The sequence below is a fragment of the Orbicella faveolata genome, unplaced genomic scaffold (assembly GCF_042242905.1).
Source record: "Orbicella faveolata isolate gen_17 unplaced genomic scaffold, um_ofav_v1 contig_1, whole genome shotgun sequence".
In the NCBI taxonomy this organism is placed as follows: domain Eukaryota; kingdom Metazoa; phylum Cnidaria; class Anthozoa; order Scleractinia; family Merulinidae; genus Orbicella; species Orbicella faveolata.
Genome location: NW_028301536.1, coordinates 34,926,699 through 34,987,646, shown reverse-complemented (window position 1 = coordinate 34,987,646; position 60,948 = coordinate 34,926,699). Strand labels below are relative to the sequence as shown.

Genomic DNA, 60,948 nt, shown 5'->3' with positions numbered 1-60,948 from the left:
ACGTCGATACCGAGATATCGATATCCTAACAAGTCTCTAAAGAAGATCTAAAGGTGACTTTCTTGTAGGAATTTTCTTGGCAGGATTGGTGCTATTGTGGTGCTCAGTCACAAACATGATAACCAGTGACACTTCTGAGCAAATTTGGCATTGGTTTCTAAATAATATATGCCACATATTGCGATTTCGAATCATTATTTTGAAATTGCGATAAATAGGTTATAGAAGAATTATAGTAACCTTCTGTCTAACCGAAAAGTTAGATACATTTGCCACAGGAGAACATTTCCTGCTTTTTTGTCTTATGGATAATTTGGTTTTTCACTGTCTATACGCACGGGATGCAACATTCGCAGCATGCTTGTTGTAGCACGAAAACACGTCGTACGATCATAATATATCTATATGAAAAACAGAAAACAAATAGAAACGGAGAGCAACGACGCGCGGTATAGATCAAGTTTCGCGACCTTTGAAATAAATAATGGGGTTTTAGATATGCAGTTGTTGGTCGTTGATCGACCATTGCCAAGACGATACGTAGGCAGTTGGGACACGTTTTGTGGCTGTTGCCTTTGTGGAGAGGTGGCCATTGTAAAGAGGCTAAAACAGGAGTGAATGTAAGGCCGTCCACCTAGACAGTATACAACAAGATGGCCGTAGTTTAAGTAGTCAAGCAAAGAAAAAGATTGATTTTAAACAGCAACGTAATGGAGCATGTAACGTGAGTTGCTTAAGTAGTGAATGACAGTGCGTAAAAGCACTCTTGCTATTCATATTTTATGCTAGGAGGGGGTTGGAATATCCTGGTTATGTTAAATGCATTGGTAAAGGGTTTATTCTCACTTTCTTTTCTTTTACTGATAAATATCTATCACAACCTAAAAATGAGGAGCTTGGTAAAAGAAACAGAGTGACATGATAGTTATTATGAGTGCAAAGAAAGCCATAAAGAATTTATCCAGTATGTGAGCAGCAGTTTTCCATTCATTTCTCTTTAAAATGTCGTCACTTGTTATCATTCGCCTTCTCTTTCCAGAATTTTTGTTTGATGATCCAAAAACTCTTCCGAGGCAATCTAGAATGATCAATCGAACCCACATCGGCATCTCACCATCACAATGGCGACCGTACGAGTAGTTTAGCACTACACAGGTCGCGGCTAGTGAAAGGGAAATCAGAAACATTGTGGCGATGTAGAACTTTCCTAAAAGGGGGGCACTGTTGGAGGTAGAAGGAAGGTTCTGGTAAACCAGCTGAAGAAACACAATCATGGCCAGCAGCACAGTGATGCCTAGCTGCATCCTCTCTCCCGACTCTGGCGGCAGGTAGAAGCCAACAAGGACCATGCCTGTTATTATTATGGCAGGGACAATCAGGTACAGAGTATAAAACAGCGGCTTCCGGCGGACATGAATAGTGTATGTTATGTCGACGTACGGTTTGGGGCAGCAGTCGTACAATTTTGATGTCCTAGAAAACGATAGATGCAGATAAATAACATTTTTGTTAAACCAAAATTTTCGAGGATCACTCAAAGAAAGCTAAAATCATCCTTTTGAGCATGTTATGACTTTGAACTGCTCAAAAAGAAATAACAAATTCACCTTTTCTGCTCCAGTCCCAGTAGCTGCCATTCGCCATGCTCTGTGTAAATATCATCGCTAGACGCATTGGTAAGAATGCGCATGTCTAAACGTGTTTCGTCATGAGTCCAGCTTCCAAACTTCATCGGGCATTTTTGATCGTCAAAAGGGAAAAATCTTGGATAGAAAACAAAAAAGTGAATTAACTATCAAGTGGAACAATTAGTGATTAAAACGAAATGAACGAAATGAGTAGGGACTCATATATCTAGATGGATCGATAGATGGGATGCTAGTCCTTCGCAGTGCTACCCCCAGCATTAAATTCGCGGGTACCCATTTGTCCATTTTCTGGGTGGAGAGAGGCACTGTGAGAGTTAAGTGTCTTGCCCAAGAACACAACACAATGTCCCCAGCCAGGGCTCGAACCCGGACCGCTCGATCGAGAGTCGAGCGCTATGACCATAAGGCCACCGCGCCCCCACTCCAAAAGAGACTTACGTATTAATACGAATTATGACAAATAGGACTGTAATTTTGAGTTGGTATTTACGGTCAAAAAAATTATTCTGTACGATTAAATGTTATACTGCTAGTTATGTAACGCGAAGACAACAACTTGTAACTTATCGCTTCTACGGCATTACGGATAATGCAAAACACTGGCAAGGTTTACCTGACATCTAAGTGACAGACTGTAATGAACATGGCAGGTGCAAGCCAAATTGAGCTTCCATTAGCAAAAATAATGACGTCTGTCTTGTACTTGTGAGTTCCCCCGGAGAAGGTAAACTCTGCGCTAAAATACAAGAAATAAAGAGAGACGTTCCATAATGTTAAACAACTCTTGTGAAGAACACAACCGTATTCAGCCCTAGCCCTAAGTTTTCTGGCTTCTCAACGACAGGGAAGGAATTTTGACCTTCCTCCGTAACTTTGGCAATTATAGAATCAAGGCAAGTGATGAAACTTAGAGAGCTCGAGTGCATATTAAGTTTGTCCAAAAAACGTTTTCGCTCAGGTCTGCGACATTTAACAAATTGACGTCAGTTTTCCATCCGTCTGTCCTGTTATTGACTATGAATTTCGTCATAACATTGTCAAAGCATCTCTGGATCACGAGGCGATAGCCGAGTGGATCCGCAGACTACTTTGACAATGTATGACGAAATTCATCATCAATAACAAGACAGACGCATGAAAAACTGACCTCAATTTGTTCTTTTACGATAACAGATTGTCAAATTGTCCGCTATCGCTCGTTGACGCATCGCATAAATTATAAATTCATGTGTCTGTCCGCATATTGACGATGAAAATTAGCCAATGGGTGCGCGAGACTATCTGCAGTTATCGTAAAAAAAATTATGATGTTAAATGCTGACTTACAAATAGTACAATCAAGGATCCCCGCAACAACAGAAACCCACAAAATCCAATTAAACCATGCCAAAATTAACTAATAACTCACAAGTCACATCAACAAAGCAAACAACATGGATAATTACACGAAATTCACGACTTCGGCTGTTTAATTCTTAAAAAATATGATTGCCATGGAAACATCAGGTCAGACTGTGAAGAATGGCGTGCACATTACAGATATAACAGCTACAAAGCTTATTGTCACTTGTTTTAATACTAAAAGAAGTTATTAAGTTTATATAAGTGATTCAGACGGTCATGAATACCAACTTCGTCCTCCTCCGGTCTAAACACAATTAAGCCTACAACAAGATTCATCTTTTCGAGATGTCTAAAATCTACACAGCGATATGGCAGGTAACGCCAAGTGGGACTCTGCGACCCTTTTTTACGTGCAAGCGTCAGCTATTTTCTTTGCTTCCTTAATTAACTGGCTTAGCTCAGGTAGCAAGCGTCAGCTACTTCCTTTCCCTTCCTCCACCCTTCTCCTTCGTTCAAGCGTCCATTGTGCTCTTTCCTTTCCAACGACTTTTCTCCTGACAGAAAGCGTTAGCCTGAAATGTCAGTTATCTCCCACCCTCAGTCTACTTCCTCGGGAGATAAACGCCAGCTGCAGGGGCCCGTTTCTCGACATTTCAGGCCCGAAAAGCCATTTTTAGTTAATCTGTTTCTACAAACAGAGAGCTGTATATGCCTGAAGCTTCTTGTATGAAGGGAACCCCTGTTAATATTAAGGATACCTGAATAAAACAGTTCTGTAGGCATAAGATTAAAGACTTTGTTCTCTCGTTTCCGAGTGTACTTTCGGGACCTTCGAGACACCGGCTCCTGCAGTCTGAGAGTTATGATTCCGTCCGGCGACGTCACTTACTGTTTCAAATATGTAAAGTATTTTCTGATTGGTTTTCAGTTCATGCAGGATAGATACAAGTTTCTTGCTGTTTAAAACGAGGTACAGGCTATAATAATAAGTATTTTTATTCTAGAATACCTGTTGTAGAGCACAATATCTGGAACCCAAACTTGGGAGGCATCTACGTTGATCTCGTCAATTCCACCGTATTGAGATTCATTCCATGTCAGTAATGGATTATTCCATTCCTGGAGAACATTTTATCCCGTCAAGGGTCAGCAACAACATGCAACATAAGCAATAATCTTGAAACTAGAATAGCTGTGTGGGTGGGGGGTATTGCACACAAACGTTTCCATGGTTTAAAATTTGTATTGCTGGATCGCTACAATTGTTCATTTTAACTCAGAGTGATAATAAATTAACACTGTTACACAGCAAATGTCTGTGCCAGGTGGGAATAATTGAATACCTCTGGAAGAAGTGCCGGTAATTCCCCCCTTGTCGGTGGATAGGATGCTCGCCACGGGGTCAGTTGTCCTCATCACTTTGTAAGGTTGACTCAATAAAACAACACGAGGACAATGGTCAAGGCTTGAAGCCATGAGTTCAATTAAGTTATCCTTACGTCAATGCAAAGATTTATCCAACTTGTATCTCATTTGCTAAAACCCATGAATCCCGCTAGGCCGGTTCAGTTCGAAAGAAGACAACTAAACATGTTTACAAGGATAAGTAAAAGTTTAACACTGTTTACCAACATTTAGTATGAGTGATAGTTCTGATATACTGACCTGATATGTATAAAGAATGACCTGGAGGAGTTGCTCGTTGTCCTTCTAGATTGCATGCATAAGAATGTACATGAAAAAATTGTTATGGATTAAGTCAGACCCTCCCTAAAAGCATCCCCATGTAAATGACATTATGTTTAAATATGTGTCCTCCTAACATTGTGTTGAATACTTCAGTCCAACAGAAAGCAAATTAAGGCCGACTAAGAAGCGTGTAAGCACGTGTGTAAGCGCAAGCGCAAGTATAACCTATAAGTCGGGCATGCGGACTAAACTTGGTCTATACACATGGCGCAACCATTCTGAAGCATTAGTGTAAGCATTAGTAAAAAATAATTATTTAATTTTAAGAACAAGAAAAAAAGTTCCTCCTTTGAATTTGGCTTGTTGCTTAGTTAATAAATCAATCAATCAATCAATCAATCAAACCTTAGGTGAAGAGGGTGATACTTCAAAGTATAGAACTAATGAACTTGTGGCCCTCTGAAAAATAGCTAAGTACAAACACATGTGATTGCAGCTATGCTTAGGCCGTCAACGTTGTATCTCCCAAGACGAGACATGCGCAAGTGGAAGTCGGCGACCCTCTCCAGTTAAAGATGGTTTTGATCAGACACGAACAACGTAATTGAGCGTAAGCATACGCGCAATGCTTATGAACATGTAAAGCACTAACTATGCATGTTTACGCCTTGTTTTTGCTCACATCACATGTGTCAAGAATACACTTGCACTTATGCCTGCTCTGATGCTTACATTAGGTCGTACGTGTTAAAGGAGCTAAGTCACGGTATGCACGTCTTCACAAGTTTAGCCTAAATTTTTCTAGTTTGTCATTTGTAATCCGTGTTAATCTTTTCCATCCTTTATGATTTAGTAATATCTCTTTGGTGTTTTCCTATCTTTTAAAAGAAACAATATTTGCAGGTTTCTTTCAATTTAAAGGTAATTTTGTTCGTGGCCAAAATAACTCAAAATGCCGTGACATAGCTCCTTTGAGGGGCTTGTGGCGTCCCAGTGTGTTTCTGTTCTGCCGGGTAAACAACTGTATCTTTCCCACCACTGTTTCTAGATTTGACTGTGCTGACTGACATACTCACCAAGTCAATTATTTGTTTGAGTTTTGCTCTGAATGTGACCACGACCTGGTCATTTCTCCTCATCACAGGGCGGGAATACTTGCTGTAGTTTTGAAAGAGGTCATGCAGCAGCCTCTGCTCTTCATTAGGTACTGCCGCTATTAAATGATTACATTTAACAAAAAAAAAGTAATTAAAATTAAATGAAATAAATAACTGTTCAAGTGTATTTAGCAGTGTTGGGTTAATTGGGGACATTGTAAATAATGAAACAAATATTGAAAATAGAATGTAAATTATTAAGAATCCCAACTGGTGTAAGGCTGACCAGTTGGCTATTTACACACCAGGCGTAGTCAATCAATAAAAATTGATATCGGAAATCAGTCGATTCAATCGATATCAATCGCCGATTGCTATCGATTGATATCAGCAATCGATAACAATCGAGCTCACAGAAAATTTCTTTATCGATTGCTATCGATTGGCAAAAATCGATAACGATTGATAATTACCGGATTTAAAAGTTTTCTCTGAGTTTTAATTCAGATTTCAGCATAAGTGTACTTCCGTCTTCAGGTAACTGAAAGTATTTCTCATTGATTTACGGTTGAGACGAAAAATACGAACCATTGATGTTCCAGAATTACTATTTTGAAAGCGGAGGATACTTACCGTCAGCTGTTATTAAGGAGTCCAACATTAACAAACATACAAGCCCGATGTACGATTCTTTCAACATCTTCTTCCTATGCAGAAAGGCATAACAGCTCATTCCAAGAATCTGGAAAATAAATGGAAGAAAGCACGTGTACCGTACTATAGTAAACCGTATCTAGGCCAGGTTAATTGCATAAAAGAAGTTATGTGCACTCCGTTATTTTGTTCCGGGACATCTTGCATGAATTTGAAGGAGGCAGCGTGGCCGAGTGGTTAGGGCGCCGGACTTGAAATCCGGAGGTTGCGGGTTCAAGTCCCGCTCTGACCACTAAGTTGGAGTTGTTTCGCGGTAGACCCTAGTTCAACTCCTCGGTTATGCTTGTAAATAGCCAACTAGTCTGCCTCCCGCCAGTTGGGATTTTTAAGCCTGTTATGTTTAGTTGATATATTTGTTTCTTTCAGTTAAGTGGCATGCCTGTGAAGTAGCTAGGTGTTGGTAAGCGCATTAACCACTATAAACAACAACAACAATTTGTAACTGAAAATGGTCAAGCGAGAGCTTCAACCCCTTACAAAGTTGCTTTCACTACACTAATAAAAGAGATGCAAGCAGGAAACACCAATACCGGCCTCAATCTTTTATTGCTCAGAAGCGTTCTTGTGGTAATAGTGAATAGAATACGTAGTTTTTAGAATGAGCATTCACAGTGGCTGTGTGCAAAGAGGGTCAATAACTGAAGTCGAACTCGTTAGAGTGGTTTTTAATTGATTGTTAATAAAACAAAGCCAAGGCATTCAAGATGGCCAACTACAACAAAAGTATACAAGACAATGAACTAATCCGTGAAGTCAGTAAGAGCTTGATGCCACTACTTTTAGCGGCGCTACCCGTGGAGAAAACTGAGTGACCAAGACACAAATAGCCTCTGTCTTTGTGGACCATAATGAGGTTTAGCAAAACAAAAGTAAAGCAATGTATTTGAAATTACTGTTTATAGAGTTGAAAACCGACCTATTCTGGACTAATGCGAATTAAGAATTTGGTTCCCGTGAATTGGTTACTCAGAGGTCGTCTTATTGCTTTCCCTGAAGTGGCTGAATTGTAAAGCAACTCCTCATCCACGTCAACCGAGTTTGTAGGATCGATGCAAGCATGGTTCAAGGTTAGGTCGGGATAGGTAATACCAAGGTAGATAAATTGAACTGTTTCCTCGGTCACCTCAGTACCTGTAAACACGACATAACTTGCGGTTCGGTGACTTTTGAACGTGGGCGATGTTCGCTGTATCAACATTATGCAGAACTTTGTAAACTTCATTGCAAAGCTCTACTATCTTAAATATTTCAATGCAATGACTGAACACGAACAAGAGAAAAACGATAGTTTTTTCTTACAATACATGCATTCTTCCACGGTTTACCCTGCAATTTTGGCTAAGGGGCTTGAAACGGTACATTTACTGTAAATGTTTGAGGTTCGGTGACAGATAAGTTGATCAAAATTTACGTTTAAAATTAAATAGAAGGCAGAGTTAATGAGCAAAAGATCTTTCCCATCGAATTAAAAGGATATAACTCTGGAATCCTATTTACAATTTTCAATATCTACGTAGAGAGAGGAATTTTTTTGCGCGGTTTCTTTTTAAGGTGAAAGAGAAAATGTGGTATATTCTTTGCTATGAATGTGTCGTGAGTTTGTGAAAAATGATGGGAAAATTAAATCTAATTAATGCATTTGAATTTGATTTTGTTTCAAAAAATTGTCCAGAAGAAATAACATCTTCGAAACCTTTAGACTAAATGTAATTCAAAACTTGACTTATGTCACTTATTGTTTTACCTCGTGATTAGAGCTAAAACCTTTACTTTTCATTAATTAGAACCCGCCTCTACTGGTTGAATAGGGGCGAAGGGACTTATTCGAAGCGACTTATTCGAAGCTTTTAAAAAATAGATCTGTTTTTTGCATATAGATTTCGAGACCGTTCGACGTAGGCATATGAACGGTTAAAAAAGAAAAAACAAAGAAAACTAGTGAGACAATCTCAGATAGTGCAGAGTGTAATGTATGGCTGTGACGCAGTACTCGTAACACAGTTCCTACACAACCCCTGGCGTTCACTCCTGGTTTGTATTGACCTTACTAGTCAGCTAGGGATTTTGATGAGACATAATCTTAGCAGTGTGTGTGTTTCATGTATGTATTTTTATTCACAGTCCAAGTATAACTAACAATTAATTACCCTTTGTCAAGACAGCTCTTGAATTTTACTGTGGTGTTTTACCCCGATTTTTGCGCATTTTAAGTAGCAAACGTGACAATGTTACTTTTTACGCCAACGTTTGTAGCTTGATACTTTTGTTTTCCTCGCAAAGTACTTTAACATGAAACTCTTGTTTTCTCGAAAACACTTGGAAGAAGTTCCCGTGTTTTTTTATTCACAGCTGGAGATAAATGGAAGAAAGTTGAGTGTCTGTTAGATGAAGAAATCGAAGAAGAAAGATTTGTTTTACTTATTTAACACGCAAATTTTCTTTTCACTGATAAACAAGAACTAATCTAATTATCAAACTGTCACGGCTCATCACGTTCTGTTGCCACCTTTCGCGATAACAATAAAATCACTAATAAATTTAATACACACTGATATCGATTAATACAACTGAGCAGCGATTCAACTCGAGAAGTAGCGCTACTTGACCGAGATTAAATCCTTCATTTTTGAACGAGTCCCCTCAAAGACTAATTAAATTAATTTACGCTTTCAGTGTAGGTACCACGAAGTCTGCAGCAATATTTGACCAGTTTCGGTTTTTTTTTGTACAATTTTTAATGCCATCGGGAAAGTTTCGGCTACGGTTATGAACTTTTTGGTCTCTTTGATAGAGACAGTTAAAGGATGAATTAAACGTACTAGCGTAGTTTGGAAACAACAGATGATATTTCTTGAACCAAGTTAGGCGTAATTCCAAAAGATATGCAGTCACAGTAGCTCTCTTGTATTATGCTAACGACGCTAGAACGCATGCGTATGACATGTTAGGGTTCTACCACAAGGTAAAGCACTCAGCGTTAGCGTGTGATCTTGTATGAATGTATCTTCCACCTAATATGTAGTTGACACCAACGCATATTAATCTGCACATGCGTTTAGACCGGACTAGAAGCTTCTTTCTCTAAAATTCCTAAGGTGCCACGTTATAGTAATCACGTTTTTCTAAGATCCTGATCATATAAGAATCCACTACAAACTGCTGACTCACACCTGAAAACCAAATGAATTGGGTAAGTAGTTGGAGATTTGTCCTACACCTTATTTCTTGTCAGTTGCTTTGTCTTAATGATTTAACACAAATCTTTTGATAGAGACCATCCAATGATATAACAATATAACCAGCTACCGATTAGTTCATGAGATTTGCCCATAATGGCCAAGTTTAACAAAAAAAGTCTGTACAATCTGTATAAAATCTTCGTTTTCTGCCAAATCCTTATCTACCGCCTTATTTTCTCCCGAGGAAAGGAGCCAATACTTACTTGATTTCTCTTCTAAAAGTCCATTATTTTTCCGAATTAGACTTTTCATAGAAAAGAAAAAAGCTTGACGTCGATACCGAGATATCGATATCCTAACAAGTCTCTAAAGAAGATCTAAAGGTGACTTTCTTGTAGGAATTTTCTTTGCAGGATTGGTGCTATTGTGGTGCTCAGTCACAAACATGAAAACCACTGACATTTCTGAGCAAATTTGGCATTGGTCTCTAAATAATATTTGCCACATATTGCGATTTCGAATCATTATTTTGAAATTGCGATAAATAGGTTATAGAAGAATTATAGTAACCTTCTGTCTAACCGAAAAGTTAGATACATTTGCCACAGGAGAACATTTCCTGCTTTTTTGTCCTATGGATAATTTGGTTTTTCACTGTCTATACGCACGGGATGCAACATTCGCAGCATGCTTGTTGTAGCACCAAAACACGTCGTACGATCATAATATATCTATATGAAAAACAGAAAACAAATAGAAACGGAGAGCAACGACGCGCGGTATAGATCAAGTTTCGTGACCTTTGCAATAAATAATGGGGTTTTAGATATGCAGTTGTCGGTCGTTGATCGACCATTGCCAAGACGATACGTAGGCAGTTGGGACACGTTTTGTGGCTGTTGCCTTTGTGGAGAGGTGGCCATTGTAAAGAGGCTAAAACAGGAGTGAATGTAAGGCCGTACACCTAGACAGTATATAACAAGATGGCCGTAGTTTAAGTAGTCAAGCAAAGAAAAAGATCGATTTTAAACAGTAACGTAATGGAGCATGTAAGGTGAGTTGCTTAAGTAGAGAATGACAGAGCGTAAAAACACTCTTGCTATTCATATTTTATGCTAGGAGGGGGTTGGAATATCCTGGTTATGTTAAATGCATTGGTAAAGGGTTTATTCTCACTTTCTTTTCTTTTACTGATAAATATCTATCACAACCTAAAAATGAGGAGCTTGGTAAAAGAAACAGAGTGACATGATAGTTATTATGAGTGCAAAGAAAGCCATAAAGAATTTATCCAGTATGTGAGCAGCAGTTTTCCATTCATTTCTCTTTAAAATGTCATCACTTGTTATCATTCGCCTTCTCTTTCCAGAGTTTTTGTTTGATGATCCAAAAACTCTTCCGAGGCAATCTAGAATGATCAATCGAACCCACATCGGCATCTCACCATCACAATGGCGACCGTACGAGTAGTTTAGCACTACACAGGTCGCGGCTAGTGAAAGGGAAATCAGAAACATTGTGGCGATGTAGAACTTTCCTAAAAGGGGGGCACTGTTGGAGGTGGAAGGAAGGTTCTGGTAAACCAGCTGAAGAAACACAATCATGGCCAGCAGTACAGTGATGCCTAGCTGCATCCTCTCTCCCGACTCTGGCGGCAGGTAGAAGCCAACAAGGACCATGGCTGTTATTATTATGGCAGGGACAATCAGGTACAGAGTATAAAACAGCGGCTTCCGGCGGACATGAATAGTGTATGTTATGTCGACGTACGGTTTGGGGCAGCAGTCGTACAATTTTGATGTCCTAGAAAACGATAGATGCAGATAAATAACATTTTTGTTAAACCAAAATTTTCGAGGATCACTCAAAGAAAGCGAAAATCATCCTTTTGAGCATGTTATGACTTTGAACTGCCTAAAAAGAAATAACAAATTCACCTTTTCTGCTCCAGTCCCAGTAGCTGCCATTCGCCATGCTCTGTGTAAATATCATCGCTAGACGCATTGGTAAGAATGCGCATGTCTAAACGTGTTTCGTCATGAGTCCAGCTTCCAAACTTCATCGGGCATTTTTGATCGTCAAAAGGGAAAAATCTCGGATAGAAAACAAAAAAGTGAATTAACTATCAAGTGGAACAATTAGTGATTAAAACGAAATGAACGAAATGAGTAGGGACTCATATATCTAGATGGATCGATAGAGCTACCCCCAGCATTAAATTCGCGGGTACCCATTTGTCCATTTTCTGGGTGGAGAGAGGCACTGTGAGAGTTAAGTGTCTTGCCCAAGAACACAACACAATGTCCCCAGCCAGAGCTCGAACCCGGACCGCTCGATCGAGAGTCGAGCGCTATGACCATAAGGCCACCGCGCCCCCACTCCAAAAGAGACTTACGTATTAATACGAATTATGACAAATAGGACTGTAATTTTGAGTTGGTATTTACGGTCAAAAACATTATTCTGTACGATTAAATGTTATACTGCTAGTTATGTAACGCGAAGACAACAACTTGTAACTTATCGCTTCTACGGCATTACGGATAATGCAAAACACTGGCAAGGTTTACCTGACATCTAAGTGACAGACTGTAATGAACATGGCAGGTGCAAGCCAAATTGAGCTTCCATTAGCAAAAATAATGACGTCTGTCTTGTACTTGTGAGTTCCCCCGGAGAAGGTAAACTCTGCGCTAAAATACAAGAAATAAAGAGAGACATTCCATAATGTTAAACAACTCTTGTGGAGAACACAACCGTATTCAGCCCTAGCCCTAAGTTTTCTGGCTTCTCAACGACAGGGAAGGAATTTTTTACCTTCCTCCGTAACTTTGGCAATTATAGAATCAAGGCAAGTGATGAAACTTGGAGAGCTCGAGTGCATATTAAGTTTGTCCAAAAAACGTTTTCGCTCAGGTCTGCGACATTTAACAAATTGACGTCAGTTTTCCATCCGTCTGTCCTGTTATTGACTATGAATTTCGTCATAACATTGTCAAAGTATCTCTGGATCACGAGGCGATAGCCGAGTGGATCCGCAGACTACTTTGACAATGTTATGACGAAATTCATCATCAATAACAAGACAGACGCATGAAAAACTGACCTCAATTTGTTCCTTTACGATAACAGATTGTCAAATTGTCCGCTATCGCTCGTTGACGCATCGCATAAATTATAAATTCATGTGTCTGTCCGCATATTGACGATGAAAATTAGCCAATGGGTGCGCGAGACTTTCTGCAGTTATCGTAAAAAAAAATTATGATGTTAAATGCTGACTTGCAAATAGTACAATCAAGGATCCCCACAACAATACAAACCCACAAAATCCAATTAAACCATGCCAAAATTAACTAATAACTCAAAAGTCACATCAACAAAGCAAACAACATGGATAATTACACGAAATTCACGACTTCGGCTGTTTAATTCTTAAAAAATATGATTGCCATGGAAACATCAGGTCAGACTGTGAAGAATGGCGTGCACATTACAGATATAACAGCTACAAAGCTTATTGTCACTTGTTTTAATACTAAAAGAAGTTATTAAGTTTATATAAGTGATTAAGACGGCCATGAATACCAACTTCCTCATCCTCCGGTCTAAACACAATTAAACCTACAACAAGATTCATCTTTTCGAGATGTCTAAAATCTACACAGCCATATGGCAGGTAACGCCAAGTGGGACTCTGCGACCCTTTTTTACGTGCAAGCGTCAACTATTTTCTTTGCTTCCTTAATTAACTGGCTTAGCTCAGGTAGCAAGCGTCAGCTACTTCCTTTCCCTTCCTTCACCCTTCTCCTTCGTTCAAGCGTCCATTGTGCTCTTTCCTTTCCAACGACTCTTCTCCTGACAGAAAGCGTTAGCCTGAAATGTCAGTTATCTCCCCCCCCCCCCCCCCCCTCAGTCTACTTCCTCGGGAGATAAACGCCAGTTGCAGGGGCCCGTTTCTGGACATTTCAGGCCCGAAAAGCCATTTTTAGTTAATCTGTTTCTACAAACAGAGAGCTGTATATGCCTGAAGCTTCTTGTATGAAGGGAACCCCTGTTAATATTAAGGATACCTGAATAAAACAGTTCTGTAGGCATAAGATTAAAGACTTTGCTCTCTCGTTTCCGAGTGTACTTTCGGGACCTTCGAGAAACCGGCCCCTGCAGTCGGAGCGTTATGATGCCGTCCGGCGACGTCACTTACTATTTCAAATATGTAAAGTATTTTCTGATTGGTTTTCAGTTCATGCAGGATAGATACAAGTTTCTTGCTGTTTAAAACGAGGTACAGGCTATAATAATGAGTATTTTTATTCTAGAATACCTGTTGTAGAGCACAATATCTGGAACCCAAACTTGGGAGGCATCTACGTTGATCTCGTCAATTCCACCGTATTGAGATTCATTCCATGTCAGTAATGGATTATTCCATTCCTGGAGAATATTTTACCCCGTCAAGGGTCAGCAACAACATGCAACATAAGTAATAATCTTGAAACTAGAATAGCTGTGTGGGTGGGCGGTATTGCACACAAAAGTTTCCATGGTTTAAAATTTGTATTGCTGGATCGCTACAATTGTTCATTTTAACTCAGAGTGATAATAAATTAACGCTGTTATACAGCAAATGTCTGTGCCAGGTGGGAATAATGGAATACCTCTGGAAGAAGTGCTGGTAATTCCCCCCTTGTCGGTGGATAGGATGCTCGCCACGGGGTCAGTTGCCCTCATCACTTTGTAAGGTTGACTCAATAAAACAACACGAGGACAATGGTCAAGGCTTGAAGCCATGAGTTCAATTAAGTTATCCTTACGTCAATGCAAAGATTTATCCAACTTGTATCTCATTTGCTAAAAACCCATGAATCCCGCTAGCCCGGTTCAGTTCGAAAGAAGACAACTAAACATGTTGACAAGGATAAGTAAAAGTTTAACACTGTTTACCAACATTTAGTATGAGTGATAGTTCTGATATACTGACCTGATATGTATAAAGAATGACCTGGAGGAGTTGCTCGTTGTCCTTCTAGATTGCATGCATAAGAATGTACATTAAAAAATTGTTATGAATTAAATCAGACCCTCCCTAAAAGCATCCCCATGTAAATGACATTATGTTTAAATATGTGTCCTCCTAACATTGTGTTGAATACTTCAGTCCAACAGAAAGCAAGTTAAGGCCGACTAAGAAGCGTGTAAGCACGTGTGTAAGCGCAAGCGCAAGTATAACCTATAAGTCGGGCATGCGGACTAAACTTGGTCTATACACATGGCGCAACCATTCTGAAGCATTATTGTCAGCATTAGTAAAAGATAATTATTTACTTTTAAGAACAAGAAAAAAAGTTCCTCCTTTGAATTTGGCTTGTTGCTTAGTTAATCAATCAATCAATCAATCAATCAATCAATCAATCAATCAATCAATCAATCAATCAAACCTTAGGTGAAGAGGGTGATACTTCAAAGTAAAGAACTAATGAACTTGTGGCCCTCTGAAAAATAGCTAAGTACAAACACATGTGATTGCAGCTATGCTTAGGCCGTCAACGTTGTATCTCCCAAGACGAGACAAGCGCAAGTGGAAGTCGGCGACCCTCTCCAGTTAAGATGGTTTTGATCAGACACGAACAACGTAATTGAGCGTAAGCATACGCGCAATCCTGATGAACATGTAAAGCACGAACTATGCATGTTTACGCCTTGTTTTTGCTCACATCACATGTGTCAAGAATACACTTGCACTTATGCCTGCGCTGATGCTTACATTAGGTCGTACGTGTTAAAGGAGCTAAGTCACGGTATGTACGTCTTCACAAGTTTAGCCTAAATTTTTCTAGTTTGTCATTTGTAATCCGTGTTAATCTTTTCCATCCTTTATGATTTACTAATATCTCTTTGGTGTTTTCCTATCTTTTAAAAGAAACAATATTTGCAGGTTTCTTTCAATTTAAAGGTAATTTTGTTCGTGGCCAAAATAACTCAAAATGCCGTGACATAGCTCCTTTGAGGGGCTTGTGGCGTCCCAGTGTGTTTCTGTTCTGCCGGGTAAACAACTGTATCTTTCCCACCACTGTTTCTAGATTTGACTGTGCTGACTGACATACTCACCAAGTCAATTATTTGTTTGAGTTTTGCTCTGAATGTGACCACGACCTGGTCATTTCTCCTCATCACAGGGCGGGAATACTTGCTGTAGTTTTGAAAGAGGTCATGCAGCAGCCTCTGCTCTTCATTAGGTACTGCCGCTATTAAATGATTACATTTAACAAAAAAAAAAGTAATTAAAATTAAATGAAATAAATAACTGTTCAAGTGTATTTAGCAGTGTTGGGTTAATTGGGGACATTGTAAATAATGAAACAAATATTGAAAATAGAATGTAAATTATTAAGAATCCCCCACTGGTGTAAGGCTGACCAGTTGGCTATTTACACACCAGGCGTAGTCAATCAATAAAAATTGATATCGGAAATCAGTCGATTCAATCGATATCAATCGCCGATTGCTATCGATTGATATCAGCAATCGATAACAATCGAGCTCACAGAAAATTTCTTTATCGATTGCTATCGATTGGCAAAAATCGATAACGATTGATAATTACCGGATTTAAAAGTTTTCTCTGAGTTTTAATTCCGATTTCAGCATAAGTGTACTTCCGTCTTCAGGTAACTGAAAGTATTTCTCATTGATTTACGGTTGAGACGAAAAATACGAACCATTGATGTTCCAGAATTACAATTTTGAAAGCGGAGGATACTTACCGTCAGCTGTTATTAAGGAGTCCAACATTAACAAACATACAAGCCCGATGTACGATTCTTTCAACATCTTCTTCCTATGCAGAAAGGCATAACAGCTCATCCCAAGAATCTGGAAAATAAATGGAAGAAAGCACGTGCACCGTACTATAGTAAACCGTATCTAGGCCAGGTTAATTGCATAAAAGAAGTTATGTGCACTCCGTTATTTTGTTCCGGGACATCTTGCATGAATTTGAAGGAGGCAGCGTGGCCGAGTGGTTAGGGCGCCGGACTTGAAATCCGGAGGTTGCGGGTTCAAGTCCCGCTCTGACCACTAAGTTGGAGTTGTTTCGCGGTAGACCCTAGTTCAACTCTTCGGTTATGCTTGTAAATAGCCAACTAGTCTGCCTCCCGCCAGTTGGGATTTTTAAGCCTGTTATGTTTAGTTGATATATTTGTTTCTTTCAGTTAAGTGGCATGCCTGTGAAGTAGCTAGGTGTTGCTAAGCGCATTGACCACTATAAACAACAACAACAATTTGTAACTGAAAATGGTCAAGCGAGAGCTTCAACCCCTTACAAAGTTGCTTTCACTACACTAATAAAAGAGATGCAAGCAGGAAACACCAATACCGGCCTCAATCTTTTATTGCTCAGAAGCGTTCTTGTGGTAATAGTGAATAGAATACGTAGTTTTTAGAATGAGCATTTACAGTGGCTGTGTGCAAAGAGGGTCAATAACTGAAGTCGAACTCGTTAGAGTGGTTTTTAATTGATTGTTAATAAAACAAAGCCAAGGCATTCAAGATGGCCAACTACAACAAAAGTATACAAGACAATGAACTAATCCGTGAAGTCAGTAAGAGCTTGATGCCACTTCTTTTAGCGGCGCTACCCGTGGAGGAAACTGAGTGACCAAGACACAAATAGCCTCTGTCTTTGTGGACCATAATGAGGTTTAGCAAAACAAAAGTAAAGCAATGTATTTGAAATTACTGTTTATAGAGTTGAAAACCGACCTATTCTGGACTAATGTGAATTAAGAAGGCGAACTAAGGGGTTGGCTTTCTTTTCCGGGTCGGAAAACCAATTGTGCAATGCAACAAATCAACACCGGATCGAAGTAAGGTGGGTTCAGAAAAACGACCCAAACGATGAACGGGGTCGTGCACTCGTTTTTGCACATGTTATTATGGAACTCTGGTTGGATTTTGACTGATTGATGTAAATGAAAATTTGAATGGTCGTTTGCCCATGCATTAGTACTAGTTATCCTGTTTTGAAAATAAACCGTATGCATAGCCAATCACTTCTCGAAGATGATACACTTATTACAAAATTCAGCATTATACCGTGCATTTCTTTGGTTTGGTGTTTCAAAAAAGAGGTTGTAGAGCTGGAACCAAAGATAGCTTACCAGCTTTTATACATATGTTCTTGAAAACAAAAGTGGCTTATCCTGCTGATAACCCCATGGAAATATAGTTATCCTTTTCTTTTTATTTCGCTGAGATGATAAGTCCTTTGCTTACTTGTTTCATGATAAATAACAATTGAGCAATTATAGCACAAGCACCATGAGTCTTCATTTTATAAAAAAAAAAAGTATTTAAGAATAAATACTATTCAGCTGAAAATGAAAAGGCAGTACTAAGCAGCTGCCTTTAATAATTACAAAAAAATGCAGCCTAGGCAAACACAATAACAGAGCAGAATCTCTTATCAAGTGCCATATTAAGTGCATTTTGAGTGTTCTCATTTTGTCTCCTACGGAATTTTAAATAAACGAAAACATTTGGCGAAATGTACAGTCTGATATCTTACGGCGGAAGCTGGAAACGTTCGTATGTTACTGATCCTAAAAATGTTTCATGACTTTTGAGGGAAAAATGAAACGTACGTGTATTTCATGTTGTGATATTAACTGGTCAGAGATTAAAAGATTTGTGTTTCCAAAACGAAGGCTTGGAATATAATAAGTTTATTTTAAAACATGGTACCTTGCTTTTTTAAAACTATATTTTCCCTAACAAAAAGATACGAATATTCTTACCTCTTGTCAAATGTATCTGCCGTTTTGGTTCTAAACCTTCTTCAGAATCCTACCTACCAACGTCGAAAACGCAGATCGAAACAGCATATGACGTTTTCTGAAATCCCAGACACCTTTTAATCAGCTTATTCAGGTCATTGCTTTAAAACGTAAATGCAAACACGGTATCACATTCTATTGAAAACTCTTTAATTATGGACGAAGCTTTAAACTACAAATCGAACGTTATCATGAAAGCACTGAAACGTTCTTCAAAAAATTGTTTTTTGGCTGACAATAACTCGTTAAAAACAGATACGAAAAAAATACAACGTCCTTGGATTAGGCCTTTCAAATCACCAAATATTGGACTTCAAAGAGGAATTTAGTTCGTGGTAAATCCCTCATAGCTTTCCTTAGAGGTGTTAGGCCTTAAAAAAATTATAAATATTTGATTGCCGTCTGTAAAAATATCGATATATTTTGGATTTTGTTGTAAATTACCATGAAAATCCACTACAACTTGCACGAAAACGTTGCTGTTAATTTTTTTTAAGGGAGAAATATGAGTGAAATCGCTGCATAGTAAGGCGGCAACAAAAATTGAAAGCACGAAATAAATGGTATATTCTGAGGCACAACCAAAAATTTAGAGATTTCTGTTTACCTATAGATTAAATCAGTTTTGTCACTTCTCTGCATGTATAGCGAGTTACGATAGCGCTTTATATCAGCTTTCGAACTAATCGTTAATCCATTTTATTACATGGCTAGCTCCGCCAGCGGGCAAGATGAACCAAATTACTGATGCGCTCTGATTAGTCAACGTAGCGGGAACGATGAGATTTTTTCCTGTAGGGATCATCTCCTGTTTCCCGGACGAAAATGTTGTTGTTTATGTCATGTAATATATCCTTTATTAAGCAGACCAAGTTTGCCCGGCTAAGATGGCTAGATATTGGTCGCGATGTTTTTTTAGCGCCTCGGTCCACAAACACGTCCTCTTGACTTAAGGCTTGATCAAGCCATGAAAGTGATGGTAGCGTAGCGCAAAGAGTACCTCGCAGAACTGTTTCCCTGAACAAAACAAAAAGCAAGCAAAATATAAACTTAACGAAATTTATTTGCCCTTCTGTATTCGGTTGCATGTCAAAGTTTGCTCTTCAATTTAGTCCCTCCAAAAATACAATACAATACAATCAATCTTATTATTAATGTCAATACAAGGGGCGAGTTTGCACTCATGTATGCCAGAAGCTCGTGTAAAAAACGCAATCGAATTACACTATAAATTTTTATGTTCTGATGGATCGGAGCAAAAGATCTTTATACATGTAAGAAATGTTAGCTTTGTTTTTGATGTTTCTTACAACGATTACACAACGATTTATTTGCACAATACTGGTTTATACACCACGTAGCTTTCATTCCCATGCTCATTTAATTTTACTTATTTAAACTGAGCAGTGGTACATTTCTTACAAATGTATACAGGGATAAGAAAAACTGATTGCACAATCCACTCTTAGAACTATAGTCAGGTTGTTATTGAGGCAAACTAAACGCAGAATAACAAAGTTCTACGTACTTAAAAACTGATTACGTATAATTTTTCGGTAATTCGTACTTCTTCGATTAAGCGCCCGGTACTCATATTTTTAACTATACAAATATGATCTCCTTGTCAATCTCCATAATGATTGAATCTATTTGATTCATATTCAATGTTTTTGTTTTCTCAGAATAAAAAAACTGGAGTAATACCGTCCTCTCTTACTACATACATTCATTCATTCACGCATGCTGGCGGCTTTTTCAGGACAGGGGTGGAATTATATTTTGAATTTCATGATTGCACGGGGGTGCATAATCGAAGATGGCAAATGAAATGTGTGTTATTCTACAGATACAGTAAAATATGAGTACCCATGCCGATCGTTTCCGCACAGCTTCAAAATGTTGTACTGTCTACATTTTCTGATTGACATTTATGTAATATCTTTCGCCGGTGCTTTCTATGAAATGAAGTACTCTCCTGAGAAAAAAGTAGCTATGATATGTACGTGAGCACTTTAAAATGCACCGTTGTTGCTGAGCCAATAATGAGTGCTTTACTTTACCTAAGGCGATTTACTGTTATGACTGTTTTTACCTCCTGGGTTAATTACTTTTTTGCTAGAGGAGACCAATATATGTGCCAAGGCTATTTCTAGGCAAATGTTGGCACGATTAACACAATGAAAATAAAAAAGAGTGCGATGGCAATTCCAAAACCAATGGCAAGAATTGCTGAAAATTTTGTATCTCTGGATGCGTCCGCAGCTCTTTTGAGGTCATCTTCTTCATAGCGCTGATTAGTCTGAAAAAAAAAATGTTACTTAGTTATTTAGTTTTTCGACTACAGAGATTCCTACTAACAGAGCTTCAGAGGAAGTGGGGGACCCATGCAAAGCCATGGTCCAAAGCCATGTGGCTCACATAAACTATGCATGAGTTAGGTAATCCGTACAACAGAACATTACAGTAATCCAAACGACTAGTTACAAATACATGAGCAAGAATTTCAGTTGAACCTTTGCTAAGATATTTCCAGGTCCGATCAATGTAGTATAACTAATAAGATGCTATTTTGCAAATCTTATTGAGTCCATTCACAAGAGACCATGACCTAGACGATCGTCTTAACTACAGATATTCCAATCAACAGTGGGTTGATACCAAGCTTATTCAGTTGCTGACTGGCACAAATCTGAACAAACTCGGTCTTATCATCATCAACATCATTTACTACGAGATTATCTTTAACCATCTATCATCTCAGGTGGTCGATGCAAACTTCCATGGCAGCGATCAAAGACAGGTGAGAAACAACATCGCCCAGTCTGAACACAAAGTATTGAGAGCTGAGTATAATCAGCGTGACAACGTTCCGGTGCCAAAGGTTTACCAACAATCTCTGATAACATACATGCAAAAATGCCATTATGCTGATTGGCTGAGAGCACCTCAATAAATCAAAAACAGTGCAGAAAGTTTAAATTGAGTGAAAAAGTTGAAATTGAGAACGGAAAGTTGAAATTGAATTGCATGTACATGATTAGGTCTTATTAAGAAGTAGTCTCGAGCATTTGGAATAGATAAGTACATTTTTTACTCCCTGAAAAATTACTCCAAATTGCACGAAAAAGTTACTTGATTACCTAAACGAACAGCTTACAAGAGTGCATTGTAAATAGGAGCAGACTGAAGCATGGGCCTTGTGGAAAACCAAACTTAAAACTTCAATTCGGACTAGAACACTGGAAAAAGGTCATGAGTTATGTACTGACTTTTGGGGTATTTGTGAGTTAGCCCCCGGCATTTTATTCCTTTCTTCATCCAGGCTCCAACCCAAGGATTTCTCCAGCAGGTAGCTGTATAACTCATATTCTGAGTTGCTATGGAGTAAATGAGTAAGTTGTTGTACCTACCAGAAATGACATGACAAGTGCCAAGAGGCCAAGCAGTGGACAGAAGAATATCGACACAATGGCCAGAACGCGGTAATCATTCGGAGGAGCTTCCCTGAGTGGTCCACGCTTGGAAAATGTACAAGAAAGGCCATTTTAGTAAGACATCGGTCAACATACAACTGGTGACCCCATTCTAATATATATTACTTGAAAAACGGCGGCTAGAGAGCTTTAAAATAATATTATTAATTTGGTTAAACATTCTGTTAAGCTCCCCGTTTCAGCAGATTACGTTAAGGAGAAAATCGCCACTCTTGAAACATCTGGAAGACTGAACTTGCTTGGACTATAGAGAATAAGGTGTAGTAAATGCTACTGATACTCACGCTTTCCATCTGAAAACCAACTGGTACCTAAAAATTAATTGTTTTTAAATAAAGATAATGAGCAATAGATAAGAATAGTGTATAGTATGTAACTCAAAGCTATAAACTTTCTTGTCTGTAAGCCAATCAGGGAAACAGTTGAAACGGTGATGAACTAACGATGCAATCTTACATCGTTGACAATGCATCATAACCAGTTATTATGCGGCCAGCACCATTCCACCCGGGGGAGAAGAAGGGGGAGGGGGGGGGGGTGGGGTGAGAAATTCCCTCAGCAGCTTTTTGCTACAGCCAATCCTGCTTTCGTTGGATGGGCTACATTGACCCAAGTTCAAATGTCGGCGCAAAGTACAGTACCCGTTTCAATATGCCGATTTTCCTTACAATCTTTCTCATTAAAGTAGTTCAGTCAAAAGTCCATCACAGGTCCGCTCCTAATTGATCCTTCCCGCGTTTGATCAGGCTGCCAAACAATTCTGCTTCGCGGTATAGTGGTTCTGGTTACAGAGAGGCAATGTGACAGGGAAGTGCCCAAAAGGACATCGGGAAGAGAAAACAAGGGCCCCCTTATTTTCTCTTTCAACAAACCAATGGCCAGTTTTCGACCCCAGACCACTTCACTCAAGAATCAAATGCCCTAATCTTATTCAGCCATGTGCGATAGTTACGTTTAATGTATTAGTGTACCTGGTAGCCTTGTTTGTTACTGCCCTGCATTTTTAATATCGAATAAACTCCTGACAACAAACAATTAATAACAATTGTTAGTAAAATGAAAAAAGTAAAACATTAATAATTAGAAGAAATAATAATACATTAGCAGAGCTAGGGTTCAATTTTTTCAACATATTTCAAACAGTTTAAAAAGTACTTAAAAGTCAATAATAGTCAAATGTTTACTGTATTTTATTCATGAACTCCAAAGCAGGAACACAATATTTTTTATTGTTTTTTAAATATACTTTGATACAAATATTAAACAAACTAAACCATCCGTGACATGGCTGACAGAATGTGTCTTTGAGGCTCATTATTATAGCATTAGGTCGGCTCAAACATCAGGATATAAACTTTCAAACAAGTTCCCACAATGCCCCAGACAACAAACGTCTCACAGCGTAGGTCTCGAATAAGATGTCAGTGTCTTGTGCAAGATCATTACAAGACACAACATCAATATAATTGGCACACTGAAAAGCTAGAGGAAAGCACGCTATTGGTTTAGGCGGGTTTGTCAGGTACGTGATATATACCACATTAACGTAAATTAAACAATTACGCGGAAACGTGGAAAAGCACGTTGAATACTAATAAATGTCAGTCACATTTGTGTTCAATAACAAACATGTTCAAGCCGTAAAAGGCAGTAAGAGCGACATACTAAAGCATGTCTGGCATTATTGATATGAGATGTATATTCAGAAAGAATAACAAAGCGATTTAGTTCTCGTAAAAACAGCCTTCTGACTTGTTTACATGTACTACGACTCACGAAGAACAGTGCGGAGTTATAAACATCATCATGATGTGGAATTTTCAGCACTAATAAAATGGCGGCGGTAGCTGCCACAAATCACCCGCTCGCTAATCTCAGCAGCTAGGTAGACACCACACACCTTACTATATGAATATGCTAAGTGGCGTAAGTGAACGATCGTTCCTGTTGCGAACTAGTCGAACAACTGCGTCAGGAGCGTTTCATAGGTATAAGCCCAACGCAAACTTTGCGAGAGTTTACATCACGTATGTTCTTACTGAGGTCAATAATTAATTCAATAGGATGGAGGAGTAAATACATCAACTAATATTCAGCATACTTCTGGATCGTCGCCATATGAAATTGACGCTTCGTTTCGGTTGGTTATCATTTTGTGATGTTAGTTTTTGTCAACGCCAGCAAACCGTTATGTAGAAACTGCATGCTAGCAAAATTGTCTTGTCCGATGTTACGTGAAAGAAACAACATCTCCTAGAACGTGTAAATACGTAAAAAAAACTGTGAGCCTACCTCAAAGGTAACGAAGTAAGAATATGTCCCGTCTTGTGAGAATTAAAAGCTATTCAGCTCTAGACTGTTGAACTAATTCCAAGCCAGCTGATGTCAATTTACTGTGGTATGCCGGAGTATCACTTACGGCCAAACGAGGTTTAAACTCACGGAAAAGTGCGCGTAAAGTTTCACGCTCACACGTCGGTCAGCCGCGACAGTCAGTGATCACACTATTGAGAAGTTTACCACAACATAGCATTCATTCTATCCATTGTTCTTTTAAAATATTAAATATGCCAGGTCACGAAAGTTGATACCGTGAGTTCTTAACATTGTAAACACGGAAAATGCCTCGCGAGTGAGTAGAAGTCCTATTCCAATAATCTGTTGTTCCTATGTTTACAATCTTAGGAAATAGACCACCAGAAGGCTTGCTTGCTCAAGTTTAACCATTTGTTACTGCGATCAGCACGTCATTTCCCCTCATAAATACAAAGCCGATCAAGCAAACCGGTTAAGGAGGAGAAAAGTTAACTTACGCGCCAAAACTTAGAAATTTAATAATTGTCTGAGGATTCTGGATATTTTACGCGAAAACTTCCCTCTCTATAAGAAGATTTACAGAGGCCAGTAAAATGTTTCACATGTTTTGGATCACATAGTTGTATAAAATTCTCACCGATTGCAATAGCCCTGAGCCATTTTAGATCATCTTGGAGTGCTGTATCGCAAATATCACGAATCCGAAGAACACCACAAAATGTCACGTTACCCCGTCTGCACCAGACACAAACACATTGCGAAGTAATTTTTTTTTCTCTTCCTTCTCTCAGGCAACACTCCTGACTTGATGGATAAAACACTGATTAACTGCAGCTCAATTCAGAAAACTGCTTATCATGATTAGATTTACGTGAATACATGCGACTTGTTTAGCAGAAGGAAGAATGGCAATTGCGGTTCGAGAAATCGAGTTTTCTCCTAACTCTTTGCCTAGGCAGTCAACAATTGCTTCGAATAACAGTGTGGTTGTTCAAAAAATCGGGATTGTACAATTTGAGATTCGTGATGCTAGAAATGCAATTTCTCTTTATTCAGAAACTAAAAATAAAAGTATAAAATGGGAGAAATTAGTTTTCATTGTAAAGCAAATTTCCCCAAATCACTGTTGATGTGTTTTATTTTCCTGACCGTTTACGATAATATGGAGCATTTTTAGGATCAATATATAAGACTAGTTAATTAACCTTTCTGACAGCAGGAGGCTCAGTACGCTAGCCTATTGAGTAATATATTTTTTACTGTTCTTCCTGGTTTTGCCTCTTTCTCACGATATTCTGTTTTGATTATATATCAACCTTTTCAAAAGCTCACTCAGAAGTCGTCTGTGTAGCCCTTGAATTGATTGATGACGCCTCTTGCAGCCATCAACACTAATACAATAATTCATTATTGATTTTTTTTTTGTCATATTATCATTTCCTTCTTTTATCATGCAAATCTGTCATTGAATGTTGTAACACAAAACCCCGAAGAACATTCCAATCATTGAAATGCAAACGAGACCGCAAGGTCACGCTTGATCCTTGAGCGGTGTACGTTCGATCTGTGCTTCGCTGAACATCTAATGCTCTCTGCAACGGCTTCAACGTAACTCCAACAAGGAACCCTGCCCTGAGAAGGAATCTGATAAAGTGAAATCACTTCTATCTTACAAGAAGTAATAATTTTCATAATAGGTAAGTTATAGATTCCTTTGCCGCAGTACTGACCAATTTCGAGACAAAGGCTCGTTGTTTAAATATTGCTATCCAAGGTTGGAAAAGAAACGTCATATTTCAGTTCTTTTAGCTCCAGCACCATCGTAACACTAACTAAGATAACAGGTACAGTGGTGTTATTTATTTCTATCAAGCTTGAAAAACTGAAGTTTAGTCCAACTTCGATGTAAATGAGCAATGAACAGAATGATCATATAAGTCAGTCGAAATCAATCATGCGCTATAAACAAATCTGACAGCAACTTTATCCTCAAGTTTGTGGCGTTAAGATTCCTCAGCCGCATTCGTTTGTTGCTGGCAATGCATTTAATTGTATCTTCTTTCACGTGTTCAGAATCTGCTACTCAGTATGATTTACTAATTAGTCCTCAGTTAGTACGCAGTGCTAAATGCGTTCTTGTGCAATTTATTTGCAAATTATCGATGATCGGCGACCTTGGACGACAGCAGAATGATCAACGTCCTCGAGGGTTTTAGCATAACACTGACAAATAAAACGCCCTTCGAAAGTTGCGGCGCCCATATTCTTATTAGTCTTGATTAAATTCAAGGCCTGAAATTAAAGTTTGCGCATATTCAAATTACTTGTGACAATTCAATGTTACTGCAGTTTGAATTTACACTCAGTTTTCATCACTGCGTAAGCTAGCGAGGTTAGTACGAGTTTTTTCGCGTCTGTGTTATTCTCACGTCGTGTTGTCATTCCATTCGCTGTGGTGAACTGTACCGCACAATCAGCCGAAATATAAATGCAAATGGAATCAGTAACGTTGTTAGTTTCGTTTACTCCGTAATTATTCCCCCCTATTAAGCTAAAATTTTCATAAAATAACCACATCTTAAGTAGTCTGAAATGGCAGGTGTAACTTCCTCATATAATGTTACACTGGGTGTTTTTCAAACTCATCGGTCTTGAGCTCTCTTAACAGTCGTGCAACAAATTTCGCAATGAAGCTTGGTGTTTCACGTGTTTTAGTCGGGCACTCATGTGTATCCTAAGCTGACTGTTTTAGTGGATGCTTCCTACAACTTGTTTTATTTTATATTGTTTTATTTCTTTAGCTTTGTTGTAATGTACTTTCTTACGCAATCAATCGGCAAGTCTACTGCTTTAAGTCCCTTTATGTTTTGTTAGCCGAAATCGTCATGCAGACATATGAATTATTTTCAGCCAGAGAGGTTAACAACCATTGTGCAATGTCTGGAATCGATTTTTTTTGTTGTTTTAAGTCTGTAGATACAAAGATAACATTTCAATTTATAGCATGCTGTGTGGACCTTGCCTTGCCTGTCCGTCTGGAAACGTTTTGTACCATTTGTGAATTCTGTATAATTGTATAACTTATATAAGTATAGATAATCACGACTGCTGCTCGTGATATTTGAAAATTCCTTTAAAATTGATCAAGCCGTTGGGCGACCACAATTTGAAAGAATTTTCAAATATCAGTAGTAGTGTAAATCCTTAATTGCTCGAGCTTTTATACGCCGGAGGAATTTGGAAACGGAGATTTCATCCTGAAAACGCGTCAAATTTTTTCTCCGAGCGTTTTAGAAAAGCTCCGTTTTCTTGTGGACGGTAAGCCAAACCGTAGAAATAAAGCTGTGCGCGTTTTCAGATTTCTCCGGCGTAGCGCGGACGCTGCCTAATTCATTATGTGACTCTGAGACAATTACGAAAGCACATGTATCAATTTGCAACTCAGTGCGAATTCTAAAGACGATAAATTGTCCTGCTCTCAGCCAATTTTCTCACTTATATGATGATGCATGTAATTTTCCAGGCCGAAAAACAAACTAGTGAGGTGTTTGTCTTGTCAAAGTAAAACCTGTAAGTTCAGCAAGCCAGATGGGAGAAAGGTTGAAGGCAGGCCGTCCAATTGTCTATCAGCAATGCCAGAAAACACGCTAAATATGCGGCTAATTAAACCAAGTTTAAACTATTTTCCTCGAGACTTAATAGTCAACCATTGACCGCTAAATTTGAAAATTAGACAGGCATGGTAATGAGGTCCACAGAGCATGCAATAAATTTAAATGTTATCTTAGTATTTACAGACAAGAAATCAATTCCAGCCTTTGCACAATGGTTGTTAAATAGTTTTACGTAACTATTATCCTAATCACAGTAACTGAAAATAAAATGAATTGGCTTTTAATTTTTATTTTTATTCCTTACTAAGGAAATGGAGATAAGCAGGACCGAAGAAGATGCCGCATACCGGGTACAGATGTTAATCAAAATCGTAATTTTAATTTTAAAATACTGTCAGTGCTTCTCAGCACTGGTGGAAGTACCATGACACCAGTTTTTGACAATTTGTTCCTATTGAAATCATAAATGACGAACAATGATATTGGCAAACAACGGTGATTTCCGAAAAAAGAACTGATACAAAAATCTGTTACTGATGTTTTATTTTACTGCTTTGTTGTTGTTCTTCTCTATTGTTGGTAGTGGTAATGTTATTTTTGTTATTGTTTTGTTTTGTCTCTTGTTTTTTTGGTAGTGGTACACATGTAGGAGGCTATGTAAGGGTTTTCAGAATTAGTTTTGTCCTCGGGATGCCTTGGCTATGGCGTGATACCTTACGAGGGCGCATCGCGCATAGCAATCGAGAACGAATAATCTAATTTAGTATAAACCTACTAGTCTTTCAAAATTTTATCTAAATCCTCTCAGTATACAGACACTTCGAAGTGACCGTCATTTTGTTAACAACCGCAAATTGCTAGGATTCTCATTATCTACAACAGAATAGATTCTGAGTAGCATAGGCCCGGGGGTGGGGGGGGGGGGGAACTCCCAGAGAAATTGGGTGGGGATGTGCGGCCCGCCTCCCAAGACCCTTACCCTATTTATGACCAAAATCTGCGATATTCCCTACCCTATTTATGACCTGACCAAAAATTCGAAACCCTATTTATGACCTGACCCTTGAATCAAAACCCTGTTTCAGAGCTGCGTTGAAATTAGTTCCCTAGTTCAGACCAATGTTAAATTGCCGTAAACATAATTTGTGAAGGGCTTTTGTTGATTTGTCTTTTCGATAATGAAGAAAAAGTGGCTTCGTCTTAAAAACATACCCATATGAAGACAAGAGTACAAAAACCATACCCTATTTATGACCAAAATGGCCAAAATCAGCTAAAATCGATACCCTATTTATGACCGAAACGGCTGAAAAACCATGCCCTTTGGGGCCGCACATACCTATATAGCCCATATAAGGGAGTACCCCCTCCCTGGGAGCATAGCCAATAAGAAAACGGCATTCGTGATAGAACGCCAACAATATAATCAATTAACGTTAACATTAACTGTCCAATCATGATAGTAATTATATCGTTCGAAAGATATCTTCTTAAGAATGTCAGTGGCTTGTTCATATCTCATTATCTGAAGATGCATTAACATGTCTCAATAAGTAAGTGATTTCTTTGATGAATGTGGTTTTATTCTGTTTTATTCTGTTTCATTATTATTATTATTATTATTATTAATATGGTTCTACGAGCACTCTTCTAAAAATGTTGGCTATTCAAATCAGACTTGATTCGAAAGTCTAATATTGATTGGACCTTTTTCGTGTAGAACTGCACATGAAAATACGAAAAAACCGAAGGTTTTATCCCATCTAACAGAATGTATGTTATAACTGAATAGTAAAACGATATACTTTTCATAAATTTCCAGGAGGCTTGTAAGAAACTTTTGTTCAGTGATGGCGTACGAACAGCACTGGTTATGATATCCCTGCTTACTCTGTTCCCTGTTGGAATCATATCTATCGTGTTTTGGATATTGGTAAGTACTCAATCTATTTTTAGCTTGTCATTTGTTTTGCTTCAGAAGATCAAGTGTATATATATATATATATATATATATATATATATATATGTTTGTCATTTATTCACTCACTCGCAAGTGTGCTTACATATTTTTAATCCATCTTCCATTTCAAATCAAGCGCCCCTTCCCCACGATGCTGTCGTGAAAATACTCTTTACATATGATTGCTATCGCATCACATACATATCATAATATAGCTTATTTATATCTTTATTAATGAAATAACATAACATAACATAACATAACATAACATAGCATAGCATAACGCAACACAACACAACACAACATAACATAACATAACATAACATAACATAACATGACATAACATAACAAAACAAAACATAACATCACATGGCATAACTGTTTATTCACAATTCAAATTCAAATTCAAATTCAAATGAAATGAAATGAAATGAAGGTTGAAAAGGAGACAAGAGAGGTTATCCCTTTCGTCTTTGTCTCCTAGAATAATTAAAAACGCAAATTCACATCTGAATAAAATCCACGGTAAAAAGTTCAAAAATTTCCTAAAACATTAGTAAAATGGCATCTGAGCCTGTTCTTCATAACCCCAGTTTATTTTATTGGACATTTTTTGGACACAATCGTGTTTACTCATCTTACTGACCTCTATTCCATTTGAACTCTGTTCAGGCGCGCAAGGCTGGAAACGAGGGACGTAAGAGGCGGGAAGCAGACAATTATCATGAGGCTGAGACCATGGCTCTGACGTCAATCTCGTTCGGACTGTGTGCTGTGCTGACCATTCTCATTTGTATCCCTCAGCTGAAGCGTGGCTTTGATTACGATTAAATCCCGTCGAATTCCGATAATAGGCTCCACCACCCACCCCCCCCCCCCCCCCGTTGCCCCCAATCTTAGACGTCAACAGCTAACCAATCGATAAACGGGTATGCCTGAAAATACGTTCACTAGATTTGCCTTAACTCTTTTTCTTCTTGACTCTTTTTGGAATTATTAGTTCGTTATTGTAGAACGTGAGTTATATTCTACATCCTCGCGGTATGTTAAGAGACTTCTGATGTTCACTTGTCGACTGTCGAGTTGTTTTATTTTTGTGTTTCTTAAGCTTGCGTTAAGAGAGTTCCACCATATAGTGTTCTTATGTGTAGCTAATGCCTTTCCAAATTTAAACGTCCATCTCTCTATTTTAACTGTGAAATCCTTCTGACCAGCTTCTACGTAAATAATCCCTCGAGAAACCGAGACAACCCCGGGAGCCCACCGAGGGAGCCAAATACCCAGGGCTTATTATCGGAATTCCACGGTAGTCAGTTTGATTTAGCAAGAAAAACAAAACTCATCTATTTGATATGTTACGGCCATGTAGACTTCCGTAGTTAGGGTTTTAAACCAAGACACTGCTTTGTTTCTTCCGTATAATTTTGTATAATAAGTTTAGAGGAGTGAGGATTTGCTGCAATAAAATACAGGCAGGGAAACGTCTCGAGCTGTTTCAATAATATCTCAGATATCCTTAATTAAGAACTAAACGATTGACTTAAATGGGGTCAAGTTATGTTGTTTGTAAATGATTTTCTTAATATATCACAAAAATACATCTATGTGCAAATCCGTCAACTTCTAGTCTCGGGAGCATGCGATTAAATCAGGAAAACATCCAACGGTAATAAAGGATGTAATTGCGACTAATGAGACACATAGTTGAAGAACAAAGACCTAATTGTTAATGTGCGAATCGTAGGACTAAATGAATTAATCAGATATGGACAAAATTGTTTCCTTTTATGAAAAATTACAGTCAAATTTGAGCTTTTTAAGTTTCATGTTATAAACCATTCCGAAAAATTATTCGTCAAATGACCAAACGTTAACCGTCAGCCGTCAAAACGGCTTATTTTAATCTTTAATCGTCAAAGGCCCCTCCTTTTCTCCGTTGAGACTGTCGTGTAGCAGTCGTCAACAACAAAAGAAGATGTGTGATTTTGGAGCTTCCATTAACTACGCACTCTTTGGGAGAGAGCGGGTCTGTCGGCAGACTATAGCTAGTGTCGGAATATTAAACTGACTACAAGTATTATCGTGACTTAAGACTAAGAAGTTTGTGATTTCCTCTGGTGCTCAGCATATTTCATAAGGGTCTAATGATCAGATCAGGAGCCCATTATGGTAATGGGCTCCTGTCAGATATAGAACGTCAAAACTTTAAAAAGTCGTTCTACCTATAATTGCAAGCACGTTTAACCACTTAGCCATGTCTGAGTTCTTCCATGCATGCTTTCTCTATAGTCCAACCAATCATTACCATTCGGTGCGAGATTGTCAGGACGGGGCCCGTGCTGTTTCGCTCCTAATGCGTTGAAGTGTATCAGGTTTGACTTGATTTGGCTTGAGATCCATTTCTCCTAACTGACGACGGTTGAAGTATGATCGTTTAAGGCCGCACGCGACAGTGTGGAGATCTTTTCTTATAGGTTTTCTTGAACTGGTACTGTTGGAGACTCATTCTCTTCAGCCTACGTTCGAGCCTTGCTCAAAGGCTTCTTGAAGATCGTCCCTAAGGGCTGATAGTCCGGGTGAACTGTGATGTTACTCTTTTCGTAAAGACATCGATGCCATTTTTTCATACAGGTGACTATCAAGAGGCATTCCTTCTCGATTTGGGCATAGTTTCTCAGTTTCCCTGGCGTCAATAGTATGCGATGTAAAACACACTGGTCGATTGTCCTGTAAAGGCACGTTCCCTGAAGTAGAAGCTTCAAAGCATTTCGCATGTGTTTGCAAGGTGTCTCGATGCCTGTGGCCTTTACGGATCAGTCTCACACGAAGTGTTTCGGATACCAAACCAGTGATGAATTGGTCTCTAGTGAGCTCAGGGACGACCTCATTTGCGGATTTGAGTGTCCCGCGAGGCAATAGATCATCGCTTTCCTTTTGAATAGGTCAATGAATGTCTGTCTTTCGCCTGAAATTCCGATAAAACTGACGCAATAAAATTCTCTTAGCGCAGCCACGACAATGTCAGGTTTCTTTTGATTCTCTTCAGGCTCAAGCTGTACTTGTACATCGATCTTGCAGCTGAAGACAGAGATGCCCGAAGGCAGACCATCGCCTTGTGCGATTTGATCCATTTCTAAGAGGCGTCGTTTTCGCCAACTTAATCTATTCTATTCCATGCAAACATTGCGACAAACACTACATCGGGGAGACCAAACGGAAATTCAATACTCGGCTCAGAGAACACCAAAAAGCGGTCGAACTAAAACATCCCAAGAAATCCGCACTCACCGGAATTGTGGGAATCGTCTACAATATTACGCACCAGCACAAGTTGGCGAAACCGACGCCTCTTGGAGGCTTGGGAAATGCCTCAAGAGTACAGAGCTTTGATTCTATTGGATAAGAACTAATTTTCTAATATATTCGGTTTTTATTAGCAACTACGCGATCTTAAATATACTTGTCACTTCATTATACTTTTTATTACCCCTGAAGAACGTTTATGTTAATAGCCGAAACGTTGGGTTTTTAAAGATTATTAATAGATTTTCTCAACCAGTGTAACATTTTTATATTTATCACGGAACCACCTGGTTACAAATCAGTTTTTAAAATAAAAATAAATTTTGAGGCAGTGAATCGCCTCGAGCTGTTTTACTGTGATTCTTTAATTTTTCATGAAGATTTCTTCTGGTGCTTCATCTACAAGCCACTAACGAAGGGGCTATTTCTGTTTAGTATCACCCAACTAGTGGACTATTGCAAATCCTGCATTTTAATTGGCTACGCTACTAGAGAACTATTAATAATAGTCCTCGAGTAGCGAAATTGGCGCAATCGACCGTGACGCTTTCTTTCGTTTTAATGTTCTTTAATCCCAAATAAATGTTTCTTCAACTTGCATTTGCTAACTTTATTATTGCCTTTTCTGTCCGATTAGTTGGGTGATACTAATTGATAATTATATAATAATCAAATCAATGCGCGCGCTCTGATTGGTCAATCAGCTATGGTTTATTGTGCCAGTAAACTCACGGAAATTTCGCGTGGTCTATAGGCTGATAAACCACTTGGGATGTTGGAAGAACACTCGAGGAATTCCTAACTCTTCTCGTGTTCTTCCAACATCCCACGGGGTTTATCAGCCTATAAACCATAGAAACTTGTGGTCTATCGCTTAAGCATAACATTGGATGTGATATGGCATTGTCGATCCGTCGTCAACGACAAAAGAACATGATTTTGGAGCTGTGAGTAGCCACGCACTCTTTGCGAGAGAGCTGGTCTGTCTGCAGGCTAGTGTCGTAATATTAAACTGACTACATGTATTATAGCTAGTGTATCGGGAGAATAACAATGACTAATGACTAAGATGTTGGTGATTTCTTGTGGTGCTCAGCATATTTCATAAGGGTCTAATGATCAGATATAGAACAACGCAACCTAAAGTCGGTCCACTTATAATTGCAAGCACGTTCATCCACTTAGCGATCTCTGAGTTCTTCCGTGCTTTGTCATACTGTCCACTTCTGTAAGAATCATTAACCTGAAAGAATAAACAAATGTTAAGGTTCGATTTCCTGGCTCTCCCCAGTCAGATCTCTCTTTCGGGGCATGGGCTCATTTCGCCGAGCAGCAGTTGGTAATGCTTCTCTATCCTATCGTAATTCTCTGTCTTTAGAAACGTTACACGTGCATGTACTAAAACTGCATTTTAGTCATAGAGCTTAGGCTGCTGGTGACCCTGATTGCCACTGAATCTCCCATCGACCTTCATTCAGGAAAAAAAAACCTTAAGACCAAGCAATAGTACTTTTTTCTAAAGCTAGATTGAGTTTTTTTTTAGAAAAACAAAAACCTTTACAACTTTTTCGATTTCCACTAATGGGTGCCTTCTATCAAAGCGATAAATTAACCACTCTCACAATTGGACCAACAAGAAAAGGCCAACCCATAAAATGTTTCTTTAATCTCACCATTTGACGTATTGGTATAGGACATAAACCGTTTTCGGTGAAACAAGTCTGACACGTTCGACAGGTAGACCAAGCAAATGAAAAGTACTAGAAGTAAACAAAAATGCAAGCAAATGAAACTACTTACGAGAAAAGAGAACAGAAGAGCAATTATTTCAAATGGGAGCGTGCAAAATATCACGGAAAAGATAGATAATCCCATCCAGTTTGAAGGGGGAATCTGAGGTATGACAACAGGTCCCGGCCTCTACAATTACACAAACATGAAATTAGTAGCAAATCTTAAAAAATTGACTTTGTAAAATGTCAAATCCCACTTTTTGTTCCTCCCATGGAGGTCATTTTGGATAAACTAAAGTGGCATTGTGCCTGGTTTCTGTAGCATGCGGCGACTCGGAGTCCTCTAACCCCCCGCTCCCGCTCTGGGTTCTTGTCCAATGCAGATTACCTCCTCCTCTTCACCATCCTCCCCCTCCACACAGATACGTCCCGTTTAGGCGTCGGTATTTCTCTACAGTTCACTAAAACCCGTTTATACACTTGCATGGATAGAGGCCCTTCCAGAGTACCGAGTCCTTCCCAATTCTTTCCCACAAAAGCTTGATTCAGTGACTTTTGCAGCAGATCTTGCGTCTAGAGTAATTAGGAGGGACCAAATCTGTTAATCGGAAGCCCAATGTATATTTTCTCACTTATATTGTAGGAACAATTAGAGATATGCTTGGTACTGGTCCTTAGATATCAGCCCATATAACCCAGCAACATCATTACCCCTTTGCCGAACCACGTTCTTGATCTTGTTAGTAAAAATGTGGTAGAAAGTGCACAGTAGTCAAACGCACTGGTCACCCGCACTTAACTTCAAAAAAACGAGCGCTTATAATTTGATTCGTAATCTGATTTAACACTGCTCAAGAACTGCTCCTTTCATAACGTCTCGTTTAGAGATAACTAGAGTTGACGTTTTGCCCTTGACCGCTATGTAGGTATAAGGTGATAAGATGTGCCGGAAATAAAACGTAATCAAGTAGTGAGATTGCCAATCAGTCGAGACCACTGATTCTATGGCTTTACAAATTTAAACTGGATTTGACTGAATTTGAAACAGCTGCTGGGGTGGCGGTACGTCTTATCAATAAGTAACTGACCCTGATCGGGTTCTATCAAGGGCTAACTGACCAACATCATGCAAAGCTCAGAATCATTTGTTTAGTTTGGTAGTGCCATTCATTCATTTATATGATACTTTGCGAATTGCGTTCAGGTACATTAACTTCCGCGTGGAAAGGAACATTAGATGCAAATCAAACTAACTGCAATTGGCAAGAAATAGATGATAATTGATTATCATATAATTAGGAACGTTCAATTAAGCTAAAAGTGTATCATCTTACTTGAACAGGCATGACTCCACTGACAACAGTGGTGGTCTGCTGAACATCATTCATTGGTTGAACATGATTCATTGGTTGAACAAGATTCATTGGTTGGACATGATTCATTGGTTGGACATAAAGGCAATCCTTGATGTTTAACTGAAATAGCAGCTGCAAGTGGCTGCTGGATGTGAATAGGTTGGGCATGGTAGCCAGGCTGAACTTGATATCCAGGCTGTACATGACAAAGTATAAAATAAGATTTCAACGAACTTGAATAAAAAGGCCCTTGGATGTCAGCTCTTCTGATTATGAATGTATGAAGACGGAGAGAAACGTTTTAACAAGAACACTTTGGATTCTGCTTTAGCTGTTTCATATTAGCGATTTATGTAAGTGAGAAACACCATCAACACAAGAAGATAACATTCGTATCCCCAAGCAGCCATGTAATGCTCTGTCCATTACGTGGATGAAACATCTCTATCTAAGACATCTCAGTGTTTTTTTTTTATCATTTTAAAAGTATCGAAAGCGGTTGTCGTCATAACTGAGGTCGGGACTGTAATAGAAAATGTGTTAATTAATATGACAACCATTTCAACGTAACACAAAGATGAAGTACGTATTCTCAAGAGAATGTTACTCTCTGTGTTAGAAATGTCAAATTCAACTTAAATGATGTTGAAAAAACGATTTTACATGTCCGAAATCATAGCAACGTCAACATCCTCACTTTTGAAAGACTGCGCGAGAGAAGGAAATCAAATTTACGGAACAAAACTCCCGGTATTTCATAAATATCCAGATAATAAATAGCAATGGCATACATTTCTTCGTAACAAGTAATGGGAAAACAAGCGTAGGTAACTTTCTTTCCTATAGCAGGAAACAACCGTGTGTGCACTAAACGAAAGAAAGCATTGCCCTAACGTATCATTGTTAGAAAAGAATACGTAAGTTTTCCTGACAGGTAGTTCCAACACTAGTGATTGGGTTTTTAAATGTCTCAGAAATCCTTACATTGTTAAAGGCTGTCAAAGAGGAATGCAACGCTTGCTGAGGGGGAGTTAAGGTCTGAATAGGCGCGCCAGGTACGCCAGTTGCCCCAGGGGCGCCAGTTGCCCTAGGGGCGCTAGTTGCCCCAGGTGCGCCAGGTGCCCCAGTTGCCCCAGGGTCATCAGTTGCCCTAGGGGCCTGCAGCACACCGCCAAGTTGATTTGTCCGTGGAGCACATGATTGAGGTAACTGTCTAGTTAAACGACTGGGAATCTGAAGTTCACCCATTTCTGGCAACTGGGACGAAAAATCGCCACCATCTTGGAAACAAGTTTCAGGGGAAATATCCAAGCTAAGATCTGCTACGGAGCTCAGTCCCTCAGCGCAGGCTACAAAAGAATTATGATGATGAAAGTTAATCGCTGAATGTCTTTGACAGGTTCTAAGTGAATAATTGGCTATAATGATTCCTTCTATAACAACACAAGACCGCGGTTACTTTAGTTTAAGAAGAAGTGTTACCGTAAGGTTGGGTATATTTTACTGCTTAGAACAATTGATCCAAAAGCAAATTTCATGTCGGCCAAACACAAGATCTTATTCGTTTAAGAAAATAATTAACTACTCGAACCAATCCAAGAGAAATGTCAATTGATAGTGACCCTTCTCCTTGAACTTCATCCACATGTTAGAAACAAGAAGGACCACCATTTAACTCTTGAATCATTTACTCCCGTAGCCAAGTAGATACAGCTGCATCGTGGTTGTGAGAGTAGTCCAACCTCTGAACTCCCCCTTCCCCGGCGGCGCGCTCTATGTAAGGGTTGAACACAGCCGCGGGAAGAGAGTCACTTTTATCCGCCTGGGTTTAACCCCTATAGGTGAGAGGAGAGTGGTGTAAATGTACCTCGAGTGGCGCACGGACGAACATACGTACGTACGGACGGTCACGTGACAACAAAAATGTTTTGAATCGATGGGTTACCAAATTTTTTAAGGTATGGGGCTCCGCCGCGTGCTCCGCTGTAACATTACCTGATAAATCCAATTCTATATCCTCCATAGGTCAATCTCAGAGAATCTATTCTCCTGAAATTAATAATAATGCGTCTTTGCGTTAAACAGCGAAGAAAACAAACGATGTATACATAACAAAATGCTCAGCTAAAGGAAAACAGTTAAGAATGATACCCTTACGTTATTTAAAAAACAAAATTTTAATTATCTTAACCCTTTAAAACCAAAACTTTCGCACAAAATGCCGTTTTTAACCCTTATGAATCTGCCTGTTGCTACCATGATGCTAAATGTTATTAAGTTATTTTTTTTTTACCAAAAAGATAGATTTATCGAAGATAATTTACAAAAACGTACAAAATTTTTTATTTGGTACATGCGATTGTTAGTTCCGAGTTTTTTTCTTGTCCCTTTCCTGTCCTTTTTCTCGGCCCTTTTACTCTCGCTACCTTTTGCGTTTCATATTCTTTCTGGCTGCCGTAAAACGTTGGGTGTCAATTGTGCGCATTTTCTCTTGTTGTGGACAAAGCCTGAAAATGGGACCTTGATCAATTATAGGTATAATGGGCCATTTTACCACCTTTTTGGCACCAAAACTGTGAACGTTGTTTTTCAATTTGCTAAGTCAGAATGCCGTCGATATCCAAAACCAATAGTTGTGCGGATAGATCTATCCTTGCTCTACTATCTGCTTATCAAGAACACCTGATGACATTTAAGTTGATGACGTCACAAATGGTACAAAGAGTACGACCATTAACAACGCGTATATACGTGCTTGGGAGTTAAAGGGTTAAGACAGGTAGGAGCAGGAGTAGTTGTCTTAGTAAGCGGAAGTTCATGTCATCGGACAAAGTCTAGTCCAAAATGAGTCAGTGTTACAGATATCGTTTTAGCCCAACGCTGACAACGGTATAATACACAGTAACGCATCATAACAGCAATATCCTTTGTGGTGTTGTGAGTCATGCAATGTTTGATGAATTCAGCAACATGAAGTGGAATCTATTTGCTATTCGCCATTTCTTAACGAAGTAATTTTGAACAAGCTAAAAGAAGTAAAACACTTGGCGCTTAAGCTATGACAAAAACAATAACAACTACAACAATAACAACAACAACAACAGAAAAAACACAAAACAAACAAACAAAGCAAACTTGCTCAAGATCAACTGTAGGGGGATTACGAAAGTTCGAACAAGACGAACACGGCACTCCAGCAAAACTGATGAAGTTGGTGATTTTCCAATACACAAAGTTTAATTTACTTCCCAGTTTCACTTTCGTTGTTTTACCGTTCCTGATTTAGTGATCGCAGTTTTCGCTCTCACCGTTAAATTGCAAACTTAGTTCTTTATTTTGTTCTCTTAACGGTAGCTACACTGAAACTAGCGTATTTTAAACGTATTAAGGGATCCTTCATATAAACATTTTTGCAAACTGTGTTTGATAATCTTGTCGAGCGCTATGCGACACAACTCGTCTCTGCGACTGTCATTCTTTGCTGTTTCACCATCACTAAGACTACTAAGTCTGCATACGAGCCAAGTGGCCCATCAGGCCGCAGCGTATCCCGGTTTCTGTAACATGAAGCAACTAGGAGTATTTCTACCCCCCCCCCCCCCCCCTGGATGGGATGTTAGTTTCCCAGCATTAAGTTTGCTAGTACCCATTTATAGACCTGGGTGGAGAGAGGCATCGTGAGAGTAAAGTGTCTTGCCCAAGAACACAACATAAATGTCCCCGGCCAGGGCTACAACCGAGAAGAAACGAGCCACGGCGCCTCCCACCAGACGACTAAGGTCTGAAACAAATGAAATATATTCGTAGCATTGTGGTATTGGCTTTTCGAAATAAATGATTAACAGAGCGTGAGGGCCGTACCGGCAGTGGCAGTACGAACAAAGTACAGCGAGGTCCTTACAATGTTCTCCAGTACGGCTCAAGCAAGCAAGGTTAGTAAGTAGTTTATTATGTAGTACTTGTTTTGAATTTGGCGGCAAAAACAAAAACAAAAAACAACAAAAAAAATGAACGGCTTAGGACCGTTTCCGTAGAAAACAAAATCCGCAGAAAGCAAAATCCTGGCCAAGAAAGAACCAATCAGAACGCTTGGATTTACCCCAGGACTGCCTTGCCATATAAAAATTTTCAGTATTAGCTATTCACTTTTACTAACTGCGGGATTTGAATTGTTTAAGCAACCCTCGTTCAATATTTCTTAATTAGTAGATATGTTGTTCAAATTGACTTCCGCTTCTTAAAATCTTAATAGCTAATTATAGCTTTTTATGCTACATAAAATAAGTCAACATTTGTTTCTAACGGTGTAAAGAAGTATTTCATGATTGTTATCGACTATTTTTGGCCTTCAAGTCAATAAAATCGTGAAAATGGAGGTTCCTTTCTGTTCAGCTTTACTAGCCACAAACGATTTCCATTCTCACGGAATATCAGATCATGTGCCTAAATAAAAATTTGTATGAACGGATGGCGTCCAATAAAAAGGTAATTAAACCGCTCAGCGTTTCTGGAAGACGTCTCCAGTTGTCCATACAAAGAAGAACAAACCCAGCCAGTTATTATCCTTATGCCTTCTTCCTGCAATAGAGCTCACCTGCTGAACATAGTTGTTGAGAAGCTAAATTTGTTGATTACTTTAACTGTTAGTTTTAGTCTGTCTGGTATCAGTCGGCACTAACATCCAATTCGCTGTTCAACATGAGCATAAGTACAAAATGTACGAATAATTTAATTTACTTTTCATATTCTTAAAATAATATATGTTAACTTGCAATGCGGCGTTTCTTAAAGTCTGATAACAGAATAAGGGAAAGTTGTTTCTTATTATCACTTCTTGTGCTAGCTTTCACTCGGCGCTTCCTTGCGCTTAATATATGCTTGCCGCTAAAATGATCCTCCCCATTTAAATGCTTGTGCGCTCTTACGCCTATGGTGAGCTTGAATAGCTGGCTTTATAGGCTCGCCAAAACTGAACGACTACGCCATCTTAACTAAAACACGTACACATTCTTCCGTTGTGTTATTGCGATCTCCAACTGAACAAAAGTGTACTTCCCTCCCTTTCTATGTTTTAAATTGTGAAAACAAAATTATCAATAGAAATAGATACGTGTAAAATACCTGAGGAAGCGGTCGTAGGCTAGACGATGAGCAAAGTTTGCGTCTGCAGCAGAAACTTTCACATACAGGAACTCGAACAAGGCGCGCGTGCAAGATAGCGATAAGTGGGTTTTTGAAATAACTAGTAGTGATCCGTCACATTTGATCGGACACATCATTGTCTTTAACATTTTAACCTGATACAAACAAAGAACAGAAACCAAGTGGAAAGGCATTTATGAAATATTGCTGCTGTGTGTTTCAGGGGTGAACGGTATAGTTGAAACACAACTGAAACATCAATACGTTAAGATCGAACCCCCGGGGAGGACTCCCAGAAAAATTAGGTGGGGGTGTGGGACCCGCTTCCCAAAAACCCCTACCCTATTTATCACCAAAATCTGCGATATTCCCTACCCTATCTATTACCTGACCAAAAATTCAAAACCTTATTTATGACCTGACCCTTAAATCAAAACCCTGTTTTAGACTTGCGTCATAACACGTTCCCTAGTTCAGACCAATGTTAAATTACCGTAAACATAATTTATGAAGGGCTTTCGTTGATTTTCTTTTCGATAATGATGAAAAAGTGGCTTCTTCTTAAAAACATACCCATGACAATGCTAGAGTGCAAAAACCATATCCTATTTATGACTAAAATAGCCAAAATCAGCTTAAAATCGATACCCTATTCATGACTGAAACGGCTGAAAAACCATACCCTTTGGGGCCGCACATACCTATATAGCCCATATATGGGAATACCCCCCCCCCTCCGGGAGATCGACATTGTTTCATATCAAGGTGTTTTGATGACTAGTGTATGTTGTACATTGAAAAACATACTTTCTGTAGAAAACGTATTCAAACGACACTTTCGTAGATAAAGACTCTATTCAAAGACAAAACAACTCCAGAATACAATTCAAGAACAACGACTTCGCATTAGTTTTGCATTCGTTTCCTTTCAGTTCAGTGTTCGAGGGGGGTCAAATCGTGTAAGTCACGTGACAAGCTCGGTCCCAGTTTTCAACACACTCCCCCGCGTTGATTGACGTCATCAATCAAAGTTCAAAGTTCATTTAAAGTTGAAACAATCTTACGAGCATAAACTCTATATAACAGAATGAACTCAATACATCTATCTTAGTCAGAATTCACGACGACAACTGGGACATCCTCGTCCCTCACTACTGTAACAGGAACATTTGCCACTCGGGGCACAGGGTTGGCAGTTCCATTATCCAACCTCACTTCCAGGGGATAGAGCCTCTGCAATGGGCGTCTCCATTCCGCGGTTGGCGAATTACCAGACTTGACTCTCACCACTGCACTTCGAACATGACCATCTCGACCAGGAAGTAATCGTTCGATCTTCCCAAGCCGCCACTGCTGTCTCGGGGTTTTGTTCTCATGTAGACACACAATATCTCCCACTTGCACTTTACGGACAGAATTTGCTCTCTTTGAGTAGCGATGGTACTCTCTAAGTTGTGTGAGATACTCAGACTTCCATCGGTTCCAAAAATGATCCAGTGTTCGCTGTAAGAATTTGGCTCTTCTTGTAAGTGTTCCCTCAGTTTGATCAACTTCGTTCGATGAGTTCTTTGATGGTACTGACAAAATTCTGCGGCCCACAATCAGGTGTGAAGGTGTTAATGGTTCCTCCATTTCATCGAAGACATATGTCAAGGGTCGTGAATTCAAGGCTGCTTCCACTTCTACAAGGATAGTAGACAGCTCGTCATAGTTTAACCGGGCATTTCGTATGACCTTCTTCAAACTCAACTTGACTGATTTTACTAGACGTTCAAAGAAACCACCCCACCAAGGGGCCGCTTCGACATTGAACCTCCACTGTGTACCGTCGCACTGACAATATGCCTGCACTCTTGAATCCTTAAATGTTTTCCCATTGTCACTGACAATCAAGACAGGAATTCCTCGTCTCCCTTTAAAGCGAGTAAGGGCTCTGATAAAACTTTCCGCACTCAGATTTGGGACAAGTTCCAGATGAACAGCTCGGGTTGCAGCGCACGTGAACAAAGCTATATAGACCTTGTTCAAATCTCCATTCTTTGAGAATACATCCTTGACATACATGGGCCCAGCGAAGTCCACTCCTACTCGAGTAAAAGCAAAGTCATCGCTCAATCGAAATTCAGGAAGAGGTGGGGGAGGAGGAACTGCATAGCTTCTGCCCTCTAACTTCTTACAAACAGAACATTTTCCTATCGCAGTTTTCACAGTCTGCCTTCCTTTTGTTACCCAGAATCTTGACCTTAGCTCTGTGAGAGTGTCCCTCACACCATTGTGAAGAACCTTGAGATGACAATCATTTATCACTAGGTAAGTTAGTCGTGAACATCTTGGAAGGAATATTGGAAAACGAGCATCATACGGAATCGGGGCATTTTTAAGACGACCACCACACCTCAGAATTCCCTTGTCATCTGTAAACAGTGATAATGAGATCTTGACCTGGTCAAAGTTCTTGTTGTTGTATACAGATTTCTGAACCTCCTTGATCCAAAGCTCTCTTGCACAATCCACCTCTTCATGCCTTATTACTCCATCCACTAACCTCTTCTTCATTTTACTTTGCTTGAGATTAGAAACAAATCGCACAACATATGCAGTGACTCGCACAAGTCTTTGAAGACTACTGAACCTTTCCAAGGGAATGATGCAATCAAGATTTAGTGACTTTTCTGACGTCACCTCTCCAGAGGCAATGTTTACAAGAACTGTACCATCATGCTGCTTTGTGTGGCTGTTACAGCTTTCCTTCTTCAGTTCTAGGCAAGGATCTGAATCGTCACTTGTGACTTCAGCAGAGTTCATTGCAAGACTTGGCCACCACTGCTTTTCCTTTCTAAGGAACTCAGGACCACTCCACCACAATTGGTTGGTGATCAGTTTCGAGGTCATCGTACCACGTGAGCAGATGTCAGCTGGATTGGATTCTGTGGGGCAATAATTCCACTGAGTTGGCTTTGTAAGTCGACGGATCTCAACCACTCTGTTTTGAATGAATTGCTTGAATTCTCTGTTTACACCCCAAATCCACCACAGAACAATTTGCGAATCTGACCAGAAGAACACAGCATCAACTTCCAATGTTCCGTCAAATGCTGTCAACACAGTATTGACCAGTCGGGCCAGAACAAGAGCACCTAGTAACTCCAGTCGAGGTATGGTTTCTCCATTTATCGGAGCAACTCTGGTTTTTGACGATAAAAGCTGGGTGAAGACAGTTCCAGTAGTTGTTTCAAGGCGTAAATACACAACTGCTCCATAGGCTTTCTCACTTGCATCCGCAAAACCATGGAGTTGAATGCTTTGTAAATCTCCTGATGACAAGCCAAGGTGGTAGTGTCTCCTCACTTCCACCACCCCCACCTTCTTAGCATCTTGAACAAGCTTTAACCACTGTTCATGGATGAATGAATCCACGGGGTCATCCCAACCCACTCTTGTCTTGCAAATAGATTGAAAGATGATCTTCAGTAGAATGATGACTGGACTAATTAGTCCCAGGGGATCATACAACTTGCTTGTTGTACCAAGAATTGCTCTCTTTGTAACTGGACAAGTATTGCTAGTTTCTAGTGGAGAGGCCAGATCCAAGAGTAATAAATCATTTCGTCTATCCCATCCAACTCCCAGTACTTTCAGTTTTGCTGTGCTGGGGTTCTTTGACGTCTCAAACAGGGAACTCGAGAAGGTTTGATCTTCCTCTTGAACAGGGTGCTCCTTGACAGACTTGCTTGTAACTTGAGAAGACTGGCTTTCAGATTGTTCAATTCTTTCCTGAAGGGCTTCAGAGTTGGAGACCCATTTTCTCATATTGAAGCCTCCGCTCTTGAAGGATGACTTCAGATTCTCATACATCTCGAAAACAGAATTGTCAGAATCATCTCCACCAACAAAGTCATCCACATACAGACTTTTCAGAACTCTCTCAGCAAATTCTTTGGGGATGTCAGCAGAAGTCAAGTGATGACGAATTGTTGCATTCAATAGGAACGGACTTGCGGAGACGCCAAATGCAACTCTTGCAAATCGATAAACTTGTAGGTTCAGGTGGCTGCTTGTGACATCATCAACCCACAGGAAACGAAGATAGTCACGATCTTTGGGGTGAACTGAAACATTTAGAAAAGCTTTCTCAATGTCTCCTATGAGGGCTGTCTTGTGAGCCCGGAACCTCAGGAGAATGTCATAGATGAGGGGAGATAGTGGTGGACCAGCATACAAACAGTCATTGAGACTTGATGTGTTCTTTCCTGATCGTGCACTGGCATCATAAACAATACGAAGTTTTGTGGTGTCCTTGTCCACGCGAATCACTTCATGATGAGGAATGTAATGTACTTTTCCCACACCATTGTTGACACCTTGATCCACAGGTTCCACAATTCCTTGTTGTTGCTGATCTTGGATGACATCATCATAGTGCTTTAACATCTCGGGCTTTAATTTCAGACGTTTCAGTAGTGAGACCAACCTTGATTTGCATAAAGCAAAATTATCTGGAAGCAGCTCATGGTCCTCTTTGAAAGGTAGCTGTACTTGATATCTTCCTTCAGTGAATTCAACTTCGCTAACAAATTTGTCATACAGAGACGAACCTTTATCTCGAATGCCAAGTGACTCATAGTCCCAGAATTTTCCAAGTTCAGAGGCGAGTTCATCTTGACCGACGACACTTGCTTCCACTTTCAGTACATGCGTCGCAGTAAGATTCACAGTGTTACCATTGTCACGGTTAGACACAATCATAGTGGGTCCGGAGAGGACATATCCTAGCTTTGTAGCAAGAGCAACAGGTTCCCACGGTGCACCTCTCACAATAGTACCTTCGACCAATGACCAATAATAATCAGCACCAATGAGAATGCTGATGGGCAAATCTCTGCCGCCACACCTGTCGGCTAAACTGAGGTCATGTAGATGTTCGTAGCTAGACTGAGCAAGCTCTGTGGGTTGTTGGGTCAGAGGGCCACATATGACTGGCACCACATAGGCTTGAATGTACACAATTGCATCGCATCTGGTTTTGATACCCACTTGAACAATTTCACATGTTCGTAGCCTGGCGTCAGACTCACCAAAGGTTTTGATTAGAAGTGACTCTCTACCAATTACTGATAACCCCAGTTTGTCTTTAAGGTCCTTAGTCATGTATGATCGCTGACTGCATGAGTCAAAAACCAGACGAACACTTAGTGGAAAACTGTCATTATCCGGACGCACAACTTCAGCGGTTGCGGTTTGCAACAACACCGACCCTCTAGACTGATCCACATACATACTAGTAGAGACACTGGCCACATGTTCTCGATCTTGCCCACCCAGGGTTGGATCAGGGTTACCACAAATTGCTACATGATGGGCACCTTGACATTTAAGACACTTCATAGGTGCTTGACAGTTACGTGCCAAATGTCCTTGCTTGAGACAGAGAAAACACTTGCCCTTCCTTTTAAGAACTTCCCTTCTAGATTCAATACTTGTGACATTACATTTAGAGCTCTGATGATTTTGATTACAGAATGAGCACCAAACACGAGGAGACTGTTTATTCTCAGAACTGTCAGTGTACAAAGCTGATGTAGAAAATGGCGACTCACCTCTCTGATGTGAAGGCCTGGAATCCTTGTTATTGACAAGACATTGTTCTCTCAGTTGCAGTTCCTTGTGAAGTTCACCCAAAATATCTTTCAGATTCCATGTCTCCGATTCCAAATTTCGTGTGATAGCGATCCGAAATTCCTCCGGTAATTTCTGCATAACGATTGGTGTCAAGAAGCAACCATACATTTCAGATGAGATTTCCATACTTTCCAATCCACGAACATGAGATTCCACTGTGTCGTACAAGCTTCGGAGTTTCTTTACTTCGCTTATCGATTCCACCTTGGGGAGTTTAGTGAGCACTTCCATGTGGCTGGAGATCACTATCTGTCGATTTCCGAATCTTTGTTTAAGCAGTCCAACTGCCTTCTCGTAGTTTGCACTCGTCAGGGCCAGACCAGCGATCGTACTACGCGCGGTGCCAGTAAGAAGTGACTGCAAATAATTGAATTTATCCACTGAAGACAAATTTGGGTTCTTATGAACCGCAGACTCGAAAGATTCCCAAAAGGGATACCAGTGTATGGGATTTCCGTGAAACTTCTTAAGCTCGAGCTTCGGCAACTTTGCCTTCGAAACGTGATCTTGAGAAGTTCCCGCGCTTTCGGAAGGAGGAAGTTGCGCCACAGAAGGGAATTCCTGACTCTTACCCTGCATTTCTTGAGCTTCCAAAACAGATTCTAACTCAACAATACACTCCTGAATGGAACTCATTATCTCACAGCTCTCAGAGACTTCGGTATCGATGGTTTTTACGTCGTCCACCAGCTCCACAATTTCGCGGTCGAGCGATTGAAGCTCCGACATTTTCGTTTCAAGGGCGGTTCGAAGAAATTTCAGCCTTTTCACTTCGATGGAATTGCCTTCAGAGATTAGCCCTTTGGCTTGTTCGATAGTTTTCTGGACGAACTTTCGGTGACCATCGCGAAATTTTTTCAAATTCCTCAATTTCGGCGGCATAATTGGTCGCCCACGTGCTTTCAGCTAGTGCAGCTTTGACTTCACAACAGCTTCCTTTGAGACGTTCTTCACAACGCTAGAATCCCAGTTTCAATTCCCGGGTCTCGGCACCAAATGTAGAAAACGTATTCAAACGACACTTTCGTAGATAAAGACTCTATTCAAAGACAAAACAACTCCAGAATACAATTCAAGAACAACGACTTCGCATTAGTTTTGCATTCGTTTCCTTTCAGTTCAGTGTTCGAGGGGGGTCAAATCGTGTAAGTCACGTGACAAGCTCGGTCCCAGTTTTCAACACTTTCCTCCCCAAGGCATCTATAGTTTATACTTCTTATGTCTGCTGGCAGTTTCCGACAGCAAGCATATTATAGTTTTCTTGTTTGACTGTATTTGAACTTGAGATTGCTAAGTTACAAGATACGTTTCCTGAAGCTGGCCAAGTTGCCATGGGTTGACGGCTGCGGGGGGTGGGGTGGTTGGAGGTTACTGGAGAGAAAACATAACAGTTTGTTCTTGGCACTTTTATCTCCTGAAAATTCAACAAACTAAATCAGATTGTGATGACGCAAGCTGTACTCTTTACAGTATTGCTGGTTTTCAGTGTCACGCAATTAAAATTAGATCAAAATAAAAATCAAAACCGGTCAATAGATAAAGTCCAGAATCTGGGAAATGAAAGAAGGTAAATAGGCAAAGACTCTCGCCAAAATTCGGGTCACAAGAATTTTTCTTATGCGAGATATGCGCAGAAATTTTTTTCCCAAATTTAGAGAGATTTGTATGGAGACGCCATCATGCTGGTGCCATCCGTATGGGCACCAACATGGCGGCCGGAAACCAACAGAAACATCTGTCACTGAGTTTTGCTACAAAACCCTGAATTTATCCCTCGAGGGACTCTAAAATATTAAAATAATACTTTTTCTAAGACCTGAACTGTTCAGATAGCCAAGTTCCCCGAAATAGGTCAGTTTTTTAACCCTCATGACAGCTCTCTAGGCCGTCATGTAAATGCCGCGTCACGCAAAAGCTTGGAAATTCAAGCGTAGTGTATTACAAAACTAAGAAACCATTCAGAGCGAAAATTTGTATGAATATTAGTTTTCAGCTGCTCTTATACATCATTAAAGTAAAATCTCAGGGAGATCAATAGTTTTGTAGTTCGAATTTTAGTGACGTCATGTGAAAACCAGCTATTAGCTCGATGATTACTGCGGTCTCTAAATGTAAGTGATAAATCTTTGGCTTTATTTTGATGACATGTTATGACGTCATCGTTCAGGTTTATTTCCGCTACCAGAAGAAGAGCCATAATCAAAATTTTAAACTTTAGATTCAAACACAACAATTTCAGCGAAGTTATGGGATTTGGTTGCCAGTGTCAAATTAAATATATAGTAATTTGCATTATCCCGCCTTTTTAGTCCGGATCGAGCAAGCTGGGTTCAAACAATAGTCAAGGTCATTATATATGCATTGAGTCTGCTTCACAGTGCAGTGAACTTGCGTTCCATTTACAAGGGAGTAGCAATACTGTAAAAGACTACTTAGAACTTAAATACTTAAAACACTTGTTTCGGTATGCGATGCAGGGCTTATTAGTTGATTTTAAGAAAAAACGTATATTTTCACCTTGCCTCAAATATGTACAACTACTTATAACCTTAATTGCTTTAGTTGATAGGCGGCCATATCAATATTGCACTGTTACAGATTTCAAGATCTTTCGCTTATTTCTATCATTATTATTATTCATTATTTAGCTATTATTCTTATTAATGTTATATTACATAAATTTATCTGCTTTGTTCTAACTTTTCGTTCATTATTATGATTTGTAACATTAGGTGGTAGCTGGAAAAAATCAGCAGAAATACTAAGTGCTCCGAAGTTTCGGGAGTAAATAAAGTTCAATTTGTGTATGTATATATATGTTCATAACACTGAACCGGAGAAAAGCGCTTATTGGCTAGCTCTCAATGGGGTTAACCATTAACCCTAAAACGGGTCAAAAAATTTAGCCGTTAGGCGTAAAAGTTTGAAAATTTTATCCTTTAGCCATCAAAGATGTTAACCGCAAAAACGTGTTAGCCACGAAAGTGCAAGTCTCAAGATCTCTTGTCAAGAATTTTTTGGTGTCTTGTATGTCTTGTGGCTTGTTAATATTTACGGCTTAATATGTACGACTGCATTTATGAAAATCGTGTTAAAGATTTTGCACCAGAATAGCCATATACACTTTGATTTCACAATTCCACTGAAATGGCCTTAAAATTACCCTCAAGGGATGAAAAAATAAATAGAGGGAGGAGAGCAAGAAAAGGAAGATAAGAGTGTGGAGGAAAAAATAGATCGGCATTCCTTTTAATTTTTTCATCGTCTACTTTAGAGAAATAAATAAATAAATCCAGATATACACTGTATATATAGTAAGTAGCAAGCTATGCTAGTTTTCAATTCTTATAATTGAGCTGTATTTCAATTGAGTGTCGAAAGTAATCTAGTCTGTGAGCATGCTCACCTTTGAGTCACAGGCGCGAGCGGCGAAGAGCAAAGCGATCCGGCGGGAAGGAGTCTGGTGAAGAGGTGCCAAGAAAGTGAGCCTGCCCTGATCTCTGTAATTTTTTCATTTCTGCTTCGTCCGAGCGAAGTGAAATACCATTGGTTGAAAAGCGGGAAAGGTGAGAAAACTGTCAATCTATTATGTTTGATGAGGAGCGATTAAATCCCCATGGAGTCTGTAATTTACCGCACAATAAAAAACAAGTCGTCCACATTTGGAGTCAGAGGAAGAGTTGAGTGCGCGTATTACTGATGTTTTAACAAAGTTCCAGTCTACTTCTGGTTAAATTTCAAACTAAAGAGGGAGCAGGAAATAGCAGTTGAAAGCATGTTAATGAATCAAGACCTACTTGTCGTGTTGCCGACTGCATATGGGAAGAGCTAAATATTACAAACGTATGTGACTGCAAGCGGGCAACGAAACAACACGAAGGCGTTTGCCCGTTTACCAGCATCTTCAAAGACCAGATTGCCAAAGCAAGATCATTGGAATCAAGTGTGTGTCCTTAGTAGACATAAATTTTGACAGTTTTTCTTCGGCAAAACTTTATCAACAACGGATATCGCGCCTACAAGTTGCTATGAAAAAGATATACAATTTTCCCGAGAAATCTGAGCTGCCAAAGTTCATACTTCCGTTGAAAATTAATTGACTTATTCTTTTCTGCGGTTTCCGGGGTGGAAATAAAAAATGTGCAGAGATCAGAGCAGGCTCACTTTCTCGTCTAGCGGCTTCGCCGCTCAATTTCGCGCGCTTATGCTCCAACGTGAGCCTGCTCGCAGGCTAAAAGTAATCAGGAAATTATTTTGCTTTTGCTTTTGGTTTTACTACGGTTTGAGATTGACTGAGTAGTCTAATTGGTAAGTAATTTGTTTGGTTTTCGTTTTACGACACTCGGTTGAAAACCGTTCTAATACCTTTATCCATACCGGAATGGTACTAAGACCTTAAATATGTTTCACAGTAATCAAACTATTTGTTTTTAACTTTTTCAAAGGATGAAAGTTAATTTTTAACTTTCTAAAATTAATTATTTTTGCAATTATTTTTAAGATTTCTGCTCACCGTAAGGAAAATAAATTAACCGTTCGCTGTAAAAAAAAAAAACAACAACAACAACAACAACAAATAAAAAGCCAGAATAAAAGCCGCCACCACATTGAGACCCTTCTACTTGGGGTGGGGAAAAGCGAAATTCTTCCAAACTTTCACTAGCAGGTAAAGCTGTATATACTTTTGACTACATGTACGAATCATTTCAGTTAATTCCTGCAAAGTAAGGGATAGTTTTTCTGTTGTTGTTGTTGTTGTTGTTGCCATATGCATAATGGGTAAGAAGTCGCCAAGCCATGTTCACGATGCAATCTTTACAGTTCAGCGGTATTTCATCCGTCCAAACATAGTCACCATGCTTTCATGATTACCATAGAGTACGGTTGCTTGCATTTGGCTTTCACGCTTTTCTTCTAAAAGAGTTGAAAATAATTCAAAATGATTTTCTGGCGCGCAGAAGAAAATTTAGTGGTGAACAACAAAGACAATAAAGTGTTCATGTCTCGAAACTATCGGTCTGATGGTTGCCCATTGGAAATTTGATGTTGTTAAAACATGCATATGTTAAAACTAGTTTCATATTTTCCGGAGAAATGAGGGTTCGGGGGCAAATATTTGTCTTTCAAAACCATTTTAAAACATAAAGAAGTAGTCTGTATGAGAAGAAAACTGCTGTTTACTATTTTCAAATATCTCTTTTCGTTCCAGAGATTCCAGAGATTTAAAATATGCAAATTAGCCAAGTGATGACGTCATGCACTCTACCAGATTTTGATCTGAATATGATGAAGGAAGATATCACAGCCAATTTGTATCAGAAATGTTTTATTCTTGCAGTAAGATTCTCCACAATACGAGCTTGACAGTTTTGTTACCATGGCAAAATACTGGGTTCTAGACCTCCCCAATATTTCTATAATTTCCTCCCCTATTTCTATAATTCCTGTTGTGGCTAAGGTCTTTGAGAGAATCTTATACAATCAATTTTACGAATATTTAACTGAAAATAATCTAATTTCCTGTAATCAGTCGAGGTTTCGTTCACTTCACTCCACTGCTACTGCCTTACTCGAAGCCACAGATAATTGGGCTTTCAATACCGATAAAGATAATGTTAATGCAGTGACAGTTTTCTAGATTTGAAGAAAGCTTTTGACACCGTCGATCACTCCATATTGCTATCTAAATTAAAAGCCTATGGTGTCGGAAGCAACTCGTCTAGCTGGTTTAAATCCTACTTGGATAATCGTACGCAGACATGCTTTGTAAAAGGCTCTCTCTCGAATAGCCAACCTTTAACTTGCGGTATTCTTCAAGGTACAATCCTTGAACCTCTCCTCTTTAGACTCTATATAAACGATCTATCAACTCACATCCTAGAATGTATGCGGATGATACTCATTTGACCTTTGCCAGTAACGATGTTTTGCATCTAGAGGAAAATATGAACGATGATCTAACTAAAATTACTGAATGGTTAACGGCAAATAAACTCACTCTGTGATAAGTCAAAGACTGAATTTAAATACTTTTACTAGACTCCAGTCTTTTACTCATCGACAGTACCTCTGTAAAACAAGTAGAATTTACGAAATCTCTTGGAATATATATAGATGAAAACTTAACTTGGAACGTACATGTCGGACATATTTCCAAAAAAACTGCCTCCTACTTTGGCATCTTGAAGCGAAGCAGGTCTTTTGTTCCTTTTGAGACGCTCTTATGCATCTATAATGCTTTAGTTCAACCTCATTTCGACTACTGTAGTGTGGTATGGGGGAATTGCGATAAATCTTTTTCCATTAAACTACAAAAACTACAGAATCGCGCTACGCGTATTTTGACCTCTTCTTCATATTATGCCAATGCGGATGATCCCTTTGTTAGACTTGGCTGACAAAAACTTATTCTTCAACGAGAATTAAAAACAGCCACTATGGTCTATAAATCTCTTAATGGTCTAGCCCCTGGTCATCTGAAATCAATGTTTACTGACCTCAGTGCAATATCTACCTATTCTCTCAGGAATTGTGAGGGCAAACTAGCTTTTCAACTGCTCCGCACCAAAAAACCGTTTCAGCTATACTGGTACGGTGATGTGGAACAGCTTACCTACCAATCTGCGGCAAGCACAAACTCTTGCTAGTTTTAAATCCGGCTGCAGGGGTTTCCTTTTTGATAATGAATAAGTTAATTTATCACACAGCATTCATGGAAAGCAGGCACTTTGTTATTGTTTTTATTTTTGTTGTTATTAGATTTAATTAGTAGTAGATTAGTATCTTAACATCGTAATTAATGTTTTACTGTTTTACCCGTGTATAAATAAAGTTGAATAAATAAATAAATAAATAAATAAATAAGTAAAAAAATAAAGGCTTTTCTGGCCACCTTTGGCGTTCCATTTTGATATTTGCTAATGGTGCCTCATACACATGCATGATCCAGCAAGCATATAAATATGTTAGCTCGAGTTCGTGGCCTTGTTTAATGATTTTCGAGCTGAAAATCACTAACATATTGAAATCAAGTGGGTGGGGACTGGGAAAGAGTGAATTTCCATGGGAACAGTATTTTTTATAGCCGTAGGTGTGTTTCCTGTAGGACTCTTAGCTGCAAATTGGCCAAGGACGGCTCCATTTATATACTTGATATAATATTGACATCACCAGTCATCTCATTTGCATATTTTACACATTTTTCAAACTTAGTAATGTAGATATTTGCAAACGGTAACGGCGTTTTTATTCTTTCATGGAATTCTATGTGATACACATTAAAAATCACGGGGTAAAAATTTCATCATAGTACCACTTTAAGTATACTATCAGCCGATAGTTTCTCGTCAGAAGCACTCTATTGTTTAATTATTATTATTATTACTATTATTATTATTATTATTATTATTATTATTATTGCGTTCGCGTTCGACGAAGTAGAACGCAAGCCTAATTTTGACATGTGGCTTTCCAGAGTTGGTTGCCCTGTGCATGGTTATATGCTGAAAAATCCACATTCCTGTAAGGACACCAAAATGGCCACCCCGCTTGATTTTTGCATGGGCATGTCACGGCCAGTAAACTGGTACCGTTACTAAGGCATATGACAAGACATGTGACGGACATACGGAGCATGTGGGCAGGCCATGTGTGCTCGTTTTTGCGGTTGATCTTTGGTCTTTCTTTCCATGTGCTCTCAGCGTTAACTTTGGACGTATCTTTTGCGGTGGAACTCTGTATCTTTTGCGGTGGAACTTTGAGAGTGGGTACTGGTACTGTTTACTACTAAGACATGTGAAGAGACACGTAGCGAACATGTGAGCTCGTCTTTCCGCTGGATCTTTCTTTGATTTCTTTCTATTCAGTCGCCGTACGCTTCGCTATTTAATATGTGCTCGCAGCGTTGTATTTTGGTAAATTTAAACGCTTCGACGGTGGCATTTACCGAAATCTGAGGGAATTGTCCTCGTTTATTAACACGGCTTTGAGTCGCCTTGGCTTTGGGATTTTAACCGTGGGAACAGCTATATTTTGATTGCATTTGTTGATTAGTTCCAGTCGCGACAGATAGCTCGGTACTCTGAAGGCAAGATCCATAAGGATGAGCCTGAGCCAAGGAACGGCAAATTATGTAAATATGGTCTACTTTATTCATCAGGGGAAATACTCGAATCAGTCCCACGGAGTTTGTTTACGATAAACGAGCACGCGATTGCAAATGATAGCTTAAATTTGTGCTTTACGTAATTTAAATATACTATTAACTTATTAATCTTGCGAGTCTGGAAACTCACGTCGTCACCCAACGTATCAACAAATCGTGACCTCTTCACTAACATGGACTTTGACACTATGCATATCTATCTGAAAAACCTTGGTTGCTGAAGAATGTTGATTTTAGCAATAGACAAAGGTAGAAAGTCAGCTAGTGAAATCATTTAAGGTATATATTTTAAAGTGACGGCGTCAAACGCACTCTCATAATCTTTGATTATTCAGTTTAATTGTTAACGCCTTCCAAACTAAAATGTGGCATTCCAATTTGGAACAATTCCGAAGGGTACTGGTATTTGATGCGGAAAAAGTTTGTGTTTCCGAAAGGTTTTGGCTTATTGGAAGGAGAAAAAGAAGTGTTCAGTTGAGTCCGCCAGGGACAATACATCCAATTTCACCAAAATGTACAATTTAATGTAAAAAAGATCGTGCACCCATCGCGCTTTCCTTTTTTGAGAGATTAAGATTTTCTGATCTCCCGGCCCACAACTTATCAGAATAAAACGGTCATCTATCTATGATTCTAAAAGGATTCAGAATTTCTGATCCCCCAAGACTTTAATAGATTCAAAAAACTGATCCTCAGTCCACAACCCGTCAGAGCAAAACAGTCATCTACTTATAATTCTAAATGCATTCAGAATTTCTGATCCCCATCACTTCACGGGACAAAAACGGCTATCTGTTCATGGTTCTAAAAGTATTGCGAATTTCTGATCCCCCTCCCCCACCAAATCTGCTGACATGATAGAAAGAGCTGTCGATTTATAATTCTACAACAATTCAGAATTTCTGATCCCACATGACTTAAAGGGATTCAAAAATTCTGATCCCCCAGTGCATAACTTATCAGAACAAAACGGTCATCTACCTATAATTCTTAAAAGGATTCAGAATTTCTGATCCCCCTTATCAGGTGACAGGACAGAAATAGCCGTCTATTTATAATTCACAAGAAATTAACTAGATGTCTGATAGCTAAAAAGTAACGATTGGATAGTAACTTTAAACACATTACAGACAAAATGGATCACAGAGCAAAGGGCATCAGAAAAGTACACAAATGAAATATTCACAGATAGGTCATTATTTATAACGATTTAAAACCACGCCAAAGGATCGAGACAAAAATTGCAGTTTCATGCCGGACAGTGAAAGGTTTTATTTTCAATTCAAAAAGATATGAATTTAGGCTCTAGAATTACAAGCTGTTATTTAAAGTTCACATCAAAGATAACAAGAATTTTAATCAGGACTCAGCTGCCGTCTGGGCCACCTATGGCAAGCCGTTTGTAGCAAAATTTAATCCTTGCAATATATGTTTAATCCTTTAAATAACGGTTTTATTTAAAGATAGAAAAAGGCATTCAATCCAATGGTAAATAAAATTTTTGGTTCAATTCAATCTTTTAATTTTCACGATTCAATCCAATACCTGGAATATTGATTCAATCCAATACCTAAAATATTGATTCAATCCAATACCTAAAATATTGATTCAATCCAATACCTGAAATATTGATTCAATCCAATACCTGGAATATTGATTCAATCCAATACGTAAAATATTGATTCAATCCAATACCTGGAATATTGATTCAATCCAATACCTCGAATATTGGTGTAAACCAATACCTGAAATATTGATTCAATCCAATACCTCAAATATTGATTCAATCCAATACCTCAAATATTGATGCAATCTTCCTGGGCCGAGCGCGGCCAACAGGAACGAGAGTAACTAAGCACTAGAGAGCACTGAAAACATGGCGGGCGAAGAAGAACTAGATTTAGAAGTTGAGTTTCCTAAGTTTCTTGCAGACATCTTGGATAAAACGGAAATAATTTTTGAGAATTTTGACTCAGAAGTTGCAGAAGCGCACGCCGAAGTTCTTGATCAAACCATTAGTCTGCTTAGGTAAATGAGGCGTTGCTACAACCGAGACACAAGGGACACGGAAAATTTAGATTCTATTACTGCCGCTTTTGTAGATGTAAGTTAACCAATTTTTATGAGACAAACATATTTGTTTATTAAAAGCTGTGTGTGCTAGCTTTTTGTGGCAAATAACATAAACTGTGGCAAATTTTGCTACCACATTGGTCTTTGGTATTGTGCATATTTCTGCTGTCCAATCATTACTGGCACACTAAACTTTGAACTGTAAACAAAATTTTTGCTGTGCCGTGTGCACAGTCAAACATGTTTCTCACAAAAACTGCTTGTGTAAACCTGGCTTTAAGTTATTTTTGAAATAAGAACCTTTACATTTTACAAGACAGCAATCATTGAACATTGGGATGTGTTTTAAGTTTTTCAATGTTGTTGTCTCATGTTTTGCATTATTTAACCCACATGTGGTACTTCTTTCCTAAAAACGATGTTTTTCTTGATATTCTATTACAAACATGGCACCAATTTGTTGTGAATATTATCGGGTACCCAGGGCTCAAGGCTAACACTACTGCCAACTAGCCACACATTTCAGTTTTGAATAGTAGATTTTGCACTTTCACTAGCCATTGTGACAATCATGATGGAATGGAGTACTGGTCTACTGGATGAAGACAAAATTGAGAATTATCCTGACAAAGTAAAACTGAAGAGAATAGAAACTAATGAAAACAGGGAAACTATGAGTGAATTTCATGGAAATAATTGCCTTAATAAGCATATGATAAATATTTAACTATTAAAGGGAGATAAAAGAAAATGGCAACACTGATAAAAGTACATCAGAGATTGAACATAAGCATATTGAAGAAAAACAGGATTCGTGTTTGTGGGAGTGAAATTTTCTTAGTGATTATTATTAACATTTTAGATGCAACAAGAAATGTTCAAGATTGACCACTCTTATAAAAAAGTCAGTGAAGCTGTGTATGAAAAAGGCTGGCTGGTGCAAGGTTAGTTTTGGCTAGTGACATGAGTCCTGTTAGTAGCCATTACGCCAGTGCACCAAGAGGTTAGTCTTGTCTCCTGGGTACTTTTGAAAATAAGATAACAAATTAACCTTGCCACATTTTAACATCTGTTTTGATAAGCACCTGAAAAATCTACAAGGCAGAGTAGTGCACATGGCAGTTATCAAATGCCCTGATTTCTCTTCAGTTTAGTTGTGTTGCTAGAAGTTAGGCATTCTGTAATTCAAGCAGTTTCTGAGTTTTGTATATCAATGAAAAGGAAGATGGGAAAATAATTTACTTGATACAGGGTGAGGTTTTCTGTTGTGAATTGAGTTGCCAAAATACTTTAAGGGCCATAATCTCCTTTACCCAGCCCACACACATGTAGTATTATACAATTGTCAGTTGCCCAAGTTTAACTGTCACTAGTTCTAGAGCCTCTTGGAAGATGTCTACTCCCATTTGACTTGATTATCTTAAGGGATCTACCCTTTCCAATACAAATGACTGCAATGAATCATGTTGTCCCAGGTCAATTTCTTCAACTATAACATTGTTATCACTGTCCAATGGAGTTGGACCATCAGGATCATCACCATAGTATTCAAAATCATATGACTTTCCATTTGAAAGGGGGTTTTCAGGCTGCATCATATGATTAAGCCACATTTGGTATGGCAACCAGTTTTTTTTCTGTTCTTACATTTTGGTGGTTGAAAGCTTCAGTGAACTGGCAAAGAGCAAGGTTTATCCTTGGTTGAAAAACTAAGTGTAAGGTGGAAAGATGCACTGGATTATCAGTGTCCAGGATGCCTGACAATTCCATACTACAAAAAGTGTAAAAGTACAAGTGGGAAGCACAACGGAAACATCCCTCCACAATCTTTCAATTCGTTGGTTGTGTTGATGGCCCTGCAGTGAAGCTGCCCCTCTTCTCTCTTCTAACCTGCTCCATTGTATCGCACACACCAACGTTTTCAGCACCATGATCTACTCGTACTCTCGAAGGCCAAAATTCTCCGTCTCTCTTAACGGCATCCAGAAAGAATTCAAGAACTGTTTCTGCTTTATTGCTGGCACTACATTTCAAAAACATTATTCTCCGTGAAAATCCGTCTATACAGCCGAATTAATATTTTCCATCGGATCAGAGAGTGATGTCCATCCAGATGCCAAAGCGAATTTACGCACCCCATCTCAAAACAGTATTTTGGGGATCTAATTTTGCTAACCTTTCTCTTATTCTTCTCCGTTGAACCCGTAACCCAATGGACTTAAAGAAACCTGCAATGAAATTATATCCATACTCTTGGATGATTTCGGTTCCTTATCAGGTAAGTTGTTGAAACCCCTCATATCTTCTCAGCCATACTCTGTCAATCTTCTGTGAATTGTCCATCTCCAAACTCCAATCATCTTTGTTATCGTTGTCCAGATGAATCCTAGTCCTCAAAGTTCCTCGAGCACCTCAACAGGAATTTTAAGAAATGGTCTTCCATGATTCCAACTTCTGAGTCAAAGTTCTCAAAAATTATTTCCGTTTTATCCAAGATGTCTGCAAGAAACTTAGGAAACTCAACTTCTAACTCTAGTTCTCCTTCGCCCGCCATGTTTTCAGTGCTCTCTAGTGCTTAGTTACTCTCGTTCCTGTTGGCCGCGCTCGGCCCAGGAAGATTGCATCAATATTTGAGGTATTGGATTGAATCAATATTTGAGGTATTGGATTGAATCAATATTTCAGGTATTGGATTGCACCAATATTCGAGGTATTGGATTGAATCAATATTCCAGGTATTGGATTGAATCAATATTTTAGGTATTGGATTGAATCAATATTCCAGGTATTGGATTGAATCAATATTCCAGGTATTGGATTGAATCGTGAAAATTAAAAGATTGAATTGAACCAAAAATTTTATTTACCATTGGATTGAATGCCTTTTTCTATCTTTAGATAAAACCGTTATTTAAAGGATTAAACATATATTGCAAGGATTTAATTTTGCTACAAACGGCTTGCCATAGCCACCTCCGTTTTCTGCTTTAATGTGTTCGTTTCGGATTGACGGCCGCTATTCTTGCCTTTTTTTCCCCTCTGCTCTGCAATGAAGCAATTGAAGCTAAATATTTTTATAAATAGCGATAGAATTAACATTGTTTTTCATTAATCAATTGATCGGGAGTGTATTCTTTTGTAAAGAATAAAGAGCAGTATGTAGGCAATGCGGTAGTGAAGTGTATCGAGCGTGATCTGTAGCTTCAAATCAATTCAGTGTAAACTTTAAGTTACCTCTTCAAAAAGCACACTAACAAGCTATTATGCAAGCATTTCATACATAGGAAATGTGTGTGAATAGTTTCCTCGTTACGGGTGCTAATAAAATCAGGAGAACAAACGTTTTTCTTGTGTTTCAGTGATCGCGAAATAAATATAACAACGAAATTTCTTCAGCCACAACATTGATTTCGATTCAAAGATTGAGCAGCTAACTTTAATGTTGAGCAACAATTATGATATACTTACTTTTCTGCGACTTTCCTTTCTTTCACCGAAGCAATCAAGATACTCATTTGAACTTGGACAAATCATTCCATGTTTCTTGCTGCTATTGACAATGTTGGATTCGAAATTGCGCGCAAATAACTGACTCCTTTGGAAAGGGAA

The 60,948-nt window shown here is 39.0% G+C and overlaps 6 protein-coding genes, 1 long non-coding RNA gene and 2 other non-coding genes across 10 annotated transcripts in view; 3 read left to right on the top strand and 6 right to left on the bottom strand.

Annotated features, from left to right (window-relative positions):
* Positions 1–820: 820 nt before the first annotated feature.
* LOC149118877 (neuronal acetylcholine receptor subunit alpha-2-like) lies at positions 821–6,512 on the bottom strand. Its single transcript, XM_089274163.1, has 7 exons — positions 6,413–6,512; positions 5,759–5,895; positions 4,659–4,703; positions 4,003–4,112; positions 2,263–2,385; positions 1,608–1,763; positions 821–1,473 (listed from the first exon to the last, which is right to left on the bottom strand). The coding sequence occupies exons 1-7, from the start codon at positions 6,510–6,512 to the stop codon at positions 882–884; spliced, it is 1,263 nt and encodes a 420-aa protein (XP_089130289.1). The 3' UTR covers positions 821–881.
* Positions 6,513–6,652: 140 nt separating this feature from the next.
* Positions 6,653–6,725, top strand: Trnas-uga (transfer RNA serine (anticodon UGA)). The gene has a single exon. It is a non-coding gene; the product is annotated as a tRNA-Ser (tRNA).
* Positions 6,726–10,822: 4,097 nt separating this feature from the next.
* On the bottom strand, positions 10,823–18,563 carry LOC110068598 (neuronal acetylcholine receptor subunit alpha-2-like). Its single transcript, XM_020776032.2, has 8 exons — positions 18,468–18,563; positions 16,437–16,545; positions 15,781–15,917; positions 14,654–14,698; positions 13,997–14,106; positions 12,243–12,365; positions 11,610–11,765; positions 10,823–11,475 (listed from the first exon to the last, which is right to left on the bottom strand). The coding sequence occupies exons 2-8, from the start codon at positions 16,534–16,536 to the stop codon at positions 10,884–10,886; spliced, it is 1,263 nt and encodes a 420-aa protein (XP_020631691.1). The 5' UTR covers positions 16,537–16,545; positions 18,468–18,563; the 3' UTR covers positions 10,823–10,883.
* On the top strand, positions 16,677–16,749 carry Trnas-uga (transfer RNA serine (anticodon UGA)). The gene has a single exon. It is a non-coding gene; the product is annotated as a tRNA-Ser (tRNA).
* Positions 18,564–19,551: 988 nt separating the features above from the next.
* On the bottom strand, positions 19,552–24,516 carry LOC110040677 (uncharacterized). Its single transcript, XM_020745958.2, has 5 exons — positions 24,293–24,516; positions 22,972–23,021; positions 22,285–22,311; positions 21,917–22,024; positions 19,552–20,805 (listed from the first exon to the last, which is right to left on the bottom strand). Exons 2-5 carry the CDS (start codon positions 22,999–23,001, stop codon positions 20,656–20,658), a joined length of 315 nt encoding a protein of 104 aa, XP_020601617.2. The 5' UTR covers positions 23,002–23,021; positions 24,293–24,516; the 3' UTR covers positions 19,552–20,655.
* LOC149118875 (uncharacterized) lies at positions 23,396–31,375 on the top strand. Of its 2 annotated transcripts, none has more exons than XM_089274150.1 (4): positions 23,396–23,522; positions 28,239–28,280; positions 29,753–29,863; positions 30,563–31,375. In XM_089274150.1, the coding sequence occupies exons 2-4, from the start codon at positions 28,242–28,244 to the stop codon at positions 30,719–30,721; spliced, it is 309 nt and encodes a 102-aa protein (XP_089130276.1). In that variant the 5' UTR covers positions 23,396–23,522; positions 28,239–28,241; the 3' UTR covers positions 30,722–31,375. The 2 variants fall into 2 exon arrangements, with proteins under 2 accessions (XP_089130276.1, XP_089130271.1); XM_089274145.1 differs by lacking the exon at positions 23,396–23,522 and adding an exon at positions 25,783–26,013.
* A 1,925-nt stretch (positions 31,376–33,300) lies between these two features.
* Positions 33,301–41,515, bottom strand: LOC110039948 (uncharacterized). The gene is made up of 7 exons (XM_089274157.1): positions 41,403–41,515; positions 38,277–38,330; positions 37,266–37,630; positions 36,386–36,477; positions 36,261–36,336; positions 34,994–35,113; positions 33,301–34,436 (listed from the first exon to the last, which is right to left on the bottom strand). The coding sequence occupies exons 2-7, from the start codon at positions 38,302–38,304 to the stop codon at positions 34,296–34,298; spliced, it is 822 nt and encodes a 273-aa protein (XP_089130283.1). The 5' UTR covers positions 38,305–38,330; positions 41,403–41,515; the 3' UTR covers positions 33,301–34,295.
* Positions 41,516–42,530: 1,015 nt separating this feature from the next.
* LOC149118874 (uncharacterized) lies at positions 42,531–48,279 on the bottom strand. Its single transcript, XM_089292659.1, has one exon. It carries the CDS (start codon positions 47,982–47,984, stop codon positions 42,531–42,533), a length of 5,454 nt encoding a protein of 1,817 aa, XP_089148785.1. The 5' UTR covers positions 47,985–48,279.
* An 8,228-nt stretch (positions 48,280–56,507) lies between these two features.
* The window catches only part of LOC149118873 (uncharacterized), a 5,344-nt gene continuing 903 nt past the window's right edge, over positions 56,508–60,948 (bottom strand). The window contains exons 1-3 of the long non-coding RNA XR_016202180.1: positions 60,808–60,948; positions 60,313–60,383; positions 56,508–56,652 (exon numbers count right to left, since the gene is read on the bottom strand). The exon at positions 60,808–60,948 is cut by the window's right edge and continues 903 nt beyond it. This is a non-coding gene — a long non-coding RNA (uncharacterized LOC149118873). The remainder of the gene's footprint in view (positions 56,653–60,312; positions 60,384–60,807) is intronic.

What these genes read in the sequence shown, in the direction of transcription:
- LOC149118877 (XM_089274163.1), bottom strand. Translation starts at nt 6,512, where the DNA reads ATGAGCTGTTATGCCTTTCTGCATAGGAAGAAGATGTTGAAAGAATCG. An exon ending in CTCCTTAATAACAGCTGACG is followed by an intron (nt 5,896 to 6,412) that starts GTAAGTATCCTC and finishes ATCATTTAATAG; the next exon opens with CGGCAGTACCTAATGAAGAG. An exon ending in GTCTGTCACTTAGATGTCAG is followed by an intron (nt 1,764 to 2,262) that starts GTAAACCTTGCC and finishes TTTCTATCCAAG; the next exon opens with ATTTTTCCCTTTTGACGATC.
- LOC110068598 (XM_020776032.2), bottom strand. Translation starts at nt 16,536, where the DNA reads ATGAGCTGTTATGCCTTTCTGCATAGGAAGAAGATGTTGAAAGAATCG. An exon ending in TCAAACAAATAATTGACTTG is followed by an intron (nt 14,699 to 15,780) that starts GTGAGTATGTCA and finishes CATGCAATCTAG; the next exon opens with AAGGACAACGAGCAACTCCT. An exon ending in GATATTGTGCTCTACAACAG is followed by an intron (nt 12,366 to 13,996) that starts GTATTCTAGAAT and finishes CTTGTATTTTAG; the next exon opens with CGCAGAGTTTACCTTCTCCG.
- LOC149118874 (XM_089292659.1), bottom strand. Translation starts at nt 47,984, where the DNA reads ATGCCGCCGAAATTGAGGAATTTGAAAAAATTTCGCGATGGTCACCGA.
- LOC149118875 (XM_089274150.1), top strand. Translation starts at nt 28,242, where the DNA reads ATGGAGATAAGCAGGACCGAAGAAGATGCCGCATACCGG. An exon ending in AAGAAGATGCCGCATACCGG is followed by an intron (nt 28,281 to 29,752) that starts GTACAGATGTTA and finishes ATAAATTTCCAG; the next exon opens with GAGGCTTGTAAGAAACTTTT. An exon ending in CTATCGTGTTTTGGATATTG is followed by an intron (nt 29,864 to 30,562) that starts GTAAGTACTCAA and finishes AACTCTGTTCAG; the next exon opens with GCGCGCAAGGCTGGAAACGA.
- LOC110040677 (XM_020745958.2), bottom strand. Translation starts at nt 23,001, where the DNA reads ATGCAGGGCAGTAACAAACAAGGCTACCAG. An exon ending in GTAACAAACAAGGCTACCAG is followed by an intron (nt 22,312 to 22,971) that starts GTACACTAATAC and finishes ATTAATTTTTAG; the next exon opens with GTACCAGTTGGTTTTCAGAT. An exon ending in TTGGTTTTCAGATGGAAAGC is followed by an intron (nt 22,025 to 22,284) that starts GTGAGTATCAGT and finishes ACATTTTCCAAG; the next exon opens with CGTGGACCACTCAGGGAAGC.
- LOC110039948 (XM_089274157.1), bottom strand. Translation starts at nt 38,304, where the DNA reads ATGGAGGATATAGAATTGGATTTATCAG. An exon ending in CTTTGACAGCCTTTAACAAT is followed by an intron (nt 36,478 to 37,265) that starts GTAAGGATTTCT and finishes TGTCATGTACAG; the next exon opens with CCTGGATATCAAGTTCAGCC. An exon ending in GTGGAGTCATGCCTGTTCAA is followed by an intron (nt 35,114 to 36,260) that starts GTAAGATGATAC and finishes GTGTAATTGTAG; the next exon opens with AGGCCGGGACCTGTTGTCAT.